Source organism: Trichomycterus rosablanca, chromosome 10 (assembly GCF_030014385.1).
Source record: "Trichomycterus rosablanca isolate fTriRos1 chromosome 10, fTriRos1.hap1, whole genome shotgun sequence".
Classification (NCBI taxonomy): domain Eukaryota; kingdom Metazoa; phylum Chordata; class Actinopteri; order Siluriformes; family Trichomycteridae; genus Trichomycterus; species Trichomycterus rosablanca.
The window spans coordinates 25,689,162-25,761,250 of NC_085997.1; the positions used below are offsets into that span (position 1 = coordinate 25,689,162).

The 72,089-nt window shown below is 38.6% G+C and overlaps 3 protein-coding genes across 4 annotated transcripts; 2 read left to right on the plus strand and 1 right to left on the minus strand.

The window, feature by feature from the left end:
* Window positions 1–3,338: 3,338 nt before the first annotated feature.
* On the plus strand, window positions 3,339–4,359 carry LOC134322075 (uncharacterized). Its single transcript, XM_063003945.1, has 2 exons — window positions 3,339–3,943; window positions 4,028–4,359. The coding sequence occupies exons 1-2, from the start codon at window positions 3,430–3,432 to the stop codon at window positions 4,357–4,359; spliced, it is 846 nt and encodes a 281-aa protein (XP_062860015.1). The 5' UTR covers window positions 3,339–3,429.
* Window positions 4,360–17,270: 12,911 nt separating this feature from the next.
* Window positions 17,271–19,803, plus strand: chac2 (ChaC, cation transport regulator homolog 2 (E. coli)). Its single transcript, XM_063003735.1, has 3 exons — window positions 17,271–17,511; window positions 18,470–18,505; window positions 19,017–19,803. Exons 1-3 carry the CDS (start codon window positions 17,377–17,379, stop codon window positions 19,389–19,391), a joined length of 546 nt encoding a protein of 181 aa, XP_062859805.1. The 5' UTR covers window positions 17,271–17,376; the 3' UTR covers window positions 19,392–19,803.
* A 5,361-nt stretch (window positions 19,804–25,164) lies between these two features.
* Window positions 25,165–52,831, minus strand: psme4b (proteasome activator subunit 4b). 2 transcript variants are annotated; one of them, XM_063003014.1, is made up of 46 exons: window positions 52,499–52,831; window positions 49,268–49,408; window positions 49,057–49,173; window positions 48,531–48,584; window positions 45,642–45,686; window positions 45,126–45,275; window positions 44,828–44,891; window positions 44,598–44,672; window positions 44,396–44,518; window positions 44,193–44,285; window positions 42,619–42,884; window positions 41,784–41,970; window positions 41,135–41,224; window positions 40,988–41,052; window positions 40,686–40,836; window positions 39,892–39,990; window positions 39,750–39,819; window positions 39,589–39,656; window positions 38,573–38,788; window positions 38,106–38,263; window positions 37,827–37,922; window positions 37,414–37,469; window positions 37,247–37,303; window positions 36,865–36,920; window positions 36,676–36,774; window positions 36,499–36,561; window positions 36,316–36,411; window positions 36,091–36,222; window positions 35,348–35,557; window positions 35,082–35,218; window positions 34,900–34,953; window positions 34,674–34,803; window positions 33,311–33,392; window positions 33,015–33,168; window positions 32,849–32,915; window positions 31,864–31,989; window positions 31,570–31,722; window positions 31,368–31,472; window positions 31,168–31,259; window positions 30,197–30,328; window positions 29,736–30,030; window positions 29,177–29,305; window positions 28,910–29,065; window positions 28,671–28,833; window positions 27,402–27,535; window positions 25,165–27,309 (listed from the first exon to the last, which is right to left on the minus strand). In XM_063003014.1, exons 1-46 carry the CDS (start codon window positions 52,693–52,695, stop codon window positions 27,175–27,177), a joined length of 5,538 nt encoding a protein of 1,845 aa, XP_062859084.1. In that variant the 5' UTR covers window positions 52,696–52,831; the 3' UTR covers window positions 25,165–27,174. The 2 variants fall into 2 exon arrangements, with proteins under 2 accessions (XP_062859084.1, XP_062859085.1); XM_063003015.1 differs by lacking the exon at window positions 48,531–48,584.
* Window positions 52,832–72,089: the final 19,258 nt, after the last annotated feature.

Consider the following 72,089-nt stretch of genomic DNA (forward strand, 5'->3'; position numbering starts at 1 on the left):
TAGGGGATCAAATACTTATTTCCCTTAATTAAATACAAATTAATTTATAACCTTTATTTCATGTTTTTTTTCTGGATTATTTTTTAGATTCTGTCTCTCACAGTTGAAGTGTACCTACGATAAAAATTATAGACTGTTCAAAAGTCTTTGTAAGGGGGTAAACTTACAAAATCAGCAGGGGATCAAATACTTATTTTCCCCACTGTATATGAGAGCACTAGACTGAAAAATGTTCCTGATAATTACTTTAGGTGTTCAGTACATTTGATGGTTGAAGGTGGGGGATGAGGGTGGGGGACACAAGTTGCTTCTTTTTAATGAAATTTACTGTTGGTAACTGTACCCCGTTACGTCCTGTCCACCCTGTTTCTCGTCTGTCCACCCTGTTACCTGTGTGTTTTTTTTTATATTAATTAAATAAAATCAACAATTATTATGCATATCTTTGTGGTTACCTGGAGGGAATGAATCTGTAAAATGAAATAATTTAAAAATGGAGCCAAATTCCATTGAAATTCCTTTTTATGCTAAAAGAAATTTATTCAAATTACATTGTGCCTTTAAAAACAACGTATCTTTTTTTAGATAAAGCTTGTTTATAAAAACGTTCTTTAAAAAAAATTGCAGGATAAATTGAGGGACATTTAAGCTTTTAGAAAATATAAATATTAAAATAACTGTGCATTTAAAACACTTATTAATAGAGAAGAGAATGTCCTGTAACAGGGGGGACATTTGTCCTACGTCACATGCAAAAAATTTGGTCAAAATTATTAAAGTATAATATCCTGAGCTGGACCAACATATATTTCTTATAGTTTAACAAGCCCTCCTTCAGATAAAATGATAAAACCATGAAAGGTTTTGCACTTTTTTATAGAAAGTTACCAACCTGAAATGGCACCGAATAGTAGGAATGACCCAGGAACGAACCCAGTTGTTTTTTTTTCAAATGTGTTGGCGCTGATTGCAGGCGGACATCTTGTACTTACTCAGCTTTTAAAGCTCATTTTTATCGGGTTCACAATGTGCCTGCACCATTTGTTACTACTAGAGCCGTCGTCGTAGATGTGCTATTTTGCTGTGTACGCGCCAGTTTCACACAGTGAAAGAACTTATATCTCATTTAAAAGAGCATGTAGTGGAGGGGCGACCAGTCGCATGTCCAGTAACCGGTTGCAATTATACGTTCACTGTGAAATCAACATTTACTGCTCACATGTCCAGGAAACATAGAGCGTGTTCAGTGGATAGTATAAGTGACGTGTACAGGGAATCTATTCCTCAGTCTTCTGCTGCCATCACATGTGAAGATGCTTCCCAGAGCCTAAATGATGCAACGCCAAATACAGTCATTGATTTGCCACATAATTTTAATGAGACATTTTTTAGAAATATATGTTGATTCTACTTAAAATTGCAAGGGCAGCTCCTTCTTCCAGCTTCAACAATACAGGTAATTGTCGAAGAGATGCAAAATGTGCATGAGTTAGGACAGGATTACACTTAAAGTAAACTACGTCCACTTTTAAAAAATGACGTGTCTAACAGATGATGCTATTGCTAAAATCTGTGATTGTGTGATGGATTCAGATCTGTTCTCTGTCACAAGGGGCAACTAAGAACAACATATTCAAGAGCTCAGGCATTCAAAAAGATGTTCAAATACATAGAGCCTAAAAAAGTAAGGTTAGGAAGGGATGAAAACATGACACAAAGGTTTGCTTACTACATACCTGTGATACAAACATTAAATGACTTATTAGAATCAGATTTATGGAAGTATTCTTGTGAAACAGGTTCAGATCATTTTTCTGACATAAGTGATGGGCAAAACTTTAGGTCCAACCAGTTCTTCATTGAAGATCCAGGATGCCTGTAACTAATCCTGTACCAGGATGCTTTTGAAATTGTAAATCCCCTCGGCTCTGCTAAGAAAAAACACAAAGTTGTTGCAGTCTATCTTTCTGTGGCAAATTTACCTGCTCATGTTAGGTCCAATACTGATCAAATGCCCCTTGTCTTATTGTGTAGAGAGAATGACCTAAAACAGTTTGGAAGTGTGAACGTTTTCTCAGAGCTGATTGGGGATTTAAAAGATTTGGAGGAAAATGGAATAACTGTAGGTGGTGAAACGGTCAAGGGGGCTCTGTATTGCATTGCTGGGGATAATTTGGGTTCACACAGCATTGGTGGGTTTACTGAAAACTTTAGTCGTTCTCAGTACTTTTGCAGGTACTGTGAATTCACACGAAGTGAGTTTCAGGGTAATGATGCAAATGTGTGTGGTCCACAGTGCACCCCTGAAAGTTATGATTCTGCTGTTGGTTATCTACAAGTTAAAGACATTCAAGACATCAAAGGAGTAAAGGTAAACTCTGTTTTCAATGCTATGAAATCTTTTCATGTTTGCCAGCTTGGTCTCCCACCTTGTTTAGCCCATGACATATTTGAGGGTGTCCTATCCTATGATGTTGCACTGTACTTGAAGTATTTCATTAAGAAAAATAAATGGTTTACCTACACACTTTTGAATCGGCGCATCAAACAGTTTAAGTACAAAGGATCGGATGCTCTCACAAAGCCATGTGCAGTCAATTCTGAGGTTCCCAAGCTTTCAGGTCAAGCAATTCAAAACTGAAATTTTCTAAGGTTGCTGCCTGTATTAATTGGTGACAAAGTGCAAAATCCAGAAGATGACGTGTGGCAGTTAACTCTCCAGCTTAAGGATGTTGTTGATCTAATTTGTGCTCAAAAGATATCATTGTCACAGGTAGCCTATCTTGACATTATAATCCAAGAATATTTGAAATCTAGAAAGTCTTTGTTTCCTGAGAGTTCACTAAAACCGAAACACCATTTCCTGCGGCATTATCCTGGTCTAATTTTAAAATTACAGATTATGGACAATGCGATTTGAAAGTAAACACAGCTACTTCAAGAGATGTGCCAGGCATTTAAAAAACAGCGAAGAGAACAGTTGCGATTATGGATCGTCTGTGGACCTGGTTCCCGACACGCCGTCGGGGCTCTTACAGCCTCGCTGAGCCAGAGACGCCCAACATGAACGAGGCTAAAGAGAAGAAAACAGGAAAGAAAAAGTGGAAGAACATCTTCAGCAGGGACCGTAAGCCCAAAGATGCAGGAAAGCTGCTGAAGGAGGAGGCTCTGGAGGACAAAGTTCCCCAGAAAAAAGAAAAGAAAAAGTGGAAGAACATCTTCAGCAGGGACCGTAAGCCCAAAGATGCAGGAAGGCTGCTGAGGGAGGCTCTGGAGGGCCAAGTGCGCTAGCAGCCAGAAGGTGATGAGGGTCTGGAGCTACACTCCAGCTTGGAGGACATTTCACCTGGTGTACTGGAGCTCCACGCTGACACCGAGGCTGGAGCTCTGAAAAACACCAGCCTGACTGAGACCAGGGGTGATACTGAGATGCTCCTGCCTGTGGAGGAGCTCGAAGCTGAGGCCGAAGCCCTGACTAACACCAGCCTGGATGAGACCAGGGACATCAGCCTGGATAAGACCAGGGGCAATGCTGAGATGCTTCTGCCTGTCGGAGAGCTCGAAGCTGAGCCTGAAGTCCTGAATAACACCAGCCTGGATGAGACCAAAGACAACGCTGCGATGCTCCTTCCTGTCAGTGAGCTCGAAGCTGAGCCTGAAGTCCTGAATAACACCAGCCTGGATGAGACCAAGGACGTTGCTGAGATGCTCCTGCCTGTCAGAGAGCTCGAAGCTGAGGCTGAAGCCCTAAAGGACCTGATCAAGACCAGCCTGTTTGAGTCAGAGGAGACCGAGCTTCAGAACAGAGGAGACACTGAAGCTGATTTATTCAGCAATGGTGATGATGGTGGTATCACCGGAGAACACGGCCGGAGAAAGAAAATCAGGAGAGGAACCCGGGGACGCGGCCGGAAGATAAACTACAAAAAGAAGGATAATAACGGTAAATAAAAGGAAACAAACAGATCAACATGCGTCCACGTACTGAAGCCACTGTGGGATCTGATCTATCACTCTTTTGTTTTAGGATCTGAAATAATAAACGAGGTGAAGGCTGAAGCAGAAGCTGAAGCTGAGGTCGCTGAGATGAAGAACGTCCACCTTGATGAGAAGGACTCATCTGCTGATCTGCTGAATCCTGACCAACCTCTGGGTGAGGAAAGAAAGCAGTGGATAGGTCGAGGTGACCCCGAGGACGGTATGAAACAGAAGAAGAAGATCAGACGAGGAACTCGGGGCCGCTGCCGCAAAATCATCTACAAGAAAGACGCTTCAAAAGCAGAAGAGAGTGCTGCAGGTTTTAATCATCAGAACAGCGACTATGTGTGCACTAAAAAAACTAATAAAGTACAACAGTAAACGTTGATTTTCTGGTGTCTTGTTTTTTTTTATCTTTTTGTTTGTTTAATCATTTTAGCAGAGGTGGAAAGTAACGAATTACATTTACTCGCGTTACTGTAATTGAGGAGTTTTTTTGTGTACTTGTACTTTTTAAAGTAGATTTTACAACCAGTAATTTTACTTTTACTTAAGTATGTTTTGTATTAAGAATTGTAATTCAATAACATCTGTTACTGAGTTAAAAAAAAACAACAATAAAAAAACTTGCGCAGCTGTTTGATCTGGCATAAACAACTCCATGAATCGGTTCATTTGGTGAAGAGATTCAGATGTATAAACCAATCAGAGCTTCCGAATTCAGATGCTGGGCGGAATTTCAATCTCTGTCTTCATTGGTTGTTGTATAAATGACAGTTTAGTGAACAAATCACCAATTGAAGCTTTTTACCGGGAAAGCCGAGAGAATAAATGATCTACAAGAGTTTTCATTAGTTAAGTGGATAAAACAGTTGGGTATGGTTTCATATATTCTGGAAACATACAAGATGCTCTAATATAAAGAGGATTATATCCCTAATGGAACAACACACTGATATAGATCAGGTAAGCAGATAAGTGGTTATGATTTTCTGCTGCTGTGTGATTAATCTGGGTCGCGGTTCAGCCCAGGGTGTTTCTTTATTTCCAGTTCTGAAAGTTGGCAACTCTAGTTGGCACTATTGACCTGAACCAAGTTATTAAGCGTCAAGTCCAACAAGCTATAAAATACAGCGATTTATTAAGGATAAACAGAAATAATGATATTTTGAATTGATAACAGCAGTTGCAGTCTGTTAGGTGTGTAGAGGTTAAATCCACACATGATCTGCTAATATGCTGCATGGCTGGTGAGCTGTGTGTAGTCTGCTGTATCATTCATCTATCAACTTCTGTTGGAAAATAATGTTCCTTCTGTTAAAAAAGTAACAAAGTATCGTTTACTCTGAGTACATTTTAAATGAGTTACTTTTTACTCGAGTAGTTTTTTAGACTAGTAATTTTACTTGTAGTTAAGTAAAAAAAAATCATCAAAGTAATAGTACTTTTACTTGAGTACAATATTTTAGTACTTTTTCCACCTCTGAATACAACTTGTTTTGGAGCAATTGGATGAATATTTTAAAAACTATTGAAGTTATTAATATGATAAATACTTTAAATGCTATTAAAGTAATGAATAAAAATCTGTTTTTAAAAGTGTCAGTATAAGAGTTGTAGTATGTAATGTGGGTTATATACAGTATAATACAACCAGAGGTGGAAAGTAAGGAATTACATTTACTCGTGTTACTGTAATTGAGTAGTTTTTTTGTGTACTTGTACTTTTTTAAGTAGATTTTACAGCCAGTAATTTTACTTTTACTTAAGTATGTTTTGTATTAAGAATTGTAATTCACTACATTTTAAATCACACCCGTTACTGAGTAAAAAAAATCGCATCTGGGAAGCTGCTGCAGTGAATTCTGCGATGGGGAGTTGGATCTTTTGTCTCGTTTTTTTTTTTAAAGAGCCGTATATATATATATATAACGACTCTCAGAAGCGTGAATCGGTTCCTTTTTTTCAGTTTAAAGAGCCGTATATATAGTAATGTAGTGTAGATCAGGGTTTAACATGTTTATTTAGGGTTGTTATAGTAATGTAGTGTAGATCAGGGTTTAATATGTTTATGTAAAGTTGTTATAGTAATGTAGTGTAGATCAGTGTTTAATATGTTTATGTAAAGTTGTTATAGTAATGTAGTGTAGATCAGGGTTTAATATGTTTATGTAAAGTTGTTATAGTAATTTAGTGTAGATCAGGGTTTAATATGTTTATTTAACGTTGTTATAGTAATGTAGTGTAGATCAGGGTTTAACATGTTTATTTAAAGTTGTTATAGTAATGTAGTGTAGATCAGGGTTTAACATGTTTATTTAAAGTTGTTATAGTAATGTAGTGTAGATCAGGGTTTAATATGTTTATGTAAAGTTGTTATAGTAATTTAGTGTAGATCAGGGTTTAACATGTTTATTTAAAGTTGTTATAGTAATGTAGTGTAGATCAGGGTTTAATATGTTTATTTAAAGTTGTTATAGTAATGTAGTGTAGATCAGGGTTTAACATGTTTATTTAAAGTTGTTATAGTAATGTAGTGTAGATCAGGGTTTAATATGTTTATGTAAAGTTGTTATAGTAATGTAGTGTAGATCAGAGTTTAACATGTTTATGTAAAGTTGTTATAGTAATGTAGTGTAGATCAGGGTTTAATATGTTTATGTAAAGTTGTTATAGTAATGTAGTGTAGATCAGGGTTTAACATGTTTATTTAACGTTGTTATAGTAATGTAGTGTAGATCAGGGTTTAACATGTTTATTTAAAGTTGTTATAGTGATGTAGTGTAGATCAGGGTTTAACATGTTTATTTAGGGTTTTATAGTAATGTAGAAAGAAGGAAAACTTCAAACCTCCGCTGCCTTGCGGCTACCTCCATCTTAGGCTTGATCAAAAATCAAGAGTCGGAGTCCCTAAGGCGGTTCAAGGCCAAATGTGGCATCATCAGTGCGTACGCCCCGACACTATGCTCAGCTCCAGATGAAAAGGACCAGTTCTACGAGGCCTTACATGTAGTGATTTCCAGGATATCCAGTACTGAAAGCCTTTATCTGCTTGGGGACTTTAACGCTAGGGTAGGAGCTGACCACCTGCCTTGGTTCTCACGGATGTGGAAAGATCAACGAAAATGGTCAGCGACTGCTAGAATTGTGCTGCTTCCATGGCCTTTGCATTACAAACACTTTTTTCAAGTGTAAGGAGATTCACAAGGTGTCTTGGAGGCACCCACGCTCCCGCCATTGGCACCAGTTAGATTTAGTCATCACCAGGCGTGCGGACCTTGCAAGCGTTCTCCTCACCCGCAGTTATCACAGTGCTGATTGCAACACCGACCACTCCCTTGTGGCCAGCCAGGTGCGTGTATCGCCAAAGAAACTGCACCATTCCAAGAAGAAAGGTCGCCCTCGCATTAACACCTGCTGTACAAAAAATCTGAGCGGTACATCAGTATGCTGCAAGAAGCCCTCGCAAAGAAGCCACCTGATGGTACTATTGACTCCAAATGGACTCACATCCGTGAAGCTGTGTACAACTCACGATTGTAGCGATAAACGCCTATGGGTAAGAAGGAGCAGAAAAGTGCCGACTGGTACGAAGCCCACTGGGAGGATATGGAACCTGTAACCAATGCGAAGAGGAAAGCTCTTCTGGCATACAAGGCTGTGCCAAACCCCAGCACATTGGAAGCCCTCAGGGTTGCTAGAAAAAACGCCCAGCAGACTGCCCGCCACTGCGCAAACACCTACTGGCTGAACCTCTGCAGCAGTATACAGGCAGCTGCCGATACTGGGGATGCAAGAGTGATGTACGAAGGCATCAAGAAAGCAACTAGACCCTCTATCACCAAGACTGCCCCACTCAAGTCCAAGACAAGAGAGGTCATTACTTACCAGGGGAAGAAACTGCAGCGCTGGGTGGAGCATTACCACGAGTTGTATGCAACCCAGAACATTGTCACGAACACCGCTCTGGATGTCATCCCAGACCTGCCAGCCATGGAGGAGCTAGACACAACACCAACCATGGAAGAGCTCAGAACAGCCATTGACCACCTTGCCTGCGAGAAGGCTCCAGGGAGCGACAGTATCCCATCAGAAATCTTGAAAAGCGGGAAACCTGCACTACTTCAGCCCCTGCACAAACTCCTCTGCTTGTGTTGAAGAATGGATCCAGGTCGCATCCCCAAAGATCTTCTGTATGGTGAGCTGGCTGAGGGTTCACGGCTGACTGGACCCCCCCCGACTGCGATTCAAAGATGTCTGCAAGAGGGACATGAAATTATGCGGCATCAACCGTAGTTCGTGGGAATCCAGCGCTGAAGACCGTACAGCCTGGCGACTTGCTGTTAGACAGGGACAGACTCAGAAAGCAGAATTGGACAGGTTCAAGTATCTTGCTGACAAGAAAGCCAGGAGGAAGGCGCGGCAATCTCAACCACAACGTGCGACTCAATTTGTCTGCGGCAACTGTAGCCGGGACTGCCAATCAAGGGTTGGCTTGTACAGCCACTCGAGAAGGTGCAAATAAATTTACCCAACGGATGCTACACCATCGTCTCCCGAAGACGGAAGGATGCCAGAGAATATATATATATATATATATATATATATATATATATATATATATATACGAGACAATTCACCTTTGATGACATATCTGTACACATTAATTAAATGTGGACATTAACCTGCATGTTACACTTAAAATACTGGAGGTCCAAATTTTTCTTTCAAATAATAGGTTATACAGTTGTGTTCAAAATAATAGCAGTCCAACATCACTAACCAGATCAATCACTGTTTTTGGTAGAAATTATATTTATACATGGCAAAAAACTTACTACAACCCCTGGCAAAAATTATGGAATCACCACTCTTGGAATATGTTCTTTCAATTGTTTAATTTTGTAGAAAAAAAATAAATCACAGACATGCCACAAAACTATCATTTCTCAAACTGTCAACCCTCTGGCATTAAGAAACAATAAAAAAAGAAACAAATATAATAGTTGTGGTCAGTCACAATTGCTTTTTTTTAGATCAAGTAGAGGAAAAAAATATGGAATAACTCAAATCTGAGGAAAAAATTATGGAATCATTAGAAAACACTGCACCATTATTACTTTGTTGCACCACCTCTGGCTTTTATAATGGTTTAAACTCTCTGAGGCATGGAGTTAACTAATGACAAACAGTATTCTTCATCAATCTGCCTTCAACTGTCTCTTGCTGTTGCCAGATCAGCTTTGCAGGTTGGAACCTTGTCATTGACCATTTTCTTCAATTTCCACCAGAGATTTTTAAATGGATTGAGATCCGGACTATTTGCAGGCCATGCCATTGACATTATATGTTTTCTTGAAGGAAAGTTTTCACGTCCTTTGCCCTATGGCAAGATGCATTATCATCTTGAAAAATGAAGTCATCATCACCAAACATCCTTTCAACTGATGGAATAAGAAAAGCGTACAAAATTTCAATGTGGACTTTGGCATTTATTGAAGACCATCTCCCCTGTGCCTTTACCCGACATGCAGGCCCATATCATCAACAACTGTGGAAATTAACATGTTTTCTTTAGGCAGTTATCTTCATAAATTTCATTGGACAGACACCAAACAAAAGTTCCAGCATCATCACCTTGCCCAATGCAGATTCGCGATTCATCACTGAAGATCACTTTTATCCAGTCACCCACAGTCCACGATTTCTTTTCTTTAGCCTACTTTAACCTTGTTCTTTTCTTTTTAGGTGTTAATGATGGCTTTTGTTTAGCTTTTCTGTATGTAAATCCCATTTCTTTTAGGTGATTTCTTACAGTTCAGTCACAGACATTGACTCCACTTTCCGGCCACTTGTTTCTCATTTGTTTTGTTGTGCATTTTCTGTTTTCAAGACATATTGCTTTAAGTTTTCTATCTTGATGCTTTGATGTCTTACTTGGTCTACCAGTGCTTCCCTTTTACAACCTTCCCATTTTGTTTGTACTTGGTCCAGATTTTAAACATAGCTTACTGGGAACAACCAACATCTTTTGCGACATTCCACAATGATTTATCTTCTTGAAGGAGTTTTATAATCCTCTCATTTGTTTCTGACATATCTTGTGTTGGAACCATGATTCATGACAATCTGCTTTGTGCAACAGCTCTCCGAGGTGTAAGCACTCTTTTTAAACTGAAGAATAATTAGCAAATCTAATCTGCTGCAGATGTTTTGTTTTTAAACTGCAAATTAGAGTGATTCCATAATTTTTTCCTCAGATTTGAGTGATTCCATATTTTTTTCCTCTACTTGATCTAAAAAAAGCAATTGTGACTGACCACAACTATTATATTTGTTTCTTTTTTTTATTGTTTCTTAATGCCAGAAGGTTGACATTTTGAAAAATGATAGTTTTGTGGCATGTCTGTGATTTATTTTTTTTCTACAAAATTAAACAATTGACAGAACATCTTCCAAGAGTGGTGATTCCATAATTTTTGCCAGGGGTTGTAGTAGGTGTAGTAGAGTAATAAAAAACCAACAGACCCAACCATCATGACATGCATGCTGCTGATTCTGTGTAATTGAATAAGTAACTAAAAGGGGCGTGTTCAAAATAACACTGAATTCAAGCCACGGTACACTTTGAAGACAGTGAAGCATGGTGGCGCAAGCATCATGATATGGGGATGTTTCTCATACTATGGTGTCAGGCCTATTTATCGCATACCAGGGATCATGGATCAGTTTGAATACATAAAAATACTTAAAGAGGTCATGTTGCCTCATGCCAAAGAGGAAATGCCCTTGAAATGGATGTTTCAACAAGACAATGACCCCAAACACACCAGTAAGCGTGCAACATCTTGGTTTCAGACCAACAAGATTAATGTTATGGACTGGCCAGCCCAATCTCCGGACCTTAAACCAATAGAAAACTTGTGGGGTGACATAAAAAAATGCTGTTTCTGAGGCAAAACCAAGAGTAAAACCCTGCATTTGTGCCATTGTGTTTAGTTATTGTAGCATTCTGTTAACTACAGATTTAAAATATAAAATTAAAAACAGGTTTTTTTATTCCAGGAAAATGGCCACATGTCAAGGAGGGCTGCTGAGGTAGAGAGAGTCACAGTGTATTTGCCTTCATTCACATCAGCACAAAAGGATGGGTTGCCCATATTCAAGTTTATAATAGTGGCAACAAGTTTGACATTTAGTACACTGCTCCACAACCAGATTCACAGAACGTCAATGTTTTTGTAGCCCATATCCCAAATCAATTGAAGTAAGTGCTAGTTGACTTTTTTTATTTAAATATATTGTGTTGAAAATATATTTGTGTAAAAATATATTGTGGAACAACTTGCTTTTTTCAGTTCTGGTGCTGACAATATCTATTCATTCATCCACCTTTGTGCCCACTCGCCCACCTCTGTGTGCTTAAAGCCCTGACTGTTATCAAATTTTGTTGGGTGTGTTCACCTGAGCTACTTTGCAAAATAGATGTACTGCAGCATAAAATAAAGAAGTTAAAGAGAGAGAACATCTGTCTGAGGCAGTGCATTAGTGCAGGTGGAGGTAAGTCATGTTTTTTAGCAATAAATATTTTGTGCATCATAAAAATTAATGCTGAGATCACAAAAGTTCATATATCTCTTGCAATATACTGACCACCCAAACAACAGATTATCTTTAAAAATAAGATTATCTTTAAAAATAACGATACTCTGTCCCTTTAACTCCTGCTTAGTCTCAATCAATGTTGTGACCATAAAAGTATTTCTTTTCTTTTTAAAGATCTTTTTTCAGTTGCTGCTACTATTAAAAAAACATTCATAGAGTTTAATACCATATTGCAGCCAAGAGAGTTGTACCAAGAGACTGTAAAAAAAGTGCTCTTCCCAAGTGAAAGATTTAATCTGACCAGTCAAACCAGCTTCTGACTCACAATCAGAGCCATAACAGGTAAGTTTATAGTGCCTCACATTAGAATGTTTAAGCAATATGGCACAAGTGAGAGTGGTGATACATTCTCAACATCTGGTTATATGGACTGTACTCCAGTATTGGAGTAGTACTGCTAGATGTGAACATTTAAATGGAACAGTACTTGGGCTGCGAACGATGACGTTTCTCAAGTCCATAAGAATGCAAGTACAGAGAAGAGCACAGATTGAGGAAGCAACCAATAGTTGATCTGTTGCTGCACAGTTTGTGTAAGTAATCCTCTAGTGCTTCATCAGTGCAAAAACAGATTTTTATTCATAAATTCAAATGTATTTTATCAAGTGTAACCCACATTACATACTACAACTCTTGTACTGACACTTTTACCCTTTATTACATAGTAAAAACAGATTTTTATTCATAACTTCAATAGCATTTAAAGTATTCAGCATATTAATAACTTCAATAGCTTTTAAAATAGTCATCAAATTGCTCCAAAACAAGTTGTTTTATCAAGTGTAACCCACATTACATACTACAACTCTTATACTGACACTTTTACCCTTTATTATGTAATAAAAATCAGATTTTTATTCATAACTTCAGTAGCATTTAAAGTATTCAGCATATTAATAACTTCAATAGCTTTTAAAATAGTCATCAAATTGCTCCAAAACAAGTTTTATCAAGTGTAACCCACATTACATACTACAACTCTTATACTGACACTTTTACCCTTTATTATGTAATAAAAATCAGATTTTTATTTATAACTTCAGTAGCATTTAAAGTATTCAGCATATTAATAACTTCAATAGCTTTTAAAATAGTCATCAAATTGCTCCAAAACAAGTTGTATTTTATCAAGTGTAACCCACATTACATACTACAACTCTTATGTTGACACTTTTACCCGGTGGACTATTCTCAGTAAAAAGAAGATGAATTACATAAAAAGATTAACACTAAATTAGTCTTTTTTCCCCCCGTAGCTTCAGGGGTTGGACAATGAAACTGAAACACCTGGTTTTAGACCACAATAATTTATTAGTATGGTGTAGGGCCTCCTTTTGCGGCCAATACAGCGTCAATTCGTCTTGGAAATGACATATACAAGTCCTGCACAGTGGTCAGAGGGATTTTAAGCCATTCTTCTTGCAGGATAGTGGCCAGGTCACTACGTGATGCTGGTGGAGGAAAACGTTTCCTGACTCGCTTCTCCAAAACACCCCAAAGTGGCTCAATAATATTTAGATCTGGTGACTGTGCAGGCCATGGGAGATGTTCAACTTCACTTTCATGTTCATCAAACCAATCTTTCACCAGTCTTGCTGTGTGTATTGGTGCATTGTCATCCTGATACACGGCACCGCCTTCAGGATACAATGTTTGAACCATTGGATGCACATGGTCCTCCAGAATGGTTCGGTAGTCCTTGGCAGTGACGCGCCCATCTAGCACAAGTATTGGGCCAAGGGAATGCCATGATATGGCAGCCCAAACCATCACTGATCCACCCCCATGCTTCACTCTGGGCATGCAACAGTCTGGGTGGTACGCTTCTTTGGGGCTTCTCCACACCGTAACTCTCCCGGATGTGGGGAAAACAGTAAAGGTGGACTCATCAGAGAACAATACATGTTTCACATTGTCCACAGCCCAAGATTTGCGCTCCTTGCACCATTGAAACCGACGTTTGGCATTGGCACGAGTGACCAAAGGTTTGGCTATAGCAGCCCGGCCGTGTATATTGACCCTGTGGAGCTCCCGACGGACAGTTCTGGTGAAAACAGGAGAGTTGAGGTGCACATTTAATTCTGCCGTGATTTGGGCAGCCGTGGTTTTATGTTTTTTGGATACAATCCGGGTTAGCACCCGAACATCCCTTTCAGACAGCTTCCTCTTGCGTCCACAGTTAATCCTGTTGGATGTGGTTTGTCCTTCTTGGTGGTATGCTGACATTACCCTGGATACCGTGGCTCTTGATACATCACAAAGACTTGCTGTCTTGGTCACAGATGCGCCAGCAAGACGTGCACCAACAATTTGTCCTCTTTTGAACTCTGGTATGTCACCCATAATGTTGTGTGCATTGCAATATTTTGAGCAAAACTGTGCTCTTACCCTGCTAATTGAACCTTCACACTCTGCTCTTACTGGTGCAATGTGCTATTAATGAAGATTGGCCACCAGACTGGTCCAATTTAGCCATGAAACCTCCCACACTAAAATGACACTCTAAGACTGCAAGGGAAGCTCAGCTTCCCCTAAAATATTAAAAATTAAATGGTCAAATATGTACAGTTGTGTTAACATTTCATTGACTACAAATGCGTTAGAACACGTTCATCTTGAAGACGAGTTCGTTCAGAATCAGCTAATTATCACAAATCGACTCGATTTTGTTAACTTAACTCATACATTCCTGGAGCGTCAATGCATTTACCCGCAGACGCTGAGCGTCTCTTTGCTTCTATGGGGCTGCATGGGTGGGTCTTCGAAACTCGCCGGTCATTGGATAAATGCCACGATTTTGTCTGGACGCTGAGCTTCTGCAAGATGATTGGAGGATCAGTCGAAAGGCTAAATCCCGTTTTGATTGACAGCTATCGCTGGGAGCTTCAGTCCCATCGCGGATTTTGCGAGTGAAGTCGGGAGACAACTGCAACCCATTTCAGGCCATTTTCTTGAAAAGGAACAAAGGGGAGAATTTATACATTTATATATAAATAGACAAATTTTATGATGTAAGTTGACAATGAGCTTCCCCTCTTTGAAAGATCAGCAGCCGCCACTGCTTCACATGTAGGGTTGCAACTAACGATTATTTTCCTAATCAATCTGGTGATTATGTTTTTGATTAATTGCTTAGTTGGATTATTTAAAATACAAAAACAGAAACAATATTTACAAAAAAAAAACAATATTTAAATAAATATTAGAACATCCACAACACTAGTATGATTTCCCTTCTTAATTTTGTTTAATCAAGCTGGCTGTTTAATTATTTTATGGCATATTAAATACTGCCATGTACCTCATGAAATAATGCTATTTCACGATTTTCACTGTAAAATCACACATATGAGTAATTCAACCATTAAAAAAGAGCCACAGACACCTCTTGCACATTGAAAACTTAAATTAAATTAAAGACTGCAACATAACTTCAAGGAAGCTTTGTATTTTAGCTGCCCAGAATGACTTGGTTACAGTGTAAAATGTTTTACATGTACTGACAAATTTAGTTTAAAAACTTAAAAAATCTCTTTGTTTACTTTGCAGGTGGAGAATGCAGAGACGCCCTGAATTACTACCTAACTTCATTTGTTTTTTTCCCCATTTTCCATTTATTCATTTACATTAGAATTTATATATACTTTTCCATTTTCCATTGATTAATTTAAATTAATTGCTTGATAATAATAATAATAACATATAATTAATACAATATATTCTAACTGATTTTACCTCAGTTTATAATGAATAGAAAAATTGAGGGATTGTTCTTTTTTCATTTTTCGTTCATTCAATTGAATTGGATTAATGATAAAACATTTTTTTAAATAAATGTTTGCATTGATTTTGCCTCCGTTTATGTCAGTATTATCACATGAATTGTTTGAATTAGACCATCATAGCAAATGTTATCAGAGTGATTCAGATATTTTTTTTAATTAATGGTAATGTCTGAGGGGGTTGGGGAGTTCAAGACTGTAGTATATTAGAATTGTATTTGGTGATATATAACTGTAAGTTAGTTAATGGTTAGAAGGTGGCAGTAAATACTTAATGACTATATAAGATAATGAGGGTAGAATTACTAAGTGAATGCATATGTAACAGGTTAGAATGAATGTGTGTGTGTGTATGTATGTTGAGAATAAATGTGCAGAGTTAAACGGATTCTCTCTCTGCCTGCAATCTCCTTCATCCAATATATCACAAAGACAGGGATTAACATTGTCTTGGATTAACATTATCTGTAGTTATGTTAAAGTAACATTTAAAACATTTAAAAATGTTTTGGGTATGTTCTTTAACTTGTATTAAATGTCTTGAGAATATTAAGAAAACGGACAAAAAACTGACAAAATAACGTTGAAGGAACGTTCTAATAAAACATTCATACAACCAAAATGGAACGTTAATGGAACGTTCAGAGGACCTAATTTAAAATGTTCTTAGAACATTCCAAGACAACGTTCCCAGAACGTTAAATTATGGTTGCAATTGAGGTTTAGGTAACATTCTATGTTCCCACAACCAAAATGGAACGTTTGGGGAACGTTCTCAAAACGTAATTTTGTTAGCTGGGTCCTTGCTTTTGACTTTGTGCTTATAAATGTAAACAGATAAGCATCTATTTTTAAATTTAAATTAACAAGGACACATGTATTCGGCCTCTATTTAAAATGTACACATTTATTCACCCGGCAAGCACAACTACGTGGTATGAGTTAACCGCTTGGTGGTGATACGCCATGATAGTAACGTTGGACCTTTAAACATCTGAATTTATCTACAACCCACTGAGAGCAGCGACTTACAAAAATATATGTATTACAATATTAATATGACAGAGTTGTAAATACAGAGTGCTTATAGAACACTAATCACTGCAATTAGATTAGCAGCTAACACTATCGACTAAGCTAACAAGTACCGGTGATGTTGACCTTGGGTATGAACTCACAGCTGTAATGTCTTAAGTATAGTTAGTGTACTACACACAGTGCACAAGTCTATATCAGAGAAGTACAATGAAAATGATAAATTATGTTTTGTTTTTATATAATTGGTTCTGAACAAAACACTCAGACTTAGTTCATTATAATAATAAATGGTCTACTCATAAACCATGACACACTGCTCTCCCTTACATGAAAGTAAATAAACTGCTTTTACAAGTAAAAAATATTGGTGTTGGTATCGGCCACACTGGCCCTGTATTTACTTGGTGTCGGATCGATACCAAATTTTGCAGTATCGCACACCATTAACACTAGGGACCTCGGATCAGATCAGACAGTCTGGACCGGGCACCAGTTCATCACAGGGTGAAACACACACACGCCAGCATGTGTTGGCAATTTAGAGAAGTCAGTCTACTCTATATTTTGGAATGGATAGGCGGCAGATTATTTAGGAAAAACCCTGGTTAAAATGGCAATATGCTAAACTCCTTACAGATAATAATCTAAGTTAATAGAACATTTACACTTAATATTTTAGGTTAAAACACACTTTTATTTTGAAGCGAATCTTAAACTCTGTACTGTAGACGCGGACTGATGACGTCTTTAGTTTTTCGGCACCAGTAGCAAGTCAGTAGAGCTGAAGTGAAGCTGTCAGTAGTTCTGGGTAGAAGCAGGATCAGTGTGTTACTGTGCTCTGTATTAAAATCATGTATTAATCCTGATCTCAGGTCAGTAGAATCACTGGTTATACTGGACTGGTTTGAGAGAGATGTGGGTTTTCGGGTACGGCTCGCTGATATGGAAAGTTGATTTTCCGTATGAGGAGAAGCAGGTGGGTTTTGTTCGTGGCTTCAGTAGAAGGTTCTGGCAGGGCAGCACTGATCACAGAGGAGTTCCGGGCAAGGTAAAGTGGAATTTACACTAATGTTTCTAACCACTGTTGTGTATACTTAAGTTTACACACTGTCATGGATAAAGGAATGTACACCGTTCTTTATACATCAGGGCCTAAATGATAGTGTGGTCACAGCTCACTACAAAAATAATGTACATTTTAATACGGAGTCATGTTACTAACATTTTACTAATAATTAAACCAAACATTCAGATACCTGGTTGGAAAAATAACATATAACACAACGCTTTTATATTATTATTATTTATTAGTATTTTAATGTCATGTTTTCCACACTTTGGTTACATTTATGACAGAATCAGTAGTTACTCGTTATACAAGATTCATCAGTTCACAAGTTTAATGTCAGACAATTTTGTATCTCCAACTCACCTCACTTGCATGTCTTTGGACTGTGGGAGGAAACCGGAGCTCCCGGAGGAAACCCACGCAGACACGGGAAGAACATGCAAACTCCACACAGAAAGGATTGATCAAACCCAGGACGTTCTTGCTGTGAGGCAACAGTGCTACCCACTTTTTTAACACTGTATTATAGCATTCTGACTGGTCAAAATTAATGATGAGCAATGTGGTTCAGTCTAATTGGTACATTTGAACCAGCCTTATATATGGGCACAGAGAAGTCATTAGATGTAGTACAACTGAATTACGTGTGAGGAATTTGATTGCCATGCTAAGCTAAATGACATTATGGAATTTTCTGCAAACCCAAATCAATATAGGTTGCTGTATGTTTTTAAAAACACATTATTTTTGTATATTTAAAATCCCCACAATAAGCAAGGCACTATTTTTGGACATGGAAGTATGTGTCCCAATCATTCAGTCACACAAGTTGCATGGACCACTGAAATCCCAAGACTGACAGGAAAAAAATATAACAGTATATGTACACATGCACTTTTAATTTCTGTAAAAGGCTTATTCTTGCTTTTTTTTCCAGCCTGGACGTGTGGTGACATTAATTGAAGATAATGAGGTAATATAATAATAAAGAACCAAGTGGTTTTTGTTACAAAGACTTAGATTGAGAATAAGAGGTGGTTCGATCCTAGAGTTTGGCATGTTTTTCCATCCATGTGGGTCTCCCTTTGGTTTCCTCCTTGGTGAATAAGAATGGAAAAGTTGGTGATGCCCTCCAGTGGATGTGTTCCCTGTCTAGGGTGCTTGCCCCCAGGTGTCCCAGACCCACTGTGACCCTTATCAGAATTAACTGGTTACTAAGGCTGAATGAATGGGCAGTGGTAGCTCAGTGTGTAATATACTGGACTAGTGATCAGAGGGTTGTTGGATCACAACCCGTCACTGTCAGGTTGCCACTGTTGGTCATGCACGCATCATTTCTCTTATTTAAATAACATTTCAACTTATATGATCAATAATGTTGAGATGGCTAAATTATTTACCAAAAGATTAAAATATTTAAACATATTTTAGCTGAATTGCAATATTAATTAAAGAAATTACCTAAAACATTCTCTTATCTACAGGGTTGCGTTTGGGGTGTTGCATACAAGTTGCCCTCAGGCAGAGAGCAAGAGGTCAAGGAGTATCTGGACTACAGAGAGAAAGGCGGGTATAGGGTGATGACTGTAACATTTTATCCTAAAGAAAACGAGCATGAGCCGATCCAGGACACTCTGCTCTACATTGGATCCTGTGACAACCCAAACTACCTCGGTCCAGCACCTCTGGAACTGATCGCACAGCAGATCCTCAGGTCAGTCGGACCCAGCGGCAAGAACACAGAATACTTATTCGAGCTGGCCGATGCTCTGAGGGAACTGGTGCCTGAGGATTCAGATGATCACCTTTTCTCTTTGGAGTGTCTTGTCAAAAAACAGCTACAGGAGCTTGCAGAGTAACAAATGATGAGCAGATTATTCTACATACAGTTGTGTATTCCTGTCTTCCAGAAAGAAAATCTGTTAAAATGCTTCAAGTGGGGAAATAAGTAGAGATGGGACGATCGATCGGCTATGAATCGGTATCGGCCGATTTTTAATCAAAATGTGCTATCGGCGATCGGCCGATATTTCCTAAAAGTAGCCGATCCGATCGTGTGATATATAAAAGATCACGTTAAGTTAACAGCTCAGTGGATTGATCCAGACTTTGAGCTACAAAGCGCCAACCATCGCATCAAAATTCGTCAACAATCGTACAGAAACCATCGTGAAAGCTCTTCATGACCTAAAATAACATCATTAACGTTGTGCATCATACATACGATGTAATTTTGCTGATTGAAATATTTACTTTAAAAAGATAATTCAACCCGGTCACATCTGAGTCGATTCTATCAGCACGTTATATAAACTCCTGGTTCACTTTGGTAAATCGTAAGCGGTTCTTACTTGTGATGTAGATGAGAACAGAAAATGTTACAGAGCCAATCCGAGGCAAAAGTTTATTCATTACCAAATTCGTTAGTTCAGGATCATCTGCTGAACTTTTAGGATCATCAGAAAACTTTTAGCTCCTTAGACGGAACGAGTCTGACTCGGTTACAGATCTGTGGTAATAGCAGTTTAATTAAGCTTTTTAATTAAGCTTTTTAATGTAAGAGAGTCACACAAAGTGTTCTGTATTAGTTGGTGTTTATTTAAAACCACGACATTAATTAATAACAGTAAACACGGAGAGATAACTGAGAAGAGAAACTTACGCTTCGCGGAAAATGAATCGACTCGTGAATCACTTTAAGCGATACAGTGAACAGATCATTTCTCTTAAAGGCACAAACACACACACGCACACACACACACACACGCGCTGCTCCGGTTTATCTTCACTGTGAGGCTCTTCTTAAGTTTTTTTCAGACTGAACTGGATAACATTAAACCTGCGTGTGTGTGTGTGGTCAGTTAGACTAATGAAATACGTCTCCTGTGGGTAAAAAAAAATTATTGTTTGATGTACTTTATTTACTGCTAAATTTGCAACACCCCCTCCCCCCACCCCCCATCGGAATCGGCTATCGGCCGATATCCCTGAAAGGAGATCAGAGATCGGAATCGGTGCCAAAAACCCTGATCGGTACATCTCTAGAAATAAGTGTTGGATATTTATGATGATCTAGTTCACATCCTGGTTTTAAAGTATCTCTGCTTGGTTACATTCATGACAGGAACAGTAGTTACTCAATACACAAGGTTCATCAGTTCACACAAGGTTATATCGAACAAAGTGATGGACAATTTAGTATCTCCAATTTACCTCACTTGCATGTCTTTGGACTGTGGAAGGAAACTGGAGCACCCGTATTAAACCCATGCAGACACAGGGAGAACATGCAAACTCCACACAGCAAGGGCCTGGACCTCCCCACCTGGGGATCGAACCCAGGACCTCCTTGCTGTGAGGCGACAGTGTCAAGACTTAAATATGTCAAAATAGTAATCTTTTTTTTTTTTTCTTTTTAAATTGAATAGGCAGAATCTCAGGTAAACTTACACTAAATGGCTTGTTATTAATAACATTTTTTGGTCTTTAAAAATATGCAACCATTTGCACTTCACTCCGTGAAACTACATGAAAACATTACAAGTGCACTAGCTTGCACATCACTATATATGTAGATGATGTCACTACAAACATGAACTGCTGTTAATAATTATTTAAGATAAATATGGGACTGTTTAAGCGGTTATTTTATACAGCTACACAACACACAGCTCCACTTCAGTTTTGCACAACCAGTCTGCATAAAAGCCACTGTGATTTGTTAACATGCTTTTCATCTGCTTGTCTCCGATGTATGAAGTGACTTGAGTATCTCATGATTCTTTTTCCTTTAAATCATCTAACACTTAACAATGCTGGACTGCCTGATCCGGTTTGGTTTTCATATTTCCGAGTGCATTTTTTCAGGGCTGTTTGTTCAATTCTATGCCACTACTGAGCATTCCTTGTTACCACCACATCCGAGTTATAACGGTACTCAATGCAGCCACTGTTGTGTGTATTGTAAACTTTAATGTTTCTATGTATTATACTGTTAAAAGAACATTTATGTTCATTCCTATTATCTAGCCCACCCAGGAAGGATGGGTTCATGTTGGATCTGGTTCCCCTCAAGGCTTCTTGAAATGTTAAGGGAGTCTTTCTTTACCACTTTTGCCCTCGGCTTGCTCAGCAGGGGGTTTTTGGTTCTGGATTCTGTAAAGTTGGTTTGAGACAATGTCTGTTGTAGAAAGTCCTATACAAATACATTTGACTTGACTTAATGGTGGAAGTAACTGTCAAAGTTCATCTCACTAATCACCATTGCACATCATCAGTACTGATGTTCAGGTCAACAGTTTTATTCATACACTGTGTTCCAAATTATTATGCAAATAATATTTTCTCAGATTTTCCAAAATTACCTATATGAATTGCAGTCATTGTAATTTTCTAGTCATCAACTATTAGAGTACAATTGAAAGGTTTTTGAACAAACTGCCAATGATAACAGTATATTAAAAAAAAAATAAAACACTCAAAATGCATGTTCCAAATTATTATGCACAGCAGAGTTTTCAACCTTTTCATTTTTATAAAGAACAAAAAAATGGTCATTTGTGAAATTATAAGCATTAGCAGGTTATTACAAACTGAAATCAAACAGTTTTCAAGTCAAAACTTTATTGTAGGTGATGTTACATTTGCACATAGGACCCCTTGTTCGAAAGGAGCTTCTGAACTCTCTCGTCCATTGAATTTGTCAGGTTTTGGATGGTATCTGCTTCAATTGTTTTGCATGAGGACAGAATACCCTCCCAGAGCTGTTGCTTAGATGTGAACTGCCTCCCGCCATCATAGACACTCCTTTTGATGATGCTCCAGAGGTTCTCAATGGGGTTGAGGTCAGGGGAGCATGGGGGCCACACCATAAGTTTGTCCCCTTTTATGCCCATAGCAGCCAGAGATGCAGATGTGTTCTTTGCAGCATGAGACGGTGCATTATCATGCATGAAAATGATCTTGCTGCGGAATGCACGGTTCTTCTTCTTGAACCATGGCAGGAAGTGCTGTTTGAGAAACTCCACATACATTATGGAGGTCATCTTTACCCCTTCAGGGATCCTAAAGGGGCCGACAATCTCTCTCCCCATGATTCCAGTCCAAAACATTACTCCACCTCCTCCTTGTTGGCGCCGTAGCCTTGTTTGCATGGGGTGTCCATCAACCAGCCATCCTCCACTCCATCCATCTGGACCATCGAGCGTTGCACGGCACTCATCGGTGAACAAAACAGTTTTGAAGTCAGTCTTCATGTATTGTTTGGCCCACTGGAGCCGTTTCTGCTTGTGTGCAGTGGATAGAGGAGGTCGACAGGATGGATTACGCACAGCTGCAAACCTCTGAAGGACCCTGCATCTTGTTGTTCGGGGGACGTTGGAGGCACCAGCAGTTTCAAAAACTTGTCTGCTGCTATGACAAGGCATTGTTGCAGCTGCTCTTTTAACCTGACGTAATTGCCTGTTGGAAAGAGTCCTCAATTTTCCCTTATCAGCACGCACACGTGTGTGCTCTGAATCAGCTACATACTTCTTGATTGTGAGATGATCACGATGAAGTGTCTTGGCAATGTTGATTGTAGTCATGCCTTGACCTAAACACTCCACAATTTGTTGCTTCTCAGCAGCCGACACATCCTTTTTCTTTCCCATTTTGGCTGAAAATGTAGGCTGCTTAATAATGTGGGACAGCCTTCTTAAGTAGTCTTGCCTTTAATCGGACACACCTGCCAAACTAATTAGCACAGGTGTCTGCAATTGCTTTCAGTGATATAAAGAGCCCTGACACACATCACCATCAATGAGTTTAACTGACAAACAAAAAAATTCTTGCCTTATCACTCCTAAACACTTTTTGCATAATAATTTGGAACACAGTGTAATGCTATTACTTATGAACATTACTTGAAATTGTCATGGACCAATATATAAAATCTCATACAACACTCAGATGTCTTTTAAACATCTTGTATTTATCCAAAATTAAAAATTTATAGTACTATTTGTACTGTGTTTTGGAGTCCTAACTAGTCTAATTAAAGGTTTCTGTGTTTCAACTTTTGTGAAAAGACTGTAGATACTGCAAGTCATCCACATGTGACAAAACCTACTAAACTACATAATTTAAAAGTATAGGACAGCAAAACTGATCTAAAAATATATTCAGTCACACCACTTGACATGTGGTGCTTCAGAAAATGCATAATGCTCCTTTGATCTATTAAATGTGTCGACATAGATAAGGTATTGTAGCATCTTCAATTATTTAAAAGTAAAATAATGTACACAAATGACTGTCATTAACAAACATCCACATACTTAATTCCTGCATTATATTGAGGTATGATGACAATTAAGCTTTGTCATCATAAGCTTCAGAACTGTTCAGTGACTCACTAGTAGATGAGATTACAGGCCTATATTTAGCCACTGAGAACATTTAGTTCTTCACCTGACACTAGGGGTGGGTTTATAATATCGATTTTTCGATTCGAATCGATCTTTATTTGAACGATCCGATATCGATTCATATAAACGCAAGATCGATCTTTTAAATACGCCCCTTTTTACGGTGCACACGGAAATCTGTTACCCCCTTTAATTTCGCGTGACCAGCCAGTGTTTTTTCATGCAACGAGATCTGACCTGCACATCAGTTTAGCATGGCAGAAGCTCAAGTTCTGACCACTACACAACTTTTTGCACTGATTTTTGCTCGGCGACGGGTCGGTGCTGGATTCGGGAGGAACTCGGTGTTCGCTCTGCGATCAAAACTCGGCTCTCAATCAATGTGAGAAACAGCGAGGGGACACACAGGGGAGAGGTTATAAACAGGTGGTGGAGCGCAATATAGTTTCTATCAGAATACATCAGCACACGAGTTTTACAGTATTTCTGACCTGATCGTTCTCTACAAAACAAAATATTTATTAACCTCCAACTCACTATAGAACAAGCCATGCTGCTCGTGTTGCCAAATCCACTCATTCATTTATTTCATCAGCGCACAAACTTTGATCTCTCGCTACTTGTTGATGTGCATGTTTGGACGTGGTATCATTAAACCTTTCATCACTTCTCACGTGTGTTTTCGTGACAAAACAGTTTTGGAGAGCAGAGAAGCTCGCCTGTGATTCCCCCTGGTGATAGATGGTGTAGTGTAAAACCCCCCATCACCGATCAGTCGTGTAGTGTGAACCGACCAGGTGTTAATCAGAAAGTCGTGTAGTGTAAACTTGGCATAAGCTGTTCAACAGCCAGGTGTATGTTTACATTACATTTACAATGTTGTAGCGTGTCAGACATATAAAATAATAATAAAAAATGAATGTTACTGTTTTGGATTAATTATTTATGTAAATACACAAATATTTTTAATAATGAGTGTTTTTTGTACAATTATCACATTCGTTCTCTGAACATCTGTACATATTTAAACAAAACCTGTTAATGTAACTCATTGTGTTGAATCGAAAATCGAATCGAAGATCGAATCGAATTCGGGACCTTGTGAATCGGAATCGAATCGATCCAGGAAATTAGTGGCGATACCCAGCCCTACCTGACACCACTGGCAAATCTAGTCATACTGTACTACTGTACCTGTGATGCATAGAAAAAAATGCAGGTATGGTTTCTGTTTGTTAAAAACATTTATTGGCTTTTTCTTGGGTAAAACAAGCAAACGGTACATCTAAAAAAATAGAGAAGAAAAAAATCACTGCAGTTTTGGCACTAAGCTACACAGTGGTTCTGTTATGATCTTTCCACAATGCAGAACAAAACTCTCTAGGTCTCTTCCAGCTGGGGTTAAAAGGGAAACTCTGAAGCTTTATGGTTGGGCCTCAGAGGGCACTACTAATTTCAATCTGCCTGGCTTGGCATATAGGGTGGTTCAGAAATGTGGTGGGTGTAAAGAATGTTGCAAGGTTTTTCAGTCACAAGCCACATAAAATAACTATCAAAGTATGATCATGCGCGCACACACCCACACCTGCCAGCATGCACATGCATGTAATTATGTTTCTCTCTCTCTGTCTGTCTCTCACACTCACACACACAGCCACTCACACACACAGCCACTCACACACACAGCCACTCACACACACAGCCACTCACACACACAGCCACTCACTCCTGACTGGTTTATTACTTTATATTAGTCAAACCATTCTTTTTAATGTATATGTAAAGTATACATACACAAAGATAAATACCCAAAACTAAACAAACAAAAACTTGTGGCATGTGAGCTGAAAACTGTGCAACAGCCGTTTATCCGATTCTCATCAGACTGTCCGCACTTACTAGTTATTAAACACATACCTTTAACGCAAACTGGTATGTCTGTTATGCAGTCTTGATTTAACAACGGCATTTACTGGAGGTTCTTAAGATCTCTCCAAAAACTTCTTCAGAAATGTTTTATTAATTTATCAGGTAAGTATTGAAATGATATTAATTTGCATCACAAAGTAAACGTAATAGCTTGGTAAAACCGGTACAAGCTCTCAAAATCATTCTGATAAATACAATAACTGTATATGAGAGGTAAAATGATGCAGAAAAGTGAAAAGGTTTTTAAAAAAATATTGTCTAGAGTCTACAAAAAAAAAAATCAAATAAGAACATACATATCATTAGTGGATTACCAGGGAACATCCAATACTTTTCTATAATTGGCAAGTGTCACTACATCCGCCTTAAAGCACACATGAAGGGGATGAGAGGCTCTGCTAATGCCTAACCAGGGTGGAAATATTACATTATTTCTTATTTTTTCTTCATTTGTTTTGGCTAATGTTCTGTTTATGGGTCACTACAGCTGGTTTAATCTGCATACCAGACTTGGCAGTTTTTACATCGAATACTCTTACTGAAGCGACTGCTTGTTTTTTCTGGGTTTGGGACCAGCATTAACAAGTGCACCTCCCATCGGCTAGGCTGTTTTGGCCTGACCGACTTGATGCCTGGATCTCAACAATAGTGTGCTAGCGTACTTTAGTTGCAAGCCCACTTACATGGGAACTTCAGATGTAAAAATCTACTAATTAGAATACTACCAATGGTGGTGTTACTATTTTATACACACTGAGCTCTCGAGTGGTGCAGCAGTAGTCATGGGAACACACGCCTCATGAACTAATCTTAAGTTGAGTGCTGATAACATGCATGCACCCAAAAAAAATCTGTAAAAGCATTTTGGCTCTGACCTGAACCTGTTCTGAACTCATCGGTTAAAAGCCAAACCTTAAGAATTTGTGTAAAGTGAATGGCTGAGAGAAGAACTTGATGAAGTTAATGGATCAGATCTACAAAGAGTCTGTCCTTGTCCTTAAACTCATATCACATGTCCTCACAGACAGGAAAAGACAAAAAGAAAACTGTACAATAATTACAGACTGCAGGCCATTCATACCTGCACTGGTAAACCTTAAATATTAAGTATAGTAAAAATGCAAAACGAGGGATAAATACATACATACTAATACGTACACTCAAATCAGGCCCCCACCCCCCAAAAAAAAAAAAAATTCAAGTTATTGCTTCAGTCTGCTTTTCCTTGCCTAAAGCCCTCTATACGATGTAGCCACATCCACAGAGAAGTTCAAATAAAAGCTTCCAAAAGATCCCTTTCACCTGTCTAGGCATAATAGCAGGGTGACACGAGTAGGTCGGTCAGGACCACTAGCTGATCGTCTGTAAACTGCTGCTTATGCTCCAGCCAGTTGTCGTGATGAGTTCGGCGGAAATGTGACAAGGTCTTCTTTACCGTCATCTAAAAAATTACAAACAGACAATCGATGTTACTAAGTAAACGTGACAGCTTCAGGAAAAACAAGGCAGGGGAGAGACTCTAAGCTAGCCTACCTCGATGGGTTGTGTGTCATTGAGGTGGGCACTGAGGTCCATGAGTAGCTGAGGCATCCAGGTGGGCACATCGTAAGGGCTGGACAGAATGCAAGCACCGAGACCCAGAACTCCGGCATGGCGCCTTACCAAATCTGGACACACAGAATGTATTTAATGGATAGACAAGCACATTACACACACAGTTTAAGTGGTTTAACACTGTGAGAACACTTTTGCTAGACAACTGTAAATTACTAGATTGATTTATTTAGATGTTTTATGCAGTGCTTACACAATTGTTATATTGTAGAATACTGGAACCAGAACATACATGCTAACAACTAAGGCTAAAAATGTTGCTAGCTAGAATGTTAATGTTAGTTTTTTATACTGTTACTGTAAAGGCACAGTAGCAATAAAGACAAAGCTAAAACATCAGCAATACTCTTAAAAATATTGTAACTTTAAGTCACTTTTGCTTTTCTTCCATTACTTTTTTTCACAGCGCAGCTATTAGTGCTTCTACAGAGGAACGTCAAGTATCTTTTTAACCTGCAGCTTATGCAGCTTTTTTGGCATGATAAATAATTGGGCTAATGCTAAAGAAAATGCTTTTCCTTTTAGAAAGCCAGCTATAAGAGGGTGCTGCTAAGGATTAAGACTAAGGCTGCATCCAAAATCGCAGACTTAAACAGTATGTACTAAATTGGAGGCAGTGTGCACTGCTCGGCTGGTAAAGCAGTACGCAAATATGCACGCAACCTCGTATGCACTACATTCCCCATCATACCGATGTCACGTGATGCATGATGTCACATCGCCACAGTTCTAACAATTTTAAAATCAGACAAAATTAATTGTCGTTCTCCACAATGCTACTGATAATGTTATTCAGGGTTGTACTTAATCATAACATTTATATTTTTTGTCTTACTCTGCTTTCCACCATCTTTCTTCTTCGCTGCGAAAGCCTTTGCAGCTCCAGTTGAATTATGGGATAGATTATCAATGCATTGTTTGCATATTTGAAAATGGCTGCCCATGCAGTATACCATCTGGGAACTTTTCACGTACTGCTTAATGAATACTAAGTATTCGGACACACTACCTGCTCTCGCGTACTGCTTTAACGTACTGTTCAGTATGGAAGTATGCGATTTCGGACGCAGCCTAAGTATTAAGTCTACACATTATGTATAGTAAAGTACGATCAGTTACAAGAAGACAATGAATACTATAATACTGACTCCAAACTCTTGATAAGAGTACCATCAAAAAGCGCTTTACCGACTGAGGGTATGGTGTCCACAACAGAACCCAGATCTCTCTTTCTTTTCTTAGGCAGTCTGGTTTTGCATAGAGCTTCAAAATGAGTCTGCATCGAGATGTCCATGGTCAAAAAGTTACACTGCAGGAACCCGCTTAGTGTGGTGGCAGCCATTTCCCTCACCTGAGAAAAAGGAAATGCAATGAGTAAATGAAGTTACAAAATGTCAACAGATAACAGAAGAATAATCAGGCAGAACCTCTAGCTGCTCATCTTCCAGTAGTCTGATGACCAGCGCTCGCACATCCTGAACTGACTGTTCGTTGCTCAGTATGGTGAACAGGTTATAGAAGACCATGATCTGCAGATAGGTGAGCACAGAGTAGCGAGCGTGCCACGAGCTGCTTCCTGCAATCTATTCACACACACACACACACACACTTATAATGTGTATAACTACTAGGAGCTTAAAACTGACCACTACAAAAACATGCACTAGAAATCCATTAACTACATGTACACTCACTTCACTGAGCACTTTAAGGACTAAAGGGATCTGTTCTGGATAGAGAAGTCCCTGAGACATGAGAGACAGGCAGGTCTTTGCATCCCTCTTCAGCTCATCATAGCTGTCATCATTCTCCACTGGAGCAATCTATATGCACACACACACACATTAAAAGAACACTAAACCAAGGCAAACAAGTTCTGTTCATACTACTACAGTAATTTAATTGTTTAAAATCATGGACCACTCAAAATGTCAGTATTAACATATAGAGGACAGCACTGTTTCAACTAGGGAAGCATTTTTTTAATTAAAAGCCAAAGCTCAGTTAAATAGTTAATTGTTAAATAGTCTTTTTAAGTAAGAGGCCCAAACTGCACATTATGTGTTAAATTACCTACCATAAGTTAAGGGTGAGAGGGTTTATGCACTGTATAGTAACAGATAGGCTACAGCTAGTCCACCTATAGACACGCACTGATTGTAGGTACAAGGTAGATACAGCACAAATGTACAATTTGCTGTATGTGGACAAAGTGAGACAAACCGAAACCAAATAAGTCTGTACAAGACTGACCTTAAATAACAGAGGAAGTAGCTGGAGCTGCTGGAGTACTGGAGTGGTAAAGGTGCGACCAGCACTGGCCATCAACCACTTCAACACTGTTTTAAATAGTTTGATGGCCTGCGTTCTTTCATCCTGCTCACCCACTCCATTCTCCTCCACTACATGGTTCTGGATTTCCTCTTCTCCCTCTAGCAGAGGCTTTAGTCGAGCCATAATCCTTTCTGTGAAGTCTGTGATGTGAGGGGATTTGGTAGGCATTGTGTTTGGCAGAGTGACATCAATCATGAAAATGTACGTCAACACGCTGCAGGGACAGTAGTGATAGATGTTACACACCGTTTTATACAACATTGTTTAAAACAAAAAAAAAAAACCAATTATTTGGACTTTTCCAGAATTTATGGCTACCAGAATTCACATATGCATCATGTAATGTGCAAACATATAAATGACCAACACAGCTCTCTCACCTGCCGATGCGCTCTCGTACATTCTTGTACACCTGAGTAAGTTTGGGCTCCAAGTAGGAGAGCAACCTGTGCAACAGCTCTGCCACCCTCCACTCCTGCTGAGCCAGACCGCCTTGCAGCACATATAGATGACTGCAGATGGGACAAACAAAAAGACAACATTTTGATGTGAAAAATCTGCCTCAGATTTCTGCCTCAGCATTATATTGTATAGGCTAATTAGCTGGCTATGTAGGTTATAAATATTATCATTATTACTACTACTACTAATAATAATACCTTTAATTAAATTACATCTATTTCTAGGGCTGAAGCCATTTCAGTTTCTTCCTTGTTTCTTTCTGTCCGTTAATACCTGAACCAATACTGATACAGCATTTTAGGCATTTTACTGCTGGCCCAAATACTTATACTAGGAATCCTGTGCTTCCTGACTTCTTATACTTTATTTAAATTTAAGACAAAATGCTTAAAAAGTCTTGGGAGTATGGGCAATCGGGTGATGTACCTTTGTAATAAGCTAGCCCACCATTACTGAGACCTCAAGATTGAATCTCAGCTGTGCTATCAATCTGGCAGGGCATCCAACAGACACAACTGGCTGTGCCTAAGGAAGAGAAATTGAAGGGGCCCGTAACTGCTGCTGCAAGTACAGCCTCTGCTGGCCGATCAAGGTGCCTGCTTGTAGGATGGATGATTCCCAATCAGCAGTGTGTCAAGAAACTCTTTATATGTAATATAGCTCTCTGTGAGCCTCCACCTTTGGCAGGTGAAAAGAAAGCCGGGTTCAATCTGATTGAACAGGTCAGCAACAAACTGGGGCAAAGTTCAAAGCGCCACCAATGAGACACATTTTTTACATGACGTAAACAGAAGATAATCGAGGGATAATTAAGGGCACACAATACAAAGAAATGTTTACGCATATCCCAGATTCCATGACATCGTTTTTAAATGGAAAACTTTCTAACCAGGCATCCACAAATGATCCCCCTTCTCCACTAAGAGGACATTCCATCAGCATCTCCAGCAGCCAGTGAAGCTTCCGGGGATCTCTGCTCTCCTACAAAGCCACATTACAGTTTCAATTCACTTAAACACTATTTAGAAAAACCTAGATTATAGGAGTCCCATCACCCCAAAATATAGAGCAGGAGAAAGCAAAACATACACAGGCAGTAGCGACACATGTCCCCCAATCAGTGTAGGTTTCTACTGTAATGTTAGATAATGCTCTTCGCATCAAAGGTATCAGGAATTGCCACAAAGACTCCATCTGGATAAGGGAAAGATGTAAAGAAAGAAATTAAATGACAAAGGAAATGCTTTTACAGTGTTTTATTTCTGTCCTTGAGCTTGGTAGTTATGATCACCTGTGTGAAGCTCCAGTGCTTGCTGCCTCTCACTAATCCAGCAATGATCTCAGCCACGCAGCGCTGTGTGCTTTCGTGGGAGTCACTGGTCAATTGCTCCATGTGGGGCTTGAGCACAGGCAGGAAGGCATCATTGTAGTTTCTGAAAAGACCCTGTTCAAGCAAGAGAAATGAATAACGTTTCTTAGAGAGCAGTAAGTGTTTAAGCTGACAAACTTACTAACATGACTGAAACATTTAACATCATCCAACTGTAAATAGAGAAAGTGTTTGCAAATCAGTCCTAGCTCATACCTTAAAGAGGCAGAAGCGACGTGGGTTAAATTTATCTTTGCCCTTGCGGTCCTCAAGTGACAAGAACTCAATGAGCTGTTTGATGAACACGGGATCTGAGAAACGGTCATAGATAATGCGTTCGCTCTGCAAAACAAAGAAAGAAAAAATTTGTTTAGGTAAAATCAATTCCAATTAAAGAGAAAGTGAATAATTTACCACTGTGACACCCGAGTGCCTTTTTTTATATGTTGTTTAGAGTATACTCATAGATCTTAGTATTTTGATCGAGTTAAGTTTTTCTACATCAATTTAGTAGTAAGCATTACTACTAAATTTAATACTAATTAAAAATTACTTAAAATACTTAAAACAAACGGACATGTTCTTCATCACTGTTTTAAGTTAACCGCTTTATCCTGGTCAAGGTTGCGGCAGAAACCAGGAAAAACTTGGGTGCCAGAAAGGAATACCCTGGACAGGACACCAATCCATCACAGGGCTTCAGTTAGCCCTTTCCCCAAGCATAGCCAATCATGTTTGTGTAGACAACAGTACTGCTGAGATTTGAACCTGGATCTGAGAGGTGGTCACTAGTGTAATCGAATGCTGTGCCACCCAAGGTCCCATTCTGCAGGATTTTATATGTATTATCTGATCTCTATCCCACCCCATCTAACCTAGCAATTATTATTAAGTTTCTTACAATACAATTAAAAAATAATCATTTAAAAAATAAAAAAACAGATTTTATGCAATGATTTTATAAGTAAATAATAATACTTTTCAAAGTTTTATACATTCCTCATCTTACAAGATTATGTAGATGGCTTCGTAATTGAACACACGACTCTTAGATCACCAAACAGAAATTTTATTTGGATTGGCCACAATTGGTTTGATCTATTTTGGATGTCTACCTGGTCTACAAGAAGGTTTTTACTCAGACTGAGCAGTCAGTCTTACTAATGTTTTATTAGACAGGATCTAATCACACTGTGTGTACCTCATTCATCTCTTCAGGCGTGAGGTCTTTTGGCTGCTCCTCCAGAGGAGAATACAACATCAGCTTCCTATAGAAAAAACAGCATAAAAAGGGAAAAGTTTAAGCTGAACTGCAGAGTATCTGCATTTCTGGGTAAAGTAAGATACAGATGCTGAGGTGTGCATACTTTGGCCAGCAATAGTAACCCCAATGGGTCTTTTCCACAAAGCGGAGGTTGTTCCAGTCTTGCTGAGTTTGAGGCAAGCTGTCACCATGGTATTGAAGCCAGTCATTTTCTGGTCGGTCTCCTGCTACTAGTCCTTCTGGTTCCATTACCCCACCTACACCAAAACACTCCCACAATTAGTCCAGTGCTAAACTAACCTAGAGCGGATAGACCAACTCCTAGACATGAGGATTATTCATCTGCATTTTCTGTATGGCAGCAAAGCTGGTCAACAAAAGCAAAATGATGTCACTCACTGATGTCACTGGGTGTAACTACTACTTTTGTTCGTGGCCTCTTCAGCTGCTTAAGAATTCCTGCTACAGCAGAGATTGACACCTACACAAAATCATGAAAGGGATTATGTTAAATTATTTGTAAAAATAAAGGTCGATCCATAAATCATACTATACCCATCTTACACCCCTTACTATCCAGGATCAAACAGATCAATTAGTTCCAACACCCCAAAAGTTTATTATAAAACTGATAGTTCCGGTCCTAAAATCTGATTGGCTGAGCCGCGTTCGAAGCCGTTGTAAAATCCCCGATAAACGCACACCTATGACCACCTCACATCATTCCATATTAATACGCCACTGAATAGAGAAAGTTAATGTTATTTTCGCCTTCATGTTGCCTAGCAACACTTTTAAGGAACTACCTGCCATCGCGGAAGAATGCTTTATTGTAAATTTATCCACAATAAATACATTTATGAATTAAATATTGTTGTATTTATTGTATTTTATGTTTACCGCCGTTTTATAAAAGCAATAAGCCACTCGAGACCGTACGTTACTGTTATGATTTTAGCACGGGGAACGAAGTTTTAGGCACTCCGCTTCGCGTCTTGCCAAAAACGTCATCCCCGTGCTAAAATCACAGTAACGTACGGCCTCTCGTGGCTTATTGCTTTATTTTAAACCTGTAGCAGTCACAATTTAGAAATGTCACACATATAATCATGGTTAACAATTTGTTTGTGTGTTTGTCCATTTACACTTTTATCATAGTGTAAGCCTTTCTGAACAGCAGCATTTGGCTATAAAATTCATTGCACTGTCTGTTCAGGATTCAGAAGAAATAATTCAGATAGAAGGACAATTAAGGTCTTTTTAGGAAGTTAGGATTTTACAAAGTCAAACTTTCATCAAAAAGGTTTTTTTATTAATTGTATAAAAAAAAACTTTATATATCATTTATATTTTAGCTTTGCTTAAAAAACATTCCTTTGTTGGGTAAATAAAGATGTGAGTGAGTGCAGTGCATGTAGAGAAGGACTATGTCATTAGGGACTGTGTGGACATGTAAGGAAGTGTTTAACTAAAAATAATGCGTCTAATGTACACACTGCAACAAGTTCAGTTACAGATTGTTTTTTAAAGAATAATGTACATATTTGTGAACTATATTGGTCCTTCTATAACAAAATTAGTTCAGATGAATCTTATTTTTTGTGCACATGGCTGTTTTTTCTGGCATTTTGTTAGCAAACCTAAATATGTTAGAATATCAAAACAATGGTAAAATTTTTTATTATGGTACGTTAGGACATATCACAATACCTGACAACACAGGACTTGTTATGATAATACTTTGAGGTAGGTTGATATGTACCTTGCGCACAACGAGTGCATCATGATTAAGACTTTGCACAAAGAAGTGCACTGCCCGGGGAGGGAGGGGATGGTCATCTCTTAGCAGCAAAGACAGAAAGCCAATAGCCATGTGCTCAAACTTCCATGGTCTTAAAGGAAAAAACAATTATACATAAGTCATGATGTGAACGTATCCAGATAAATATTATATATGTATATGGTTATAAATAAAGTATGGAACATACAGGTCTCTGTTATCAAGCCAGTCTAACAATTCATGAACCAGTTTCTCATATTTCCTACAGAGAATAAACAGTAATGGAATTCAGTAAGCACATAGTAAAGCCACTACAGAAAAGTCAACCAGTATTGTAATTCATACTTTGCAATGCACAATCAATTTGCAGTGCATGTAAAGAGTACTTACTGGACAGCATTCAAATATTTGGTTTGTTCCAGGGCAAGTCCCTGCTGCAGCTCCTGTTCTGAGGGAGAGCCCATGAAAGCAGCAGGTCTGCCTGACTCTGTGATCTTGCGGCCCAGTTCCAGAGCGCTCTCGGGTACCTGCAAATCCAGCCACAATTTCTTTAAGCTACACTTCGATGTGAAGTGCAATGCCAAACACAAAGCTGCCCACAACATTGTTACAAGCTTATTGTTTATTTTAGGAACAGGTGAAACAAAGCTGCTTACAGTAAAGTCAATGCCGATGGTCTCATACTGGCGATGTATTTTATCTGCAAGGTCATCAAAAAGTCTGACGATGGAAGGTTTCTCTAGGGACATGGCAGGGCTGAGGCCTGAACGCACCATAGCAGGCCATGTCAGAGCAATGCAGTCCCAGTCATGCAGGTTTGCAAGACAAACACCACCATGACTACCCAGGAGACAGTAAAGAGCACCCTGAAGAAGTAGAAAAACAAATGCTACATAGTTACACAACAAAATTTTCATTTAAATGTTATGTAACATTTAACAGATTCAACAAATCCTAGGCCAGTGTGTGGATGTGTGCGAGATGCTGGCCAGCCAGCGGTGGACTCTGATAGACAAAAATTTTGTAGTGCCCAATTTTTTTTATTATTACTCTATATTTGATTGTTTTTCCACACTGTTCCATATTTTAAACTTAAGCTACCAATCAACATAATTAAATTGATTACTGGCTTTAAATAGACAAGACACATGCAGCCTTATTTACTACTAGCCTTGTTAAATCCAAATATAATTCAATTGATATATTTTCATGATTGTAAAGTAGGCTAAAAGGTCTCTATTAGATTAAATAAACATATTAAAATATATTACTTTGACAGGGTCTTATATATTGATATATTTATATTATATTTACTGATATAAAAGTTACAGAGCCATTTCCAACACTCTGAGACTTCATCAAACCACAGTTAGAGCAATTATCTTAAAGAAATACAAACCTTAAACTGTTGTTGAGTGACATCAGTCCGAGTGGGTTCCAGCAGCTCCAGCACTCGAGGAGTGATGTCTCGACAGCAGAAGTTGTATGTTCCCAGAGCATTGAACAGAACACTCTGAGCTTTACTGCGCACCTGGTGGTAAGCAGAACATTTCAGAACTGGTATCTTAGCAAAAGCTATCTATCACATCTGTCATCTATAATTCTTAGTTAAACTGCAACACACCTGACTGTAGGTGCTGGTGGACAGGCGCAGAAGGTCTCTGAGCAGATCTTGGTGAACTGCTTTGTATTCACAGCCCTCCACTAGCAGTTTCCGCATCTCCAAATGAAAAATAATGTGTTAATCTTACATTAACTACAAACCTATGACATAAGAATCAATTATTAAATTAGATTTTATCATTACCTCATGTTGCAGAAGTACTCGGTCAATGAGAAGGGCTCGAATGTGCTGCTTTTTCCCATGGAGCTACAACACAAACACCATAAAACAGCTTAAATTTTATTGATTCTAGAGCAAATAAGTACTTATCCCAAAATAAAAAGGTAGCTTTCCAGATACACAAAATGGTCAGTTACTTACTCTGTTCTCCATGGATTTTTTCACTAGAGTGAAGCTCTTCCAGCGAGAGTCAAACTCATGCTTGTGAGAGCCTTTAAAATGCATAAGATCGTTGAGGATCTGAAGGGAAAATGTAAAAAATTAGGCTAAATGAAAACTTTTGCCTGTGTGTATACAACAGGTTATTAATAAATAAAATTTATATATAACCTTGATGATGGCAAAGAGAGACTTGGTGTCATCCTCAGAGTGTTCCAGGATATAATCTAAACAGAGAAAAGCATTATGTTATTTAGTGGCATAGAGAGGCAGCTATTAGGGATGCGACTAATATTTGATTATTTAACAGATTTACACATTTATTTTAAAAATCCTTTACCAGCTTTACTGACAACTGCTATGAAATCCACTTTTTATAATGTGAGAAGACACCAATAAAATATTTTATTGAGGCACCCAGAAAGTTTGTCTTGTTTAGTTCATAATTGACTAAAAGCACCTAATGATATAAGTACTTGCATTGTGCCCATGATTTGTTATAACTTTTTTAGAGTTTGTATCAGAGTTTTGAATGAGTAGATTCAGCACTTACGCAGCAGCTGTCTCATGACTTTACAGATGACCTCTCTGTAGTTCTCTCTAGATTCATCTGTGCAAATATGATCAGTATAATCACAAACTGACATGCATAAAAACCTTAATACTTAATAAAAAGGTCTTAACAAGCATATAACATTAAGAAGTATTATTATGCTTTACCATAATCAACACCAACAAAGAGCTTTGTCTCCTCCAGACTAACCATACCGTTAACGCTGTGAAGGCAAAGAAATAGTATTAGTCTGGATTCACATGAAATGTTTTAAGTCAAATTCAGCAGCTCAGAGTTCTTTGATACCGTAGGAATTCATTTTCTGTCTGTGCATCGCGTCTAACTATGAGATATAAAAAATTCTCTCATTAGAGGTGCTTTAAATAAGTGGCAATCTGAGTCAAGTATAACCTGTTCAAAGTTGTAGTGCAGTAAAACTAGCTGCAAAGCAATGGTAACTGCAGCAGCACATCATGTGATGGCAGTGTTCCAAATTAATAATTACCAAGAAAACATTTTTTTTTCATTCTACGTAGTGCATACATCTTTAGAGCACAATAATATAACATAAAAACCTTACAGGCCAGTGACAGGTGGTCCATTCAGAGGGGGCAACATGCCACCAGCTCCCAGCAAGCAGTGCTGCACAATGGATAGGCTCTGCAGAACATCATCCCTGTATGTAAAAAAAAAAAAAAAAAAAGCTCGAATACATTTAAAACAATTGAGGATAATAGATTTACTAGTCTACTATCAGGAAAAAAAACAGCTTATATGCTTTGTGTGTTTCTACACAACTATGTTCATTTCAGTGTTTAAATATGAGCATGCTAAGCTTCTTTGACCAATGGCCTCTGACCTGCTCATGTTCTGCTCGCCCTGGGAATATCTCTGCAGTCGTTGCAGTTCTGGATGGAGTACAAGGTCCAGTATGTAGAAGACAAAGGCTTTCTCCTCTGTACTAGGCACGTGCCATTGGATCTGCAGATTCCACAGGTCACCTGGACGCCCCCAGTCCTATGCAGACAGACAAAGATTTCAGATAAGGAATGGCACAGCTTCATTAATAAAACAATAACAATAGTGATGTCATAAGTATCATCCATACAAACATTTTTGAAGCTGGAGGTGGCAGGTACTTAAAACATTAGCTTCTTCCTACAATGATACTGTCCCTAATCCTACCACAGCCAAAGCATACTGAGGGAGCACAGTCCTTTAAACAGTGAATAATAGTCAGATTGACTCTAAACCACTGAGCTACCACTACAGTTCAGAAAAATGCAACATAAATTGAACCTTTACGTATTATGACATCAATGGTACCTTAATGGGTAGGTACTCGTTTAGTGGTCTGTTAAAACCACCAGGCACGCTGCAGTAGTCAGTGGGGTAGGTGAGAGCCATAGAGCGCAAGATATGATGCAGTAGGTTGCAGGCCAGACTGTAGCCCTGCTTACAGCGCAGCCGCAAGGTCAGCTGCAGAATCTGCACCAGCTGTGTTCGGTATGTCAACAGCTTCTCTCCATCCACACGTGTCACCTTAATAAAAAAGGAGGATTTTAGACATAGCATCTTCAGTTAAACTTGCATTGGTGAAAATGATTAATCACAAGTAATACCCTCACATACTCCAACTTGTGTGTCTGATTCCAAAATATTGGAGAATTGCTTTTTTCCGCTTGGATTATCAAAACTTTCTTTTTAAAAGTCTCCCTTATAACTGCTCAGCCAGTTTCGGTTCATTTAGAAATTCAGCAGCCACGTTTACCAAGTGAGTCCTCACTTTTACCAAGTGCTTTGCACACATCAGCTTTATCCTCTATCAGCTTTACTGGTTACCAATATCCTCTTGTATCAAGTACAAACTATACTTTCATGGTCTTGCCTTTATATACCTTAGTATGCTCCTCTGTTGCTACTGTCCTTTTTGTTTCGCTCTCTCAGATCTTTTGGCACTAAAATTCTGTCATTCCCACATCCAAGACTTGGGAGTAGTAAAAGACAAGTAGTCTTTTAGTACTACTGTTGCAAAACTTTGGAACCCTTTTCTACAAACTCTTTGTGACTGCTCTACCAAATCTTTTTTTAAGTGTAGTTAAAAACTTATTTTACTGCTCACTACCGTTCTTCCTCAAAGTCGAAGATTTGTTGTTTTTCTTTCCCATAATTGAACTTGGGTTTGTAAAAGGTGCTATATAAATTGAACTTATTATTATTTTGTATAATTAAACTACTTCTGTGACACTAAAAAGATGACAGTTATTGCAGAGGATCTTTATTTTTACAGGCTAGAACTTGTGTGCTCAACCTTCAATTACTTAGTGTCAATTACATTTTACCTCAGAAAGCAGCTGGAGGTTCCACAGCAGCTCCTTGTCCAGCTCATCATCATTCAAAACATCTTCATCTGAACAATACAAAAAAAACCTTATGTTTAGAATAGCAGCTCCTTCACACATACAAATCGAGACAAAAACATCTGATCTTTCAGGATACATACTGGCAGTTAAGTGAGTGATGGCATTGCAGCAGCGGGGCACAAACAGTCTGAGGGCCTCAGCAGGGTGACACTGTAAGAGACAAGTGAGTTCAACTTCTACAGTACACAACCATGTTTCTATTCAGTAGGTGAATTCTCGTACCTTAGCTGCTGCTCTGCACATGTCTGCTACCATTCGACCTGCCACTCTTGTCTCAAAAATGTTGCTGGTTGCAAAGTTATAGACCTTCTCAAGTGCCACCTGTTCAATTTTACAAACAGAAAAGACAAAGGCTCAGTGAAAATGGAAACCAGTTTATTTACAAATTGCATTAACATCATTTGATCAGCCAAAACTGTTTAGTGCCCAGTTTGCTTCTTTAGTTTGGCATTGTGGCATATAAGAGAAGCTTACATCGTTCAGCTTGGTGTTGTGAAAAATGCATGCCTAAGATATCTTTCAGATTACTTAACAACTAAACACAGTTTAAAGCGACAGTGTAGTTATTTAGAAATGCAGCGTGCACAATGCTGCACTGAAACTACAAGCTTCTATTAGATCATCCAGCAATGCAATACCAATGAAGCACATTTACAAAACCAAACTTGTTCTAACTCATGAAAAAGATTTGCATGAAATGCTCATTTGTGCTAAATTATTGTTTACTAAAGCCTGGTTTATGCTTTCATTTAAGTGGTCTTCCAAAGCCTTTAGTCAAATGAGCTCTTCAGATGGGCAGGGACAAGGTAGTTGTCAAAAAGTCACAGCCAGTGTGCAAAAGTTTAGGTGGAACTTCAAATTAAAAGCATGGATAATCATGTTTGAGGCAAAACACTGTGCCAGTATTCTAAGTCAACATCCAACATTGAGGGGCCTTCTGAGGCACTTCTAATGAAGCATAAACCAAGGTTACAAAGTCTAGGTTAAAAAACAGTGATTGGAGGAGGAGCGCCAACCTTAAAAATGTCTATAGAACACTGAGTTAGGATGGTGCTGAATGTGGAGGACAGGCCCAGCTCCACCAGGCTCTCCAGGTGAGTCATCTTCTCTGTCTCAGTCTCCTCTCGAGTCTGTTCCAGAGTGCTGCTATCAATCAGTGCAAAGCACCTGCACATACAAAACATCAAAAGTCTAAGAATAATACCCTGGGAAACATCGGCAATTGAAAAAGTTCTTTATATAAATACAAAAAAAAACAAAGGATTCACTTTAATAACTGAATCAAATATTCATAAAACTCAGGTAATTGATTAATTACCTGTCCATAAACTGCAAGACAAAGTCCTCAAACTCAGCCGAGGCAGAACACAGCTCTCTCTCCATCTAGTCAAGAAAAAAAGACTTTTATAACAATTTTAAGGTGTTTATGTAGATGAGAAAACAATCTACCCACAATTAATCTTACCTCTGTCAGGTCATTCCGCTCATGAAGGGCAGAGGAGCAGTCCACCAAAGGCACAAGGGTGGTAAAGGTAGCAATAAACTGGAACGTTATCTAAAAATAACAAACAATTTTGGAAATGGTGGAGTCTGGGTATTTACCATAAATATTTATTTCATTTACTGTATCATAAATTACTAAAATAGTATTAATCACATATTTTTCACAGCTTTATTCATTTATTAACATATTTAGTATGGTCACCTTCCTTTCCTAATTACACTGCAAACAAGTTACTACAAACACATTTGTCAAATCAATGGAATCAAAGCAGAGGTAATGTTACAGGTATGTCGTGTCAAAGCCCTTCAAACCCATAATCCCCCTTTCATAATCCCCCTTTCATAATCCCATTACTTTAATATGATAATTAATTAAGAGTGCTTAAATTTTTTTAGTAAAAGGTCAGTTCCTGTAACAGACCTCCATGTGATTAAAAATCCCTTTGAAAGAAACACATCTGAGTCACACAGAGTCAGCAGCTGTGACGTCTGTGAGAGGAACTCAGTGAGTGTTTAGCTGCTGACTAAAGTACAAGCTGTTTTGATGTTTACTGTCAAAGAGTGACATGAAGGTTCTGTGTACAAGTTATTTTTAGAAACTAAAGACACACCATGCACTTGCTGAAGTCATTGGGGTCGACACCAGGTAGGGCCCTCATGAGCAGGGGCAGCACGTGGGCTGAGCCCTCTGGGTAGTGGCGGCCACCGCTAAGCAGACTGCGAGCCACACCAATCATACAGCTCAGAGTAGCCGTCAGCTGATGTGGTTCAGTTAGGGTCTCCATGGCAGGGTATGTCCTGCAGAGGGTAAAGCACACATATACATCACAGTCCGTACTAATCAGCTTTTTCTTTACAGATGAATTTCTTGACCATTATAAATTATTTTATGAGATGATGGATTATTAAATAAAAACATGCAGGGTTGCACAGATCGTACATTGCCAATTGACAAAACACTGCTATCATATGTTTGTGTAATCTTATGGACTGAATGCACAGAAACTGCAGTTACACCCAATGTATGACACCCAAAATGACACCATGAGTCTACTAATTAACGCTACTGTTATACTTATTTTAACACATATTTAGGTCCTGTAGAATAAGAAATTAATATAAATAATAAAAGTAATTTACTGCTTAGATAATAGTGTTAACAGTGTCAGCTCAGTGGTTAAGGTACTGAACTAGTAATCAGAAAGTCACTTTTTTAAGTCTGACCACTGCCAAATTGCCACTTTTGGGTCCATGAGCAAAGCACTCAACCCTCAATTGCTAAATGCTGTAAATGTTAATGATCTAAAAACTATAGAAAGGCTAATAAATTGTAGAAAATACTGTTGTCTGTTGGTTTACTACATAACCCCAAACAGACCATCCTATACTTTTTCCAGGTGCTCAGGCTAGTAGTTACCCTGATACAGATGTGTGTGAGGCACTTACTTTTCCAGCACAGGAGGTATGACCAGTTCTGGTCTCATCAAAGCCAGATTCTGCAGTGCTTGTGCAGCATCCATGCTGCCCGTTTTACTGAACATGGCCAACAGTACTGGCTGCTTCATGCTCTCCACAAACTCTGTAATATTGTCATCAGTGAGACGGTGGCTATCGGGGATTGCCGTAATCCAACAGGGCTTCTTGTAGCGCTCGCGATGCAGCCGTCGCACAACGCTTGCTGGTAAACGCTGCAGCAACTTCATCAGCTTTACCTGTACACACATTATCAAAGTCACATGATTAAAGACCATTAAAATGAACAAAGGTAATAAAAAATTGTCTCGTTAGGAAGACTGGTGACTTTTAATGTCCTACCAAAATGTACCACACTTCTGTTTGTTCATGCATTTTTGGTGGACAACTAGCAACAAATATACAGTATATTTAGAAAGTATTCAGACCCCATATTTTTGCACACTGTGTGTTGTGGATTTCAAAAAAATCACTGCACATTGTGGTCAGGTGTTCCTGTTTTCTTTAATTATCTTTTAGGTGTGTCTCCACTTGACTGGACACAGTTTCTGTATGAAAAATGTGTGTGTATTCAAGTGTTAGCTTGTGAACACTGCATATTAATGTTTGTGAAAAAGAGAAGTCTTCTTGTTACACTGTTATGTGCTGTAGGCAGCTGCACTGTGCCAGAGGACCATCTGTCCAGGTCATGTGCACTGCTGTCTAGAGAAAGTAAACAGTCAGCTGACAGTACACAGGAGTAAAAGTTCTGGAATGAAGATGGGAAAGTGGTAAACTGACAAAGAAGCTGGCGTGTTTTTGGCATGTTCTTGTGATTTTTTTTATGTGGATCTTCAAACAAGGCTTTTAAAGATATGGTTAAAAAAAAAGATCTAATAACTTATTTATCTTTAAATATTGCTTTATACTAATCAGGGTCGCAGTACATCCAGAACCTACTAACAAGGCAAAAAAATCAAATTCATCACAGGGCACTGCACTCTCTCTTATATAAATATACATGTAGATGTGCCTTGGACAATACACAGTGAGATGAACACATTGACACAACTGAGCAAAATACAGCACAGTGCAAATTTGAAGAGGAAACATATTACATAATTCGAAGTGCCTATACTATTAAACACAAATCCCAGGACACTATCTGCAACTGGATGTGAAGACTGAACTGGAATTAGTGGAGCTGTTTGCATAAAACACACACATTACATCAACTAATTCCTTAGCTAGATAGGTCAATCAAGCAAAAGCAAATATTAAATCGGGAACCTCAGCAGGACTATGGCAAATTCTGAAAGAATCTGGCAGCTCTGTAATGAGTCGGTAATACTGAATCATAAGTAAATGACTAGTGACTCACTTTGGCAATGTACCATTAAGTGACACTAAAAAAAAAAGACATGGCTGGTATATTTCAAGTCTTTAAAACATTAATTTTACCAGAATAAACCTTTTAGATACAATGGATCTGACAAATGTAAAAACTTTTGTTCTAAAAGCTTCTTCAAAATAAATCCTGAAGCTGATTGTATGCTCAAATGCCTTACCAGCCAACGACCATTGTTTGAAGGGTGGTAAAAGGAGGCGATGCTGCTGAAAAGGCCATTAAGCTGCTTCTGGGCCTGGTTCTGAGCACCACCCTTAAACAAGTGAACAAAAAACAGATATTAAAATAGAATAAAAAAAAAATAAAAAAACACATGTTCTTAAAACAGACAAACTGTTAGCATATGTAAACCCAGACACTAACCAACATGGAAGAGATCCAAAGAACAACATGGCCAATGTCATAAGAGTTAGTCAGGTACTTGGGAACCATCATCTGACTGGTGCCAACAGGCAAGTTAAAGCTTCGCAAAATCCTGGTGAAAATCTGAAAACAAACCATAAAGCGTTAGAGCTAACCTTAACGATAACACATAAATAAATCACTGAAAGATTTACTTCAGTACCTTTGGAATATAGGGGTCCCAGTTGATGTAGCCAATGTTGTCATTGGCCAATCTGGCAAACAGGTTTACGAGATTCTAAACCAGAAAACACATATAAAAGTGGCCGAGTTAAAATGAGAAATAGACCTTAACCCAATTAGTAAAGAAACACAGTGATAAGCAACCCATATGGCAGTATAAACTGCACATTTTAAAAGCTTTATTAAATATTCACAAAAACAAATACTTACTCCTTCCCAGCTAGGCAGGTTTTGTACAGAGACCCACAAGCTCATCATTTCATCAAACCATAAACTAAAAAAAAAAACACAATTACAAAATTAATGTTTAGAAAAAAACATTTTGGGCAAATTCTTATGACCAATAAATAAACACTAACTAAATACGAGCATATACAGTACTCAACCATTAACATATTAATCATATTACTGATGTACAATAAGCCTTTAATTATTAAAAAAAACATTCAATGTGCCTACAAATTGAATCAACATAATACAACACTAAGATGAAATAGAGGAGTATTACTTGAATCCTTTGTGGTGCAGCTCTGGAGGCATGATGGTTGGCAGAAAGAGTTCAAAGTAACTGATAGCTTTTTGCATGGTGACATCAAATGGACAAAGCAATGGGCGCCACTCATCCAACATCTCCTGCGTTGCGGACTTAGGAAAATATCTACATTTAAAAAGCACACAAACAAAAATAGTGTGCACATGTACAAATGAACAGAACAAAAACAATAAAAACAACTACCCAGTCAAACAAACATGCTTCATAATAATTTGTTCAGAACTGTAAGTTTATGGGAAACCCTTAACAATTTAATGAAGTGTGTCTAGTGACTTAGAGAGCTGTAATCGGCTCATAGTGAAAGCCACGCACAGGCTCACACCACAATGACCTGATTACATCACTCTTTCAACAGACAGAGGAAATCAGATTATCACAATGAACACCTTCCTAGAAAACATATCAAGTGTTCATAGGTCATATAAGACACCACAACTACACAGGTATGAAAACAATTTGCAATGTACTTACGGTCTGCAACTTTTCACCAGTGTTTTCAGCACATTCTCCACAGAGCTACAGTGAGAGAAGGAGAAACAGGGATAGAATGTAACAGAAAACTGGATTAATGCAATGCAAACAGAAAGACACTAAAATCACTGTTAAGGTGCTTGGCAGTAGAGACACAAGATGCTATTAGACACCGTGCAAAGCAGAAACCCCACTCCTGAAGCTTGTTAACGGTCTAAGGTCTAAATTTATTTATGTTAAACCTTGCCAAAATAAAAATAAAGAGCATGAGAGCACATGTGCAACACGCCAAATTGTGTGGTTGATTTTTTTTTTCTTAAAAATGCATTAAACAGACCTACAATAGGGAAAAGTGTCTCCTGGTCTCACTTCCACTGAATCTCTAAGCATTTGCTAAATCCCTCAAGACTGATACATGTACATCTAGAACAACCACACTTTATGTTTAATTGTATCTCAAATGCTTGACATCATAAAGTACTATGTTTTTTGTTCAACTTTTATTAATTTAACATTATACAGCCTGCTGTTCTCTTACACCATGCTGCCTGATGCACCGATATGAGAAATGACCGGATTCACCTTATTTTGCTTTGATTTGCTTTAATGTTTCATTAAACAAATACAAAAAAAAGCAATTTTACCCACAATTAAATAAAATTAAAGCAGTCAAGAGCCCAATAAAATTTAACAGACCATATTATTTTGACTGCAGGTTTATCTTTTTTTTTTTTTTTTTAGGTCTGGGCATCTCTGCTTTGTCACAGGACCATTTACAAGTATTTTTTATCTAAACATTAATGTATGCTTGGGGATAATTCAATTACTTACATCTAAATGTCATGTTATGGCAGCTATATTATGGTATTTGTTTTTGAAACCTTTATTAAAGCTCTTGTTTTCCAATATGCTCTCATTGGCCATTTTATTAGGAACTACATATTACCTTTGCTCTCAGACATGGAACCTACTCTTTGGAGGCCTGCTCTAAGGATTTGAATCGGACATGCTGCATCAAACATTATATAAAGCTTCTGACTAGTGTCTGTTATACATTCTTCTGAAACCACATGACTGGCTGATTGTATATTTACATGAGCAAGCAGATGTACTGGCATTCCAAATAAAGTGGCTGGTATGGGCATATGTACATTTAGCATTTCATTTTATATGGTTATAATACTCATTACATGCATAATAATAATTGTAAACATTACTACCTTCAAACAATAATCAAGCAATGTATTTTTGCTACTGAACTTCTCTAATGACAGAAAACTGAGCAAATCACCCTAGTATATTAACAACAAACTGTACTTTGGACAGCTTAACTTAAAACTTTTTAAAATGGTCAGTAAGACTGAAAGACAAACACAAACCTCATCTACCAGTCAATAAACAACAACAGACACATTTAGTACCCTCTTGACAGCAATATAAGGGTTGAAAATAGAACACTTACTGATACCAGACACCCAAGGAAAAACTAGTAAGAATTGACTGGGCTAGAATAACCAGCATTGTGTAAGCAGTGCTTAAAGTGCCACAGCTGCAACAGAAAGATTAGTACACACAACCATTGCTTTCTGAAAGCATGACTGTGATTATTTATCTAAATATTTAATGTAAAAAAAAACAAAAAAAAAACAGAAATTGGGTTATTTAGATTTGGAAAATGAGTAGGGTGGAAAAAAAAAGATTTTTAAAAAGATTACAAATATAGGATTTTCTGCTTAATTTAATGTGGTGAAATAGTTTTTAATTGAATTTCCTATGATCATTTGAAAAATAAAGTAAGCTAATTTGGTCCAGAAAAAAACCAAAAACATTTAACTTGTGGTTAAAGACCCCGTTTACACTTACATTTCTTGCATCTTCACTATATCCAGATAATCAACAAAAATATGTGCAAATGCAATCAAATGCGCATTTAAAAGAGATTTAAATGTGGTTACATTAAACACTTTAAAAAATACTCTCATACACTTCTTATCAAAGACATTTATTTACAAAAATTTTGTCCTTGACTTAATGTCATGACAAACCATAGTCTAAGAAAATAAAAAATATACCAATACCAATAAACGTGCCATTTATAATGTTGGACACCTAAAAACAACATACAACACACAAAATTCACAATAAATCATTCTGGGCTAATTTGCATCTTTCACATTTGATAAGGTAATCTTAAATTCAGCTAATTTTTGACCAAAGACATTTGTATTCGGTTTTTTGCATTTTCCCCTTTTCTGCCCAATCTAGTAATATACAATTCCTTCACTGCTGCAGACCTTCACCCTAACAAAGGAGAGCCGCAAGCGACCACACACTCCTTTTACACACACATAGTTGCCAATCACTCTTCAAAGAGAGTAGTTTCGCCTAGGAAGAATGAATCAACTGGTTATTGTGCATGTGCTTCGACCAGCCAGCAGAGGCCTTAACTGCAGCAGTAATAAGGAACCTGTTCCATTATTCCCTTGTGTTTATGCGAGAACCCAGCTGGTCGAGAGCCCAAAACCTTAGTAGCAGTACACTAGCACATTATAACACTGTGCCCACTAAACACACATTTGACTAATAATTGTAAATGAATGTGGGTAAAATCTTATTAGTCTGTACTGCAGATACAAGGTGTGTAATACAGTTGTAGGTGTAAACAGGGTCAAAAGATCACTAAGAGATGTACAGCATTAAAAGGACTATTTTAGTAGACAGTATTTCTTTTTGATGTCTACAAAGAATATGATCAAATACAACCAAAATTTGAGCTGCATAAATAAGCAGTCAATGCTTTTTTGTTTAATTTCCAAAGCATGCAAATAACACAATGTTTCCCTTGAAACAAGTACAATTCAACATAAATAAAACACTGGCTATGCTTACCGCTTGTGCACAAAACTAAGAATTTTTTGTTTAGGGGAGGCTTCTGCTCGATAACTGAATGTAAAAGAAGGAAAAATGCATAAGCTAACACCAAGCACATTAACAATTGATATCTTAAAACAACAAGTATTATTTACTGGGCCATTCTAAACATAGCTGTGCAAAGTGTTAAGCTAATGTGATATGATAAAATTAAAAATGTGAGCTCATAAAGTACATCAACCAGCCGACAAGAACTGAGCATTAAAGCAGACCTGTCCTCCATAAATACAGCACAGCATTCTGAACTTATTTCTCCCCATGACTTAATTATGCCCAGTAGACTCATTTAAGAATACTTTAAGCACTACCTCTCCCTTATGAGTGTTCAGAATAAACAGAAACATTTTAATGAGATGAACATTCATGAAAAACTCACAGATTATATCTTCTATTTGTGTAAGTTCTATTTGTATAAGACTGCTAACTTGTTAACCACTGCAGAACTGTTTATAGTCAACAAGGAGAGAAGTCATAAAATACCTACTTTGGAAACCAGTTAAGACCAAGATGCTCTGTTTTAGAGTAGAGGATCTTCTCATAAAGCTCATACAAAGGCCTCCAAGGTAACTCCAAGTCATCCTGTGAAAGCAGCTCTTTTTTCCTAGATTTCAAAAGTTTAGTTTCATGAACAAAATGGAAACTTTTATGATTATAGTTTGTCAATTTTACAACAAGCTGATTTGTACAGTGCATACTTAAGTAAGTTGATGAGAAGCCTGGCAAAACCTTGCATCATACTGATTTCCAGCTTAGGGATGGTGACAAGCTCATACAAGAGCTTAACGAAGAGCACATGGTCTTCTTTACTGAACTTCCTCCCATTGATACGAATGTACCTGCCCATGTCAAACATACAAGAGGATTAATAGAGAGAATCAAAGTGAGATGGTTAAGCACAATTTTACATCACATATGATCTTAAAGAGGAACACTATTTGTATAAAGGCAGTATTGTGCCAAAACCTTAAGAAAATTCAACATTTACCAATAAAATTAAGAATGCAGATTACTGTTAGTCTGTATCTAACCAAGTAATTCTTTTTTTTTTTTTTAACTCTCTAAACCCAAGATGTCAGCATAAAGTAGGAGGTAGGCCTACATGCTTCACCCAAGCAAAAGCAGAAATGTCTCAGAAACATCTGAAATAATGCATTCTTGAGTCAATAACAGTATATTTAGCAAACATTTGGTGAACAGGTGAATACTCTCCTTTTCACCTGTCAGAGTTACCTATAACCACAGTATGAACTGGATAAAACTCAGCTCTCCTAAAATGTACTAATGCAATTTAATTGTTTTATTACCAACACTTTTAAAGTAAGCCAACATCAACTCAAAATAACATATGTCCAACAAACCTAAAGAAGTGGAATTATTTAATGAGTCAATTAACTTTATATTATCAATAACCCAGGCATCAATTTAGGACAACTGCAGTATTAAAAAGCATTGCCAGGTTTAGCATACAAATGTACATTAAATAGTGATAATTTAACACAGGATTCACACACTATTCTTATACAGCTATAATAAGAAATATTCAACCCACCCTCACCTTGACAGGTATTATGGTGGTGTGTACAGAATTGTATTGAATACATATTTTGTATAAGTTTAAATGAAAATCACCTAGTTCTCTTGACAAATATCTATGTGCATTATTATTCACCCCCTAGTACCTTTGCCTTAATAACCTCTAATCAGCAATTTTGGTAATTTTGGAAAGTCCAATTGTCACCAAGGTTCAATTTCACCACAGAAGGCACAACATTCCTCTGCAAAATACCTTGGTATTTCTGTGAGTCCATGATACCAGTCACATGGACAGGACTGCAGATTTCTGCAGCAAAGAACACTCACATCATCACTGACCTATCTCCATGCTTGACCATGGGGGACAGAATTCTTCTGTTACAAGCCATGCCTTTTCTGTACCAAACAAACTGCTGTTCCATATGGCCAAACATTTCTAGTCTTAATTAACTACATAGAATTGTGTCCCAGAAGTCTGCAGGCCTATCCAAATTCCCTCTGGCCTTCCTGATCAAAAGTGGTGTGCATTGTGAAGTCTGGCCATGAAGTTTTTGGTTGTTAGGTGATCTTTGTATGGTTGTCACTGACACATTTGTATCACCAGGTCATCCTCTAAGTCTTTTGCAGTAACACAGGGGGTTTTCTTTCTTTCCTGATAGAATTGCTAAACATTGTGATTTTTTCTTATGGTCAGGCAGGTCTGCTGCTGTGCCATAAGTCAGAAACTGCTGGACAATACTGCTAAGGGTACCTCCAGAAATGTTCAAGGAAATTTCCTCCAGCTTTTGAGACAGCTGCTTAGTTTTCATCACAGTTGCGACACACCTTAACACATCTCTGGTTGCTGCTTACGTAACACATCACAGCTGAAGCTTATTTAGGGTTGTTTTTGAGTTCCCAGTGGTTTTATCATGTTGTAACCCAACTTCGCCCTCTGATATCTGGTACCAGAATGTTACTAGCAGATCCTTCAATGTTGTGAGGTGGATTGTCATCCAGTGCACATTGGTGCCATTTGCAGGACAACAATGCCCACTCACCTGCTGTCCACATGATATTAGACAAAACAGGAAGTTGCACCAGTAAAGCTTCTTTCATTGCTCTGATGGCCAGTTAAGATACCTGCACACCGACTGTAAGTACTTTTAATGGTGGACAGGGGGTAGCATGGGCAGTTTTGCCTGGGACTACTCAGCTCCATAGACAGAAGAGTTTTATGCACTGTGTTGTGACATTCACCTCATCACCACTATTAAAATGATCTGCTATCTGAGTCACAGTAGCCTTTTGTTGGTCCACACCTTTTGTTGGACACCATAGCCTTCATGTCCTCTGGTATCAATGAGTCTTGGCTCAACAGCCTGCCAGCCATTTTTGGCCTGTCCCTTCTTGGACCACTGTCAGTGGGTTCTCACCAAGGCTGCCTGTGAGAAGCTATTGCTGTTTTGAAAATACTTCCCCCCCAGTCACCTGCCATAATGATCTGGCCCTGGATCTGGCATTTTAACAATAACATACCTTAATGTATAGATGTGGTAAATGGTTTTGAATTCGAGGATCACAGCAACATGAATTCTCCTGATAACAGCACTGGTCTATGTTGCTATTTGTGTTCATGTACTTGTATTAAGTACAGTTACTATACTAATAGTCAGAATATGATACCACTAAGAATATATAATTTTAGTCACATTGACAGTAAAATATTCAAGCTACAGGATATATAAATAAAGATTTACATTATAGTGTGAACTGGGATGTAAAACATATACAAGTTGCATTAAGTTACAGCAATTGTTTAACGTTACAAACACTGAAAGTTGATATTTTTTATTGCATAGCATTTTATTTTGTAGTTTTTTTAAACACACACATTATAAAAAATGCACATAAACTACAAAATACAGTGCTATGCCGACTTATCTTCATCAAGTTTAAACAGCTTTTGGTATCAACCCGCATGCCTATCAACTAAAGCTACACAACTTGCTAACTGTATTTTGTGTTTAAAACTTATTTAAATATTCTGTTTAGCAATTTTTAACTTCAGTCTTGCTAACCAAACTACTGCTAGCACTATCAGCAGCCACTGAGTAGTTGTTTTCTTAATCGCATACTACTCTACTAAGTAGTATGTCAAATGAGTACACAACCGATGCAGTCGTTACTATTGTTTGCATACTATTAAGTACGGTAGTATTCGAAAAAGGACGTAGCCAGTGACTCAGGAGACGCTGACTAGCAGCTTGCTAAGCGGACTTAGCATGCTAACTAGAAGCAAAGTATTCTCTTGAACAGTCTCTATGTTATATATTATGTACGGTAATGTTTTCGTATTAACTGTATTGCAATACTAGATAATGTAAGTGTTAATGTAAACGCGTCATACTTACGTTGAGAGCTTTCTTGTCCAAAACAAAACTCCGGGCCATAACTCCCTAAGCTGAACAGCTCGAGACAAGTTGCCTTTGATTTTGGCCAAAATGTCATTAGATTCATCGTCTAGTTTCTCTGCATAAGGAAGGAGTTTATTATAGACAATGTCTTTCTGGACGACAAGATCTAAATGTTCGGTCTGCTCTTTTTTCATATTACGAATCCCCCAAAATATCTTTCTTAGTGTAGTTATCTCTCTTAGTCCTTTACAAGTTTGGTTTATTGATAAAGCCCTTCTTTCCGGTCTGTCATTCAGGATTTATTCGAACAGAAAACACAAGCACATGAGCTGAACCGCTATTCCTCAACTATTCTGAGCTCCCGGTGTCACACACGTATAGTGCTGTCTGTCTTCACCCGCTTAACAAGGAAGGCGGGGAGGCGATTCAGCAAATCAATGCGAAACAGCAGTGGACTGCATAGCTGAGGAGTCGAATCAACACAGGGGACGGATTCGACTCACATTCGAGCACAGACGACGTGGGATATTTTCCACTGTTGCTGAGGATTCGAATCCAAACAATGAACCGATTCGACTCACATTCGCGCACAGACGACGTGGGATATTTTCCACTGTCGCTGACTACCAAATGTATCCACTCCATAAACAAAAACATCATCACCATGCTAACCTTTATTATAAAAATGCAGCTAAAAGAATATTTCAACAATAGTATAGAATGTAAAGGTAAAATAAGGTGATGTGTACATAGATTAAAATTTTTTCTACAATTTCCACTTATAGTAAGTAAATAAACCATTTTAATGTTAATAAAACAAAAACAACCATTAATATACACCTTACAAATATTTCATGAATTATTTTAAAGAATTAAATATGAAGTTCATATTACATCAGACAATGTAAGTACAACAATATCAAAATAATTATTGAGAGTAATTTATTCCCAAATTTAAGGTCCCTTAAATCTACAAAAATTATTTTGAGTATGTCTGGTGCACCATAACAGGAATTAAGGTATATTTAAATTCCAGACACCACACAGACCATAAGCAAAAGCTGAGGAGTAACCCCTAACACCCCCCCCCCCCCCCCAACCATTATTCAAATAACAGGTACGAACCCAGGACCTAAACGCTGTGTGGCATCAACACAACCTTCCGTATCACTGCCCATAGAACAATAATTTCATTTTATTTTCACGTTTTATCCATGCTTTATTTTATCACGGTCGGAGTCGCGGTGGGTCCGGATCTTGAATCACGCCCCTGACAAAAAGCCTGTCCATGGCGCGTCCTTAGCTGCCCCCAGAAATAGCCGTAAATCAGCAGTAGCACTTCTAGGGATTCGGACCATGGGGCGCAAGAATAAGATAATAATCACAATATTATCATCAATATCATTATATTACATTTGATTTGTAACTATTAATTCGACAGATTTCTTTTTCTGTCATGTGGTTTAGTTTTTGGAACTTTGAATTCTTAGCGATGCATGGAATCGATTCAATTCATTCCCAACGCATGGAATACGAGTTAGAGTCGACTCCTATTTAAAATACCCCAATTAGGAGTCATGTGAATACTATGCCTGCGGTTCAGTCTGAACTGGTCGTCCCGTACGAAAGGCATTTTGAAGTAGGACCGCCCACAGCAGCCATATACAGGGTCGTCCCAAGGAGAAGTGAGAAAATGCTCCCTTAAAGAGAACAGCAGGGTTTAAACTTCTTAGTGCCTTCGCGGTGTTTTAATCTGAATTAAAAACGACGGCAGTCAGCGGGTTTACTCATAAATGCAACTTAATCGTGAACGTTGCATTTATACTACTTAATCATCAACTTTAGATTTAAAATAGACAGTTGGAAGCCTTCGGATTAACTAAACAGGGTGTTTGTGTCGGTGGGGTTCTCGGCGCTTCATTTCATCTGGTGAGAGGTGCTAAAATTGCACATAGTAAATATTAGATTATAAAACGGATAGTTCCGGTCCTAAAATCTGATTGGCTGAGCCGCGTTCGAAGCCGTTGTAAAATCCCCGATAAACGCACACCTAGGACCACCTCACATCATTCCATATTAATACGCCACTGAATAGAGAAAGTTAATGTTATTTTCGCCCTCACGTTGCCTAGCAACACTGTTAATCGGATTACCTTGCGTCGCGGAAGAATGCTTTATTGTAAGTTTATACACAATAAATACATTTATGGTTAAACATTGTTGTATTTATTATATTTTATGTTGACCGCCGTTTTATAAAAGCAATAAGCCACTCGAGACCGTACGTTACTGTTACGATTTTAGCACGGGGAAAGAAGTTTTAGGCACTCCGCTTCGCGTCGTGCCAAAAACGTCATCCCCGTGCTAAAATCACAGTAACGTACGGCCTCTCGTGGCTTATTGCTTTAATAATCTCTAAGGAATGTTGTGCTTAAACACATTAAGTAGCTGCTTATATATGACATAAATTATATAAAGTATTAATACAGGAGACATTATACCAGCAATCGAAATGGTGGTGATGGTCAAATTGTCAAGGATGTTTACATTTTTGGCATTTAGCAGACGCCTTTAGAAGAAGAAGAAGATATACTTTATTTGTCATATATACATATACAGGTGTACAGTACAATGAAATGTCAAGGGCCCAACAGCAGCAACCTGCTAGTGGTAAGGCTTGAACCAGCGACCTTCTGATTACTGGTTCAGTACAACTAGGCTACGACTTGCCTTATGGAAAAAGCAACTCAATTAGGACAATCACCAAGTTACAACTGATGAAAGCCTTGGTCTGGCCAGTAGCCACATGTGGATGTGAGGCTTTGACACTAAAGAAAAAAGGTGCATTTAGGCTTTTGAGAACAAGTGCATCGGAAAACTGCTGAAAATCTTATGAAGGAAGATGATGATCAATGAGCAAAGTTACAAGATGGCCAGAACAAGTTACACGATTTACATTACTTCGGGCATGTGATGAGGCACCCACATGACAACATTGAAGGCAGTGTTATGACAGAACTTGTTGAAGGACTAAGAGGACGAGAAAGACCAAGAATAAACTGCATTGACAACATCATGACATAGATTGCATTATCAGGAGCTAGTCTGCTACAGGCAAAAGGAGACAGAAGGCATTGGAGAAAGATCCATCTGTGCAGCCAAACATTGCAAAGTGATGATAGCGTAGTGGCATGACATTTCTCACTTAATTAACAACAGAATTTGGTGCAAATGGTGCAGATTTATTGATTTGAATATTAAAAATTCATTAGATTTTTCTGTACTGCCGAGGATGTCAAGTAAAGCCCAGCTATGTATTATGAAGCCCAGCAGTATTTCAAAGACCTAAATGTAAAGTAAACCTCTCAGTATTTGTGCGTGTACATGTTTTGTCATGTCAGCACATCACCATTTCTCAACATGACAGCAAGGCAGGTCTATACTGAAAGTCATATACACTGACGTTGAAACACTCATTATTTTTATGAAAGTAAAACTGACCTAACCTTATCAGCCAGACATCCTGTATGTTGCAGACCAGTGGAAATGTTACATTCTGGTCCACCAATCATATGTGCTGTTCTTATGCCAGCTGACCAATTAGCCACCTTGTGCACATGATCAGTATGAAGTTGAAAAGCAGATTTATCCTCCTGGATTATCGAAAGTGTTAATGAGATCCTGTATTTACCAGCCATGTAAGACTATTACAATACTACGGTTATAACCTTGTGTTGTGTGACATACAGAATAATAAAGAAACATATAATTTGAAATAAGATTTATCCTGTTTTTATTAGTTATTTTAAGTTACATTCAGCACAGTTTTCAGTGTTTACAGTGGCTGTCACTACAGTAGAATGACCTTTTGTCCCAGTATAGTGAGTGCTGTAACGACCTTCACTATCAGCTAAAAGCTTGACATGACCGCCCTCTTGTGGAAAAATTGGGAAACTTCTAGTTGTCATCTGGGGCAAGGACACACTGGGTAAATGCATGGTGGGAAGTGGATTGTAACTAGTTTGTAAATCACTTAAATGAAGAGTTTAAGCTTGAATGCGTTCATAGATCAATAAACCACACGCCCACACTCTGAGCAAGTTTGGATTAAGGAAAGCCATAAATAAATTATTAAAATTAATTAAAATAATTTTAATGTAATTGGTAGCACCATGGCAATGTGCGTAAGGTTTTAAATATTTGACAAATGCATCAATAACTATGCTATATTGAACTTTAATAAATAAACAGCTACTTTTTAACAAGACAACTAACAAATGCGTTTATTAAAATTTGGCGGGGAAAGTATTAGTGGAGAGCTAATGCAAACTGGAGGGCTGTGTCTAAATTTGCAACAAAATCCTCATAACAATTTACAAACTATTTTAGATGCAAGATGGTATTTGGAACAGCTCTGCTCTGCTCCATGTGCAGCTTGATGGCGAGAGTTTCATACTGATATTATGCACATGTGATGCTCCTTATCCATTTATTAGTTTTATATTTCCATTTTTAATTTCTTATTTACTCCCAATTAGCTCAAGTTTTAAAGGGGGTCTGTCTAGGCTGTGGCATGTCTTTCCATTCCAATGTCTGGGAAATGCATATGAAGACATGAAAGAGCATAAAAGATAAAAATCATATCCAGGTCCCCAGAGAGATCATTGCACCAGAGAGGCAATGAGTATAGGAAGACTTCCAAGACGTTGAACATTCTTAAAGACACCATTGGGAGTAATGTATTGAAGTTCTAAATTTATGTTGCAGCAAACCTGATGGGCTGTGGGAGAATTTGTCCAGAGGCCTTAAAAATTCAGGATAACAAACTTTTTAGCCACAGTATTGTTCTACCATGATTACATATCTGCAAAAGGGTTCTATTTCCTATCTAGCAGGTGTGAGAGGATCACGCATCATTCTCTCGATAGCGAGGAGTGTCCAGCAACACCAAAAGTTATTGTTATTGTTCTGCAGGTTTTTATACTGGTATGACTTAAGAATAAAACCTTTAACCACAATGTTTCTTTTACTACAACTTTTAAAACAATGTTCCCTCTCTTTGAATTACTGGCTAAAAATTGATAAAAGGTTTAAGGTTATGAATCAGTTACTCTTTGTCTGGTTTAAGGTTTGTTATTCTCCCTAATCTTTTAGTCAAAGGCGTTGAGCAACGTATACAAAAAGAATGTGGTTGTGATTGTTCCACAGGGATATGACTTCAACAATCTGATATTTGATGTTTACTTTAGATTTGGTTATGGAAAGGCTGTGTTGTCTTTTGGGTGGTGCGTTTTACAAGAGCTTACAAGAGCTTACAGGAATCTCTGTGGAAGCCTCACACCCACCTTGTGAAATTACAACATGCTGCCACCAATAAAAAAAGTGTAGAATCTATAACTTTAGTCAGCACACACCATCTTTAATACTGGGGTTGTTCCATGTGTTTAACACAAAGCATTAACTGAAAGCTGCAGTGCACTTATATTCCATCTGGAGGCAGCAGGAGTGTTTGTGAAGACCAAAATGGTCAAACTTTCTAAACTGGAACTGCTTTTCACCTCTTTACAAGGTAATGTTCACTTGGGTAATACCAACATTAAGTAATTCAAAACTGTCAAACTTATAAACGGAGGTAAAGGAAATTGAAAGGGTCTCAGTACTCAACCTTAGTCATTAGTACATACAGGTACAACTCACTACATTCATTTTACATTAATTGCAAATCTTTTCTGTCAGAAATATATCATACAGATAATGTCAAAAGTTTGCATACATGTCTAAAGGACATGGTAGAACTGAAGTCCCTTAATATTTTTGCAGCTGTGCATTTCATGTGACTGGAAGATTGGAACACATGAAGGTTTTTATGTGAGGTTTTGTCACAGCAGCATATCACTTTTCTCCCAACATGTGAAATGGAAAGGGTCTCAGTACTCAACCTTAGTCATAGGTACATACAATTTACTACATTCATTTTATATTTCCTGCAAATCTTTTCTGTCAGAAATATATGACTAATGTTAAATACTAGGGCTGTCAAACGATTAAAATTTTTAATCGCGATTAATCTCATAATTTCATATAGTTAATCGCGATTAATCGCATTTAAAAAAAAAAAGAAGAAAACAAGGATTTTTAAGTGAAATGTTACAATTAAAATGGTGAACACATTTTATGCTAAATGTACTGATGTTAAAAACTGCTGGGACAAGAGAAAGCTGTAATTCACTCACATACTAGGCAGAAATACTATCCAGCAGAGACCCCTGACTTCGTATATACAGTGTATCACAAAAGTGAGTACACCCCTCACATTTCTGCAAATATTTCATTATATCTTTTCATGGGACAACACTATAGACATGAAACTTGGATATAACTAAGAGTAGTCAGTGTACAACTTGTATAGCAGTGTAGATTTACTGTCTTCTGAAAATAACTCAACACACAGCCATTAATGTCTAAATAGCTGGCAACATAAGTGAGTACACCCCACAGTGAACATGTCCAAATTGTGCCTAAAGTGTCAATATTTTGTGTGACCACCATTATTATCACTGCCTTAACTCTCCTGGGCATGGAATTCACCAGAGCTGCACAGGTTGCTACTGGAATCCTCTTCCACTCCTCCGTGATGACATCACGGAGCTGGTGGATGTTAGACACCTTAAACTCCTCCACCTTCCACTTGAGGATGCGCCACAGGTGCTCAATTGGGTTTAGTCCATCACCTTTACCTTCAGCTTCCTCAGCAAGGCAGTTGTCATCTTGGAGGTTGTGTTTGGGGTCGTTATCCTGTTGGAAAACTGCCATGAGGCCCAGTTTTCGAAGGGAGGGGATCATGCTCTGTTTCAGAATGTCACAGTACATGTTGGAATTCATGTTTCCCTCAATGAACTGCAGCTCCCCAGTGCCAGCAACACTCATGCAGCCCAAGACCATGATGCTACCACCACCATGCTTGACTGTAGGCAAGATACAGTTGTCTTGGTACTTCTCACCAGGGCGCCGCCACACATGCTGGACACCATCTGAGCCAAACAAGTTTATCTTGGTCTCGTCAGACCACAGGGCATTCCAGTAATCCATGTTCTTGGACTGCTTGTCTTCAGCAAACTGTTTGCTGGCTTTCTTGTGCGTCAGCTTCCTTCTGGGATGACGACCATGCAGACCGAGTTGATGCAGTGTGCGGCGTATGGTCTGAGCACTGACAGGCTGACCTCCCACGTCTTCAACCTCTGCAGCAATGCTGGCAGCACTCATGTGTCTATTTTTTAAAGCCAACCTCTGGATATGACGCCGAACACGTGGACTCAACTTCTTTGGTCGACCCTTGCGAAGCCTGTTCCGAGTGGAACCTGTCCTGGAAAACCGCTGTATGACCTTGGCCACCATGCTGTAGCTCAGTTTCAGGGTGTTAGCAATCTTCTTATAGCCCAGGCCATCTTTGTGGAGAGCAACAATTATATTTCTCACATCCTCAGAGAGTTCTTTGCCATGAGGTGCCATGTTGAATATCCAGTGGCCAGTATGAGAGAATTGTACCCAAAACACCAAATTTAACAGCCCTGCTCCCCATTTACACCTGGGACCTTGACACATGGCACCAGGGAGGGACAACGACACATTTGGGCACAATTTGGACATGTTCACTGTGGGGTGTACTCACTTATGTTGCCAGCTATTTAGACATTAATGGCTGTGTGTTGAGTTATTTTCAGAAGACAGTAAATCTACACTGCTATACAAGCTGTCCACTGACTACTCTAAGTTATATCCAAGTTTCATGTCTATAGTGTTGTCCCATGAAAAGATATAATGAAATATTTGCAGAAATGTGAGGGGTGTACTCACTTTCGTGATACACTGTATGTCAGATTGTAGGTTAGAATTTCTCCAAATATTGTAGATCAGCGGTGCTTTAGGTGGGATAAGGCGTAGTTATTGTAACAGACTTTTCTGTGCTTGTATCGTGACATTTGATGGACGTTTCTACACGAAGTGAGTGTGTTTTGACCCCTTGGGGCTTCCATAGTTCATGGACTAGCATGCTTGGCTAACGCGATGACTCCAGCTGTCCGGTACCGTAACAGAAAAAGTAATAAAAGTTTTCTGCTCCCGACAACTTGTGAATATACCGTGTATTTATTTCTTTATTAAGCAAGTGCATCACTACACGCTTGGTTACATTATGATAACAAACCGCAAATGAAAAACGCTGGTAAGTCTCAACATGAACTACGGATGACTCGCAGGGCCAAATAGAATTTGCGTTAACGGCACTATTTTTTAAAAATCGCGTTAAATTGAGATTGCGTTAATGCGTTATTATCGCGTTAACTTCGACAGCCCTATTAAATACCTTTAATTTAAAGGTATCTTTGAATCATACAGATACTGTCAAAAGTTTGCATAAACGTCTAAAGGACATGGTAGCCTTTAAATGATTTTTGCAGCTGTACATTTCATGTGACTGGAAGATTGGAACACATTCTGTCGGAAACAGCTTTTTTCTGGGTTTGAGTTCCACTGAAAGGTTTGTGGGTTTTCTGAAAATTCGAAGAAATCTGACATTTAAAAATATACATACAGCACCTCCTTAATAAGAGCACCTCCTTAATAAGCTACACATAAACATAATCAAACTTCTGGCACAAACTGGATTGGTTCTTTCACCACTTCACATGATGTAATTAGAGTTTTACCATTTTATTGGTTCTCTGAACCTGACATTTAGGTTAGTCTACATGTTTTCTCTGTACTTGTACCCAGCAACAAGCTTCACTTACGTTTTAATGTGCCAATTATGGAGCAGAAGCTCCTTTCTGAGCCTCTTACCCAATGGTAATGTAAAGCTTGTTTGACTGCAGACAGTGACACCTGTGTTGTAGTAGCTTCTAATTCAAGGTAGGCCTGTTTTAGTGGTTCATTTCTTTCAGCATTAAGTGTCAATTTTGTCCCCATCTCTGCAAAGACCCCACCACTTCCTGTGCCCTGTACTTAACATTACTTTAATATTACTAACCAAGATCACAAAGTTTTCCAGATTTTCTTACTATAGTGGAGCTGAGCTACCCCTATTAAATTAAGCACAGATGTAGTGAGTCATTATCACATAATAATCAGTTGACCATGCCTTTTTTCAAAATAAATTTGAGTATATTTTTGACCAAGCAGGTTTTGTTATATTGTCAGAAAACCCACAATAAACTGAAAACTACCTAAATTTGTGAAAGATTTTTGGACAAATAAGTTTTTAATTGTAATTGTATCATTTAGTAGGGCGGCACAGTGGCTTGGTGGGTAGCACTGTCGCCGCACAGCAATAAGGTCCTGGGTTCGAACCCCTAGATGGGGCGGTCCGGGTCTTTTGTGAGCAGAGTTTGCATGTTCTTCCCGTGTCTGCGTGGGTTTCCTCCGGGAGCTCCGGTTTCCTCCCGCAGTCCAAAAACATGCAGTCAGGTTAATTGAAGACACTGAATTGCCCTATAGGTGTGTTTGTGTATGTGTGTGTGTCTGCCCTGCGATGGACTGGCTGCCCGTCCAGGGTGTTACTGTATGCCCTGTGCCCATTGAAAAGCACCCCCCCCCCCCGCGACCCTAATCGGATAAGCGGTTAAGACAGTGAGTGAGTAAGTGTATCATTTAGTCACAGACATGGAAAAATAAATTTGCACAGGTAAAACATTTGGCTAATGGCCATTTAACATTATAGCAAATGCTAGGTACAGTGTGGGATCCATATTACTATGGGCAGTTGTCTGATGGACCTGGCGTGGTTATGTCATATCCCAAAAATTTAAAGTAATTTTACAGGACCAAGTGCACCCACATACAAGTTCTTTTTGGTGATGTTCTCATATTCCAGGATAAAAATACCACAGTTACCTACTGCAAAAATATTTTAAAAATAAGAGTGGCTATTAAACACCAGAAAGCCTTTCATGGCCTCCCCATTGAAAAGAAGTAAACATCACTGAAACTTGATGGGATGTTCAGGAGTGTAGACTGTGAAATGTATCCATCCCTTAAAGAAAGATTCAACCCTTTTGAGGAATCGTTCAGCATCCCATTACAAACCATTCTGTATGTCTGTGATAACACTTCAACAATGATTTAAGCTGTTTATGGAGAGAATGGGTGGTTTTACTCCTAAATAGGCATGATATATTAATGTTTTGACAGGTTTCTGTTATTTTGTAATTCTTTAGTTAAAAATACACTCTGAATTTTTTACCATGGCTCTTTTAAAGAATTAATGAGTTCTTTTTCAACAGTGTATTGTGTTTCCACATGGAAAATAAGGAAATGCCTGAATCTGCTCAACCACAACTCAAACCATCAGAAATAACGTTTAAATGGAAAAATGACCTGAAATAGGAAAAGACGCACATACATTCCAATGTCTGCCTTAAAGATACACTGTATCACTACTTAAGTACTGTAGCACACAGGCATATACACTGATCAGCCATAACATTAAAACCACCTCCTTGTTTTTACACTCACTGTCTGTTTGATCAGCTCCACTTACCATATAGAAGCACTTTGTAGTTCTACAATTACTGACTGTAGTCTATCTGTTTCTGTGCATGCTTTGTTAACCCACTTTTATGCTGTTCTTCAATGGTCAGGACTCTTCCAGGACCACTACAGAGTAGGTATTATTTGGGTGTTGGATCATTCTCAGCACTGCAGTGACACTGACATGGTGGTGGTGTGTTAGTGTGTGTTGTGCTGGTATGAGTGGATCAGATACAGCAATGCTGATAGAGTTTTTAAACACCACACTGTCACTGCTGGACTGAGAATAGTCCACCAACCAAAAATATTTCCAGCCAACAGCGCCCCGTGGGCAGCGTCCTGTGACCACTGATGAAGGTCTAGAAGATGACCAACTCAAACAGCAGCAATAGATGAGTGATAGTCTCTGACTTTACATCTACAAGGTAGACCAACTAGGTAGGAGTGTCTAATAGAGTGGACAGTGAGTGGACACGGTATTTTAAAACTCCAGCAGCATTGCTGTGTCTGATCCACTCATACCAGCACAACACACACTAACACACCACCACCATGTCAGTGTTACTGCAGGGCTGAGAATGATCCACAACCTAAATAATACATACTCTGTAGTGGTCCTGTGGGGGTCCTGACCATTGAAGAACAGGATGAAAGCAGGCTAAAAAAAAGTATGTAGAGAAACAGATGGACTACGGTCAGTAATTGTAAAACTGCAAAGTGCTTCTATATGGTAAGTGGAGCTGATTAAATGGACAGTGAGTTTAGAATCAAGAAGGTGGTCAAAATGTTATGGCTGATCGGTGTATGACTGTCTTTTAATTTCTAAAATAAATTTCATTTATTGAACCATATTATGTTTAAACAGATTTCTATTGGATGGGTAATCATTTAGTTAAATATCCAAGTGTGAGGAGCAAGTTAAATGGTGGGATTACGTTTGTTTTAAGTTTGTTCATAGTACAGCCTGTATAAAGCAAATCATGTAGGAGCCAGGAGTATGGCTTAGGTTGCCAGGGCAGGATGACCTAAGTGTGAAAATGAGAGCAGGACACATCAAAATGTCTGTTGACAGGCTGCTGTGGTTTCCTTGTGGCATGAAACTCACTTTTAAGTTTTTACTGGACATGGTTCAGTTGGACGGAGTCTTTTATAATGACCACTATTCATGGCCACACATAAAATTCAGCATAATATGGTTTTGCATCTTGTGTTCTATGATGTGACATTTAGGATTAGTTTGTAGTTTGTGCTACAGCACAAAGTCAGTCTAGTTCAAATACTGAAACTGCCCAGTCAGGATGGAAAGCTCTTAAAACCGCAGCGGTATCCTGCTGAGTACTCAGACATACTGAGCATCTGAAATCCTGCTTACGCAAGGAGTTTTAAAAAAAGCTTTCTTTTGTATTTTTTTGAATAAAATGTGCATATTATAAAAGTAAATTATTGTGTACTGTGGATTAAAAGTTCTGACATTCAGAGTAAATCTAGTGAACACCGTACTACTGAAAAAAAGCTCAGAACTAAAAGTTCCTTCCAAAAAAAAAAAACATACGGACAATCCCCCTGGAGTGCATTTATAGCTTTGTTTTTAAAGTGTATTCTCTCATGAAGTAATACAAGGAATTAGTTTGGTCTTTGGATGCTATAAAAACAGATACCAGAAAGTGGTAAAATTTTCCATACTTCATTGATATACTGTACTTTAGTAACATAAACTGCTGGTAAACGGTCACTGGCATGTTGGTAATCTGAGAGAGATACAGCCTGTAATAAATTGCAGCTGATTTGAGATAAAATGTTTTCATCTAATTCCTATTTAGCAACAGCAAGTACAAGATAAGAATGTTATGACTGTAATATATTTCACACATTAGAGGATTAACCTTTCCTTAGTTTTCTAATAGTAATTTAAATACTGTTACTAAAGGAGCCTATTGGAAAAAAAAACACACTTCATGCTTTCTTTTTGTATGTTTTTTTCTTGCCTTTGGTCAAGTTTTACATGTTCTTCCTGTGTTCCAGCAGTTCCAGTAAGTACTTTTCTTTGGTGATTCATATATTTCTCCCTGGTGGTCTAGTGGCTAGGATTAGGATTCGGTGCGTTCATCACTGTTCATCTATCTATCTATCTATCTATCTATCTATCTATCTATCTATCTATCTATCTATCTATCTATCTATCTATCTATCTATCTATCTATCTATCTATCTATCCATCTATCCATCCATCCATCCATCCATCCATCCATCCATCCATCCATCCATCCATCCATCCATCCATCCATCCATCCATCCATCTACATTTTTAATGACTGGAAAGCCACATGCAAGCCAAGATTAGCTTATGCAATGCCAGTCATTAGCTTAAGTTGTGTATTTATTAGGATTTTATTGACATGTTTTACACACTTTGGTTACATTCATGACAGGACAGGTCACACAAGATTCATCAATTCAAGTCTTTTTATTTTTATTTTTTATAATTTCTTTTTTAATTTTCCCCCTTTTTCTCCCCCTTTAGCACAGCCAATTGTTCAATTTGCATCGTGCTTCCTCTCTGTCTATGCCGAACTCTGCCCTGACCGAGGAGATCGAAGCTAACCCATATCCCCTCCAAAACATGGGCAGCAGCCAGATGCATCTTTGCCACCCACACACTGATGAGTTTGGCACCACCCAGCGTTGCATGTGGAGAGACACACCCTAAGGGCACTCTTCCTCATCCCTGTGCAGGCGCCTCTAATCAGCCAGCAGAGGTCGTAATCGCATTCTGAGAGAGACCCACATCCAGTTCTTTGTCCCGCCCCCCCAACTGAGCAACCGGCCAATCGTTGCTCATACAGCCGCCCAGCTTCGAACCGGTGAAGCAGAGCTGGATTCGATACGGTGTATCTGGAATCCAGCTCTGGTTGCAGCATGTCTTTTTACCGCTGCGCCACCTGAGCGGCCCTAATTCAAGTCTTTTAAATGTCAAACACAGTCACAGACAATTTTGTATCTCCAATTCACCTCACTTGCATATCCACATAGAAAGGACCCAGACCGCTCCACCCAGGAATCGAACCCAGGACCTTCTTGCTGTGAGGTGACAGTGCTACCCACCGAGCCACCGTGCCTCCCTGAAGTCAGGTAAAGCATATGAAAGCATAGGAAAATGCACTCTCTAAAGTAATGAATCATTCTTTACCACCTGGCCACCTAATTAATCCGGAGAACTCATGCAGTCTTGTGGCGATTCTCAGCCATCATGATGGAACCGCCCTGGATGTGCAAGTTGCCTTTAGAGGCAGCATGACAGCCCTCTTATGAGTGGGTCCCATAATTGAATCCAGGCCGGATGCAGCTAAATTCATTTTGGCATTAATTAAAATGTAAACAGTTAGGCAAGCCCTATTACCAAGAATTGGTACCCAATACTATTAATAAGTTTGTGGCTAAAACAAAGTGAATGCCTGTTTTAAATTTCGTGGAAAGGCTTATTTGGAAGGATGAGTCTATAATAATGTTCATGAGTTTTCACAAAAATTTGTTGATTTGTTGATTTTTTTATTTGCTTCTTAAATTGTTAAAGGTTTTATGAGAAACATATGTAAAATGTTATAAATTCTAATGAAAACTGTTATTCTGTGTTTTTTTCCATCAACACAAAAATGATAAATTCCTCTATCCCAAGTGATTAGACTAAATAAAATGATTAATGAACTCCTACAAATCGTACACCAATTTTTCATGATTTGTTTTGAATATGTTGGCCAGATGAACCATAGTAACAAAACAGAAGACATGCCACAGTTCATTTAATGAATGCACTGTTCTGAACCATTTCATTTTTCACTAGGCACAAATATTTCTAACCTGCGAACATAAATGATAATATGCAAGAAAGAAGAAGGGCTGTGTTTACAGATGGTACTATAAACTGAACGATGGCTTTTACCGCAGTGTCAGCACATTCCTCCAACAGGCCATATTTTCTCCAATACCACTTTTTTCTGGTTTTCTTGGTACACAGACAACAGTGGCCTCTTTGTTATAGAATATTAGGACTTAGGTATATTCATGAGATTTGTGTCATACGAAAGGCTTTAAAACCCTTTCAAAATCACTTGGGGCAGCACAGTGACTCAGTGGGTAGCACTGTAGCCTTACAGCAAGAAGGTCCTGGGTTCAATCCCCAGGTGGGGCGGTCCGGGTCCTTTCTGTGTGGAATTGTCCATGACTGTGTTTGACATTAAACTTGTGAAATGATGAATCTTGTGTAATCAGTAACTACCGTTTCTGTCATGAATATAACCAAAGTGTGTAAAACATGATGTTAAAATCTTAATAAATAAATAAAATCACTTGGATTTCTGCATTTATTTCTCATGTATTTAGATCAGCCATATCAATAGACCAACACATTCTGGAAAGACTAAACACACAAATAACATTCATTCATTCATTCCTTTTAATTTTTTTGACCAAAGCTTTATCCTGGTCAGGGTTGCAGTGGTTCATATTTTCCTGGAATTACAGGGGAAAATGCAGTAACACACCCCAGACAGCACTCCAGTCCATCACAGTTCCTCCCCTCCAGACATAGCCATACATGTCTGTATGTAGATACCTGACTGACTAGTAGCACAGCTGGAGATTCAAACCCTGCATCCCAGTGGGCTAGCGCATTTTATAACTGTGCCACCAGAGCACCCAACACAAATAACAATTGTTATTAAACATATTTAACGTAAAACAACCGTTGATCAGACTTGTTGGGTTAAGGTCTGGATGCTGACTTTGCCATTGCAAAATGTCAATTTTCTATTTAACAAACATTCTGTTGTTAATTAATTAATTGTTGTTTCATTGCCCAGCATGAATTAAGCTTCATGAAATGTACTACCACTGTTACGTGGGAGGAATAAACAGGACCCAGGATGCAGAGAATTATAACAAAAAATGTTTTATTAATAAAAGTAAACAAATAATAACCAGGGATATAACATTTAACTAAAGAAAACTTCACCGTGTCGCGAATCCCCATCGCGGCTTGCGAGGCCGTCGCAACCGGTGCTGAAGGGATGGAGCTTCTCCATGGTGGAAACAAGAGAAAAACCCCGAGCTCGCCGTCGCGCAGTTCGGGGATCAGATGGCTCTGTCACCAGCCGCGTTTTACAGCACAGCTGGTGATGGAGCCGATCTATAGGAAAATGAGAGTAAGGTCCGAACTCGCCTCAGCACAGTCCGGGCAAACCGGCGGTTCCGTCTCCAGCCGCACCATGCTGCTACCGGGCAGAAACACACCTACAGGAAATAAGAAAACCCCCCGAAATCACCTGTGGCGAAGTTCGGGGGAACCGGTGGCTCTGTCACCAGCCGCACCATGCTGTCACCGGGCAGAAGCACACCTATAGGAAATAAGAAAAACCAAACTCGCCGTCGCGATGTTCGGGGAAACGGATGGCTTGCTCGTCAGCCGCAACTGGAACGCAACCAATCCGTTTAGCGCAAGGAAAACACCGAACTCGTCGTTCGGAGCGATGACTGTATTCCCAAAGACCGCTTAAGCGGCGGGGGAAAAACAGCCAACCCGGAGCGCTTGCATAACGGGTTCGCGGGCTGAATTCACAAAGACCGCATAAGCGGCGGGGGAAAACAGCCAACCCGTATAGTGCAAGGAACACACCCGGAGCGCTTGCATAACGGGCTCGTGGGATGAATTCCCAAAGACCGCATAAGCGGCGGGGGAAAACAGCCAACCCGTATAGTGCAAGGAACACGCCGAACTCGCCGTCGCGATGTTCGGGGATACACCGAACTCACCGTTGCGAAGTTCGGGAATCGGGTGGTTTCTCACCAAGCCGAAGCTGGAATGAAACCAACCCGTATTGTGCAAGGAACACGCCGAACTCGCCGTCGCAAAGTTCGGGGACAGGTGGCCATGTCACCGACCGCGCCTCAGCACGATCAGGAAGCCGCACACCTGTTTAGCACACGGGACACCCCAAAATCGCCGTCGCGAAATTCGGGGAACCCGTGTGCTAAATCACCAGCCAATCCTTGCTGTGGCTGGGAGTAAAACAAAACACGTCGACTTAAACTAAAGAAAACAAACCAAACGAAACAGGGACAAAGGCATGACAACCTGTGGCTGCATGGTGCCTGCTTAAATAAGCAGGTGCAGCTGCAGGTCGTCAGCCTTAATTAGGAGACCTCTAATTTAAGGCCTTTGTTCCAGAGGATCTGTAATTCCTGCAACGCCGGGGACCAAGCTAGGTTAACCCCAACGCCACAGGAAACCTTACAACCACCCTAAACTTCTCATGTAAAGCTCCTTGATCCCATATGAAAATCATTGTTCTCTTAATAAGACTGTCTTGAAAATGCAGCTGCCCGATGCATTTTTAAATAGGACAAGGTTTTTCAACTACCCAGGCTTAAAATGCATTTGTGTCAGTGGGCTACTGCACACGTTGGAGGGGATGTACATTACACATGGCGCTCCAATTTGATGCGACTAGATTGGGAGGAAAATTGGTATGAATGAACGAGTGAACGAGAGAAATGCTGAAAAATGGACTTGTGCTGTTAAAATGAGCATCAGACTCTGATCTGGATGAAGATCAGACCGAATTAAATGTGTACTTAATGCTAAAATCTAGTTTGTTCCAGCAGTATTTGTATGCAATGGACAGCGTGACTTGGCACACATTAAATAAACCTCCATCACACACATGCTTCTCTTTCTCAACAGATCCTACCATGCTTTAGATTTGGCTCTACATTCCTGACTGTAGAGTCATTACCATCCTTCTTTGTTCTCTAAAGCAATGCTCAGTTTATAGCTAATTTATTACATTATGTTTATAACCTTTACTGTTCAGCAGGGGGGAACTGCCATAGATGTAAAAAATAGAAACAAAAATGATATGCTACTAGAGGAATGGAAACTCTTGGCAAGCTGGTTAAAATATTTTATTACAGTTAATAAAAGCTATTCCTTCTTCCCCTTTCATTCTTAGGTATAATAAGTACCACCGTTTTGGTAGTGTGGTCTGTGTACTTGCCTCACCCTGCAATTAGCCTGCAATGTTGGATCTCCTGGACACTAAAGAAGTGCTGCTCTCACCGCAGATACCAGCTTGACAGCTCTGTCATGCATTTAGTGAGCAACAGTGGAAATATTGTATAAACACGCATGTACAAAAAGCTCTACAGGCTGCATTGTGTAAATGACTGGTAAAGTAAATGGCTGTATGATATCAGATTTATTTATTTTCCGCTCTGAAGAAGTCTTAAATGTTTGAATGCGGCAAAGCCTCTTGCCAGAAACTTTTAAAGGCTACTAGTGGAAGCTAGTTAAGCTAAGGAAATTCTGTTGATTATTTTTATGCTACATGTTGGCATACTGACGGCCCAACTTTCATACTTTCCAGACTGCCAGGGCAACAGTTTGCCAGACAAGTGGAACCTTACTGTTCTAGCAATTCGTCTGCCAAGTAAAATGAAGAGTTGTTACCTAGAGGATCAAAGTACAAAGTAGTTACCTGTAAACAACCTGTACCGTCTCGTCTTCCACATTCTCAGTTTTCCACTGGTCTTGTCTGTTGTTTAAAAAATTATAAATCATAAATTATAAATAAAGTCCCTAATATCAACTTAGAATAGGATTCATATCAACATGGTCTTGTCAAGTAGGCTTGCAAGTGACTTTCCAATTCTTTCCAAAAAGTGTTAAATGTGGTTGAGATTAGGGCTCAGAGTTACAACACATCAAACTTGTCAACACATGTCTTTATGGACCAGACCATGTTTAGTGCATGTGGGCACAATTATGCTAGAACAAAAAAGGCCATTCCCAATCTGTGACACAAAGCTGAAAAAACATTTTTGATTATATATAAATTATTCCGTCTATCTGTTAGCAATGGTTGTGGCTAAAACACCTGAACTCCATAATTATCAGGGGGTGCACATACGTTTGGCCATATAGTGTACAATAGCTGCATGCTAATAGATGTTAATGGCTCAAGAGCATGAAGCTGCATTGTTCACACTTTGGTTCATATCAATGGCCCTTCCAGTTGATTAAAAAACACAAGACATGCAGAGCAAAGACTACCAAGATCACATTACTTAAACAGGGAATCTGACCAAAAAGTCTAAAATAAAGACACAAAATGTTTCCTTTTTCTCCCATGGGCCCAGACCCATGCACAAATAGTTTAATGTGCTTGATGAGTGTATTGTTTTCCTCTATCAGATGATTGCCAGAAAATAAATGTGCATTTGGACAAACCAGGAATCTGTATAAACTCCAAAAGAGGAAATGCAATAAAAAGTTTCTAGCTGAAGCAACATGTGGATTGAGAACTGAAGTGTGTAGTGGTTCCCAATTGCTGTTAAGGGGACCCATATGCTTTTAATGTTTGCGCTAGCCAAATGCTAACTCACAGAACTAAGCTGAATATGGAGACTTAGGAAAAAGCATACTTAATGCTAATGTGAAACACATTGGGTTTTTCTTGAAGGACAGGACGGTCAACATTACTGATTATTTCCAAATGATTGTAAGAAAATAATCACTATTTTATTTTCTTTGGCAATCTTTATGAAGCATAACACATTTGGATTAGAAACTTACTGTATTTTACAAAACCATCCCTGTCACACTCGCATACACAACAACTGACTATACTGAAATACTATTCATTGAGAACAAGAGTGACAGATTTCAGGAAAAGTACAACAGGTGAGCATTTGGCTAGTGCAAACATGAAAAGCATATGGTCCCCTTAACAGCAATTGGGAACCACTACACACTTCAGTTTACAGTTCCATTATGTGTAACATGCAATAGGACCTGATTCATTCACTTTTAGTAATAGTTTTATCCTGGTCAGGATTGTAGTAATTACAGAGATATTGACAACTCATCAATATGCAATTTGAAAATAATCCCAGGTGCTCTTGCCGTAAAATAACAGAGCTAACAACAAGCTAACAGATAATAAAATACATTAGCTCCCATTGGTTTTATGTCAAGTTCTTATTTAACATAATTTATTTTTATTTTTATCAA

Coding starts and splice junctions, on each gene's coding strand:
- LOC134322075 (XM_063003945.1), top strand. CDS start 3,430: ATGCTCCTGCCTGTGGAGGAGCTCGAAGCTGAGGCCGAAGCCCTGACT. Junction 3,944..4,027: donor CAAAAAGAAGGATAATAACG/GTAAATAAAAGG, acceptor CTTTTGTTTTAG/GATCTGAAATAATAAACGAG.
- chac2 (XM_063003735.1), top strand. CDS start 17,377: ATGTGGGTTTTCGGGTACGGCTCGCTGATATGGAAAGTTGATTTTCCG. Junction 17,512..18,469: donor ACAGAGGAGTTCCGGGCAAG/GTAAAGTGGAAT, acceptor TTTTTTTTCCAG/CCTGGACGTGTGGTGACATT. Junction 18,506..19,016: donor CATTAATTGAAGATAATGAG/GTAATATAATAA, acceptor TCTTATCTACAG/GGTTGCGTTTGGGGTGTTGC.
- psme4b (XM_063003014.1), bottom strand. CDS start 52,695: ATGAAAAAAGAGCAGACCGAACATTTAGATCTTGTCGTCCAGAAAGAC. Junction 41,971..42,618: donor ATACCTCCTGTGCTGGAAAA/GTAAGTGCCTCA, acceptor TACCCTCTGCAG/GACATACCCTGCCATGGAGA. Junction 38,789..39,588: donor ACCTCCAGCTGCTTTCTGAG/GTAAAATGTAAT, acceptor TTTTTTATTAAG/GTGACACGTGTGGATGGAGA.